General features: G+C 43.5%; 1 protein-coding gene across 1 annotated transcript; it reads right to left on the minus strand.

Moving 5' to 3' along the window:
- Positions 1–2,737: 2,737 nt before the first annotated feature.
- LOC147614060 (O-fucosyltransferase family protein) lies at positions 2,738–56,165 on the minus strand. Its single transcript, XM_086780601.1, has 2 exons — positions 55,638–56,165; positions 2,738–4,550 (listed from the first exon to the last, which is right to left on the minus strand). The coding sequence occupies exons 1-2, from the start codon at positions 56,087–56,089 to the stop codon at positions 3,431–3,433; spliced, it is 1,572 nt and encodes a 523-aa protein (XP_086636727.1). The 5' UTR covers positions 56,090–56,165; the 3' UTR covers positions 2,738–3,430.
- Between the last annotated feature and the right edge of the window lie 15,924 nt (positions 56,166–72,089).

Here is a 72,089-nt window from a genome sequence, read left to right on the forward strand (position 1 = left end):
CACCTACGATTAATACATAATATGCCACTCAATCATTGCCTACATCTAAAATAATATTAATCAATGCATGTAGTTGATCAAACACGTTAATCCTGTCTAGATCATACCATCACATCTAATTAAATACATTAATCCTGATATATAATATAAATAGCGCATCCAAAATAAAATATCTTGAAATAAAATAATGGGCGTCTCCATAGAGGTTATGAAAAAGCATTGAATTATCGAGGGGTTTTGTGCAATCTCCTTTTGCATTCTTCATCATGGACTAAAGAAATAGCTTCACATTAAGTGTAGAAGGCTTAAACATATTTACCTTGGCTTGAATAGTCTCTTCGAGTCCTAATTCATAACGACATTGAATTGTATTTTCAAGGACTTCTTCAAGCATTCAGAGAGAGTTGAAGTAGAGTTTGCCAAAATTTCTTGTATTGTGATATCGTCTCACGATTGGACATAATCAAAGTATCCCATGCATGACCTGCTTTGAGAGTAAACTAGGGTGGCAAAAAGCTAGACTTCATTGTACGTTGGAATTCCACCCAAGTAGTTGGTTTATCACTTCTTTTACAAAGAACATTCCACCATAATGATGCACGGTCAACCATATTGTTGGCAACACATTTGATCTTATCTCTTTCTGAAAAAATTTCCTCAAAAAAAAAATCATCCAATTGACTCAACCATGAAAGTACGAGACGAGCATCCTTATTACCATCAAATTTGATAAAAGAGAAATTACGACGACTAATCTTACCATCTTTTTTTGTTTTTTGAGCGTCGAATGTAGCCTTGATGATTTTGGCAATGGGAGCATCTTCAGTTTTGTGGAGTAGTAGCTTTTTTATTTTTTGAGCATTGAATGTAGCCTTGATGATTTTGGCAATGCACGCATCTTCAGTTTGTGAAGTAGCAGCTTCATTACCGTCACATCATTGTTCGAGGATGAGGCACTTTTATTTCTCATCTTAAAGTAGTTGCTCAAGAAGATAAATGCAATCTTCAACAATTGGTAAATGTATGATTTTCTTTGGCCATGATTTTTCACTTCTTTATCCACTAGCTTTTCATGACTTCAATCAATTGCAATCACTCTTGGCTCTGATACCACTGTTATGGGAGGTTGCTATGAACCCATAAATAATGTTTGTAATAAATAAAATATTAAAAATAAATAGAACATACAAGATACTCAAATATATACCCTAAACCCAAAAACTGAAAAAGAGGGGGCACCTTGCGGGGCGGGTATGAAATTGGACGGGCGAGTGTGAAAGGGTTAGGGCAACTATAAAATAGCATGATGCAAGCACCTTGGCAAAGTTAAAAGCAACGCTTAAAGTTGAATGGGGTTGAGCGCGGGGAGGGGGAAAGTATGAAAAACAAAATGTGAAGGTGAGCATAAAAAAGGTAGGTATGATGGGAGAGTATGGAAGAAGGCCATTTAGGAAAAGGCGTGTATGATGGAGGCGGGTACGAATAGAGGCTTGCATCTAGGCGAAGGTATCGAAGGTGTAGAGTAAGAAGGGCCCACAGTGACAGTGGACAAACGTCCACCCGAATGCGCCTATTTACCACTATTTTTATTTTAATTGAAAAAGATTTAAGGAGATGATATAGGACATACACCTTAATCCTTGAACCATTCACCAAGGGAAGTAGAAGAGCTTCTAATGTGCAGAGTTTCACAGCATCTTGAGGAAGAATTTAGTGGACTAGAAATGGCCCTTCCCAAGTCGAAACTAGCTTTGCCCAATGCTAGAGTTAACCTTCTTGGAACCAAGGCTTCTACAGATGTCAGTCATGACTACATTGCTTGGGAAACCAATGCCCGGGTTTTATTTGGATAGTCATCCAGAACAAAATGGCATGGTGGGAAGCGTCATCATAGTGATTGGACCTACCCTATGGGACCCATTGTTAAATTCAACGAGCAAGGCTGCTTCAAGCGATGAACCAATTGAAATGGGATAACGTTCTTGAATGGTGACTTGTAAGAAGAACTTTATATGAGTCAACTAGCCAAATTTGCCCAACCTAGTCAAAGAATAGAAGGTATGCAAGCTTAATAAAGCTTTCTATTGTTTGAAACAAGCTCCCAGAGCTTGGTACCAGAAGATTCATGCCTATTTGACTAGACAAGGATTTCAAAACAATCCACAAGCAAAAAGCACTTTATAACTCATTACCAATTGCATAATCCTACATGGGTACGGATGAGGAATTAATGACAAACATACCATCTCTAAGGTCTGCACTAAAAAGAGAAATGGGAGCCTTGAGAGCAAATCCTCTCAGCTCCTATCACCATCATTATAACCATGGATGAATTCTTGGCATGCAAGCCTGAAGCTTGGGAGGCAATTGATCAATGGATAAAGAAGAAGCTTAAACCAATTTGAGAAATTTTGGAGACAGACCAAGCTAAAATAAGTAACCCATGATGATAGACATTCAAAAGATGTACCAGTTAGTGTAGTTGGAATTACTATGAGAGAGATGATATGAATGCCACCATGCTAGTCAAATTGGGAGAAGTGACCACTAGTGTGATCCTTTACAAGGGAGCAAGAGTGAGTAGTATGACCTAAGACATGTGGCAAAGATGGGGAGGAAAGTCAGTTAAGAGAGCCAAGATAGTCCTTAAGCTAGCAAAAGGAAATTTAGGAACCCTTATAGGAATCTTGAAGGATGTTGAGATAACATCATGTGGCCTCTAATCTACAAGCATACATTTGTTATTGACTTTAGAATACCACTAATTATGACGTGATTCTTGGAAAACCATTCATGTGCCAATTGTCAATGATTCATGATTGGTGTTATAACATTATTTATCTCTGTGGAGGAAATACCATTAAGGTAAACCTTAAGGACCAGAAGTACAAAGAAGTCCCCAAAATTCCTATTGAGATGACTTGGGGTCAGATATGACGACTTGCTTGGACTTATTACACATGCACCACTTCAGTGGAAAAAGTGGCAAAAGATGCGATTTGACAGATGAAGCTTCCAACGAGACCATGAAGAGGAGGAAAAATGGATGCACTTGCTAGCTACAATGGACGTATGTTCGATGCCCATGGGAGCACAGTTTTGTGATGAGAATGGAAGAGACATAATCCAGCGTCAATACGATTCTGCTCCGTGACTGGAATTCATTCCAATACTTACGCCAGAGATCATCGACCAATTAATCAGTTTTCATTATGAGTTCTCCAAGGGAAAATTTTGGTTCTCCAAGAGAAAACGGCCCCCATTGAGGGTTCCACTTCCACCATGCACAGTAGCCATTTCTCTTCCCACCTCTCCATTAAGGCAAGCAAGGAGGGCCTTTGGTTCACCTTTCACTTCGTTGAATTGTGAGAAACCTTGTAACTTACAGCAAACGCACATCTTAGAAATTCTACAATGGGTATCTAGATGCTTATTGAGCATGAACACTACATGTGTTTGCATTTCGAAGTTGTAAAATGCTTTCACTAAGGGTGGAGCCTGATGTACCCACAAAACCAAGGGTGGCACAGCTACATATCACCTCCTCAACATAAAGAAGGATATCTGGAGCAGCACCAATGGCTAAGGGGTCCTGCCTGCTGTTTTCTGTGGTTTTATAATGGGGCGGAAGAAACCCTGACTGAAGGCCATAGTCCTCGTTGACAAGTTTTATTGCAGCCTCCTGAATGAGAGCATCCCTGTCCTCAACAATATGCACTTTGTACGATGACTTGTTCATATTCATTTCCCCAAGGTAAGTACCAGTCCAATCAGAACGTGGTAAATCTGTCATAACAAACACATGTAATACTTGAGACAAACCTTGCTGTTTCTGAGCAAGCTTGAGCCGAGCTTCTAGGCTTGCAAATGTTTTTTCCCAGTGATTCTTGAACTGGCCATCAAGCAATCTCAACTGAGCACAGAGAAAAGGATGCCCAATTCTCTCCCTCGAGTACAACTTGCCTGCATCCACAATAGGGGGAGTGAAAGGAAGAAACGTGATTGTGTCAACCAGAGACCTGATTTTCCTGTCCATACTCGATCTAATGTCAACATGAAGCTGAGTTCCTTTGTACTCTGAAGAGAACAAACTTCCGAAGGAGAGCACTTGATATTTAGCTCTTTCTGAACCACTCCCAAGAGCATTCACAATATTCTTGAAGCTCCTCTTGTAATACCTTTTCCTTTTATCATAGCTTAAGCCTTGATTCAGAATCTCTAAAGCTGCTGATTCAGTCGGTTGAAATGACCCATTTGATTGAGATTTGTTTGAGCTTTCCATACCATGTACCCATATTGTTGTTCTGCAATCATCATTGACCCCATAGACACAACTTCCATGCACTTCTTCAGGCCTTGACAGCAGAGATCCACAATTTTCCAACGTTCCCCAGGTTGAACCATATGCGACCAGCCTTCTGCACAAGGATCCTGAGCAAGCTGATGAAACATCTACTCCACACCATAAAGAAGAGAAGATGCGAAGATCTACAGTCTTGACCAGGGGTACCACCACTGAGACATCAATGACATCAGCAATGGCAAGATATCTACACATGCAGAGCCAACACACATTCCTTCAAATGACAAGTACAGAACTGTAGATAAAAAAACATTTTAACAGTCGAGCATTCACAAAATGCTACATAACACATCAATAAGCAGAGTAAAAAAATGTTCCCTTCTTCTTGTTTCCAAAAACGAAAGTGTTAAATGAAAAGACTACACACAAACATGAGATTGTTTGATGTCACAGGTACATATCAGATATAGATGGCTTTTGCCAACACACGCACGCACAAACACATACATACAAAAATGCATGCATGTATGTATATTATGTGTCTATGTGTACACACACACTTATATACATATATATATATATATATATATATATATATATATATATATGCACACACACTTATATAGATATGTGTATATATATATATATGCACACACACTCATATAGATATGTGTATATATATACACATATCTATATGAGTGTGTGTGCATATATATATATATATATATATATATATATATATATATATATATATATATGCACACACACTTATATAGATATGTGTATATATATATATATGCACACACACTCATATAGATATGTGTATATATATACACATATCTATATGAGTGTGTGTGCATATATATATATATATATATATATATATATATATATATATATATATATATATGCACACACACTCATATAGATATGTGTATATATATACACATATCTATATGAGTGTGTGTGCATATATATATATATACACATATCTATATAAGTGTGTGTGCATATATATATATATATATATATATATATATATATATATATATGCACACACACTCATATAGATATGTGTATATATATACACATATATATGCACACACACTCATATAGATATGTGTATATATATACACATATCTATATAAGTGTGTGTGCATATATATATATATACACATATCTATATAAGTGTGTGTGCATATCTATATATATATATATACACATATCTATATATATATATATATATATATATATGCACACACACTTATATAGATATGTGTATATATATATATATATATATATATATATATATATATATATATATATATATACACATATCTATATAAGTGTGTGTATATATATACACATATCTATATAAGTGTGTGTGCATATATATATATATATATATATATATATATAGATATGTGTATATATATATATATAGATATGTGTATATATATATATATATATATATATATATATATATGCACACACACTTATATAGATATGTGTATATATATATATATGCACACACACTTATATAGATATGTGTATATATATACACATATCTATATAAGTGTGTGTGCATATATATATATATATACACACACACTTAGATATGTGTGTGTGTGTGTGTGTGTATATATATATATATATATATGCACACACACTTATATAGATATGTGTATATATATACAAACACAACCACACTTATATACATATGTGTATATATATGTGTGCAGTGTGTTGTGTGTGTGTGTGTGTGTGTGCATATATAGTGTGGTTTGGAGACGCTGCGACCTGCTCGCCTGGCTCGCCTGCTCCCTCGACCTACTCGCCTACTGTTCTGCTCGACCTCCTCGCCCCTTGTGTGTGAGCACGTCTGGTAAGGCGCGCCTGCTTCCTGGTCTGTGCCGGGCCTGCAGCCCTCTTTGCGACCTTCTGAGGGTCCCTTCTTAGCGCACAGAAACACTGTATTCTCATCGTCAATCTGCCCTATCTTCCTCTCTTCCGCGACCTGTCTGCGTGTGTAGGAGTGTGTGTGTGTGTGCGGGTGTGTGTGTGTGTGTGTGCGCGCGCCTCGCTACATGTCTCTGTTTTCCCTTCTGTGTAAGATAGTATTCCAATAGCGCTGTCCCCCTTTTTTTCTGATCTGTGTCTTCCTGCTGAATCGAATAGTCTCGATGGCAGAAACAAGCAAGTATTATGTCAAGAGAGCTCTTTCTCCTGAACCTAAAAGACAATCAAGGGAATCTCTGCCCCCCATAGCTCCTTCATCTGAAGATGCTTCCTATGTGTTTGACATGTTGAATGAGGATTTTCAACAAAGTAGAAGAGAATGGATACTACCTGCTCCGGAACTCACTTACAAGATGAAGTTGCCTTCTCTTGTGCATCCTCTGAAGAAGCTCTCTCAAACTGCAGTCATCATCTTTTTTCCAAGTAAAATACCCTCGGCTAATGATGTGGGACAATGGGTGAATTCTCTCCTAGGTGGATGCTATGTAGAAGGAGTCTATTTTGCCTCCAGAGGATTTTATGAAGTTCATCTCTTGGATGCATTGACAAAACAAAAGATGCTGGAAATGTCCCCTTTATTTTTTGGTCGTCAAATGGTCCACATCATGCCTTGGTCTCCTAATAAGGATTATCAGAATCTCATTAAACATCACTGCCCTGTATGGGTTGAAGTCGTTGCTTTTCCAGATTACATGAGAACAGAGCTTCCAGGTTTAGCAATGACATTGGGACAAGTGATCTGTCCCCCTCGTCCCACAGGTAATAAAAATCGTTTTTGCATCTTATGGGAATCGGGATACTGATAGACCAACCCCCTCTTCTATTGCAGTTGAGATTGAGGGTGTTAATTTGGGAAAGAAATATTTTACTTTGAAATGGGGCATTTTTGCTGGAGCTTGTTTCTCTTGTCACAAGTTCGGGCATCTAGCTTCTGAGTGTCCAACGATCCTTCATCTGCCTCCTCCAGCTGCCATTCCTCAGCCATCTACTAAAGGAGGTCAAAAGACTTATGTGGAAAAGACCGAAGCTAAAGGAGCAAAGCCTTCAGTTCATACAGGGAACCAAACCAATTCAGCTCAAAACAAGGATAAAGGACAAAGCAAGCTAGTGGAAAATAATTCATCTTCTCACGAGGGTTGGCAGAATGTAAAGAAGACGGTGCCTCTCAAACAAAGACCTCTCCAATCTCGTAATTGGGATGCTTCTGCTCCATCTCCTGGTCAACCTTCTACCTCTTCGGACAGCCCCATCTCAAAGGCATGGGTCAATGCAGTTAAGAAGGGTATTCCACTTTGTGAAGAAGATGATCTAGTCAGGGAATTGGATTCTGAGGGTCAGCAAGACCCTATGGCAATGGCAGAGGCCTGATTCCTCCCTTTCTCTTTGAGGACTGCTCATCTCTTGTACATATTTTCATGTGTTCTTCTCTTAAATGTTTTTCTTATAACATACAGGGCCTCTGCAATCAGCATAAATGGAGGCTCCTATGGCATTATATAAATAATACTCATCCAGATGTTGTGTGTCTGCAAGAGCATAATCAGCATTCTTTTGCTGGCCAGCATGGGTTCTTTTCAGGATATGATATATTTTATGTAGGATCTGGACAATTCTCTGGGTTGTGTATTTTAGCCAGACATGATCTGCAGCCCTGTGTAGCATATAATGATCTTTGTGGCTGATGGATGATTATCCAATGTATGATCAATGGAGAGATTTTTGAAATAGGCTCCTTGTATGCCTCTCGAATTTCAGCTTCCAGAGCTCAAATGTGGGACTCCATAAACCAATATCCTTGGTCCTCAAATGCTCTACTTTGTGGTGACTTTATGTCACGTGCACACCAGTCAGGTGTACAGTGACATGGCATCACTCTATGGCTTCATTAGCATCATCAGTAGTCATCAGGCATTTTATCAGCATTTTACAGGCATTTTTCAGGTATTTATGACCAGCCGACTGGCATTTATGGTATTTATGCTCAGTCGTGGACATACAGCATCTGGCCGACTGCATTAATGCTGGCCGACCAGCATCCCTCATGCATATAAATAGAAGAGCATCTCCATTCAGCCATTCAGGTTGAGCATAGCAGCATTCAGTCCCTTGTGCTCCAACGCATCTCCTCCAGGAAGCCTTGGGAGCAGCATAATCAGCAAACGCATCATCCTCAGCAGCACAATCAGCAAACGCATCAGCATCAGCATCATTTCCAGCAAACGCATCATCATCAGCCCATCAGTGTTGCGTTTCATCATCAGGTCAGCATTCAGCTTCTGTTCCCTAAGCCTCCCTTCAGCGTTTCCTTCCAGGAGACGAGGGAAAGAGTGGACAGCAGTTCATCCCGCATTTACAGCACATAGGCAGCATATTCAGCAGTACAGATCCATTTGGGATCTCATTGTAACATCATTCATTCATCTAATATAGCTGCATTGCATTGACACATATCTGTTTGTCTCTTAAACATCATTAAGTGCAGTTAAGTCAGACTAAGGTTGTGATTACTACGGTCTTAACCCCTCACATGTCACATTGGTATCAGAGCTTCACAGGGTAACCAGCCTTAGAGCATGTTCATTCCATCAGTCATTCAGTCAGTCATCATTTTTATCGCTTCTGCACAGTTAAACCCAGTTCTCAAAATTTTGCAAGCCACCCTTAGGGATTTTCCCTTAGGTCTGCATCAGGAACCCATCCATCTGCATTCTTGCACAGCATATAGGGTTGCACATGGCTTGCATAGCAGTCATCTTAGCAGTCATCTTAGCAGTCAGTCTTGCATACATGTTACCCATGAACTCTCAGGGAAGAAGGACATCCATCATCAAAGGAGCACATAAGTTTTGGCTTCAACTGGCAGCAGCAGGGGGTTTCTCTTCCACAGAAGAAGACGGAAGTTTGCTCCAACATCGCCTCAGGAGGTTCAGAGCTTCAGGTAGGACGGAGATGGTAGGTGAAAGGTTCCCACATGCAGGTCAGGGGTGACTCAGGTATTTGCCATTCAGTTCCCGCAGTATATAGAGTCTTGGCTCAAAGGATTTCACTCCTGCAGACGGCCTCAGTCCCAGCAGAAGACAGAAGGGGGCAGCGGTTCGGAGGAGAAGGATCGCAGAAGAGTCGAAGGTTGCCAGGTTTATCACCCAGCAACAGTTTAGCAGCGGGGAATGTCACGTGCACACCAGTCAGGTGTACAGTGACATGGCATCACTCTATGGCTTCATTAGCATCATCAGTAGTCATCAGGCATTTTATCAGCATTTTACAAGCATTTTTCAGGTATTTATGACCAGCTGACTGGCATTTATGGTATTTATGCTCAGTCGTGGACATACAGCATCTGGCCGACTGCATTAATGCTGGCCGACCAGCATCCCTCATGCATATAAATAGAAGAGCATCTCCATTCAGCCATTCAGGTTGAGCATAGCAGCATTCAGTCCCTTGTGCTCCAACGCATCTCCTCCAGGAAGCCTTGGGAGCAGCATAATCAGCAAACGCATCATCCTCAGCAGCACAATCAGCAAACGCATCAGCATCAGCATCATTTCCAGCAAACGCATCATCATCAGCCCATCAGTGTTGCGTTTCATCATCAGGTCAGCATTCAGCTTCTGTTCCCTAAGCCTCCCTTCAGCGTTTCCTTCCAGGAGACAAGGGAAAGAGTGGACAGCAGTTCATCCCGCATTTACAGCACATAGGCAGCATATTCAGCAGTACAGATCCATTTGGGATCTCATTGTAACATCATTCATTCATCTAATATAGCTGCATTGCATTGACACATATCTGTTTGTCTCTTAAACATCATTAAGTGCAGTTAAGTCAGACTAAGGTTGTGATTACTACGGTCTTAACCCCTCACATGTCACACTTTAATAATTCTCCTCGCTGGAAGGACAATACCACACATAAATCCCATATGCTTCCCTCTGAAATCCAACAATGGGAACATATGACTTCATCACTTCATACTGCAGATTTATGGACAGCAACTCACCCTTCGGTTTTGGGATTCACATATCATCATAATGCTTTTACAGAATATTGGGCCAGGCTTGATAGATGGTATCTTATTCATGCTCAGCAATATGATGATTATACATGTCAAATGTGGACTGATTATTCTCAACAACTATCTGATCACACTCCACTTTGGCTCAACCTTTCATTTGGTATGCCTCTGGATGATATTCAGCTCTCTTTAGTCAGACATTTGCAGGTTAATCAATTATATCTTTCTCATGAAAAATTCCAGCAAATGATCAGATTGGCTTGTAAGCCATTGTTATCCCATGCTCAGGAGGATCTAGATTTTGCTTGGAACTCTTTTGTACATCGTATTCAAAATGTCATTAAGGAATATGGAAGATGGTACATGGCAGAAACCAGAAAGCATATCCAGTGGGAAAAATTATACAAGCAGTCTTTGGTACAGATTAGCCATCAAAGGTCTCTTTCTGCTTCTGAACAGAATTCATTGTCTTGTGCTTCTTCCATAATTGATGCTAATGATAAACGCAAGCTTTCCAAATGGCAGACAAGGGCTAGAGTTAAACCTATGCTAGATAAGGGTTGCTCCTCGAAATCTTTCTTTCGAAATTTACACACGTACAGACAAAGTCAATCTATCATGAGAGTCAGGAAACCCGATGGTCTTTGGACCCAGACTTTATCGCAGCTAGAAAAACAATGTCTGGATCATTTTCAGCTTCTTTTTTCTCTACCATCTTCTTCTACACCTCAGGCTGCATTGGCTCGGAGCAGATTTATTGAGCTTGTTTCTCCTATTGTTTCTTTGCAAAAAGCTTCAATGCTGGAAATGTCCTTTTCAGATACTGAATTGGATGAAGCCCTCAAGCATTTGGGTAAACATAAATCCCCAGGCTGGGATGGTTTGACGGTTGAATTTTTTGTAGCCTTCTGGGATGAATTGAAGGGTCCGATCTTGAAGCTCATTAATGTAGCCTGACAGCATCAATATCTTCCCTCAGCTTGGAAGCATGGTCTGGTTAAGCTTCTGCCCAAAAAACCTCTGTGTGAGACAATGGATGACTGGAGGCCTATCACTTTGATGCCTGTTATATATAAACTTATTGCTAAAATGTTGGTACATCGGATAAAGGATATCCTTCATGATGGACTTCATCCCAGGCAATATGGTTTTGTTCCAAGAAGGCATATACATGATAATATCTCCAATACTCTCATTGCAATGGAATATGCAAAATACTCTGCTCAAGATGTCTTGGTCATGCAGGTGGATGTGGCAAAGGCATTTGATACGGTACAGTGGGATTATGTTTCTCAAATCATGTCTAAACTTGGTTTTGGGCCAAAGCTAGTTAATGTCATATATTGGCTTTACTCAGTTTCATGGATCATCTGGTTGATACTAGACAGTTAGAGGGGCTTCAAATTTCTGGTTCACGGCCTTTCATTGCACAGGCTTATGCAGATGATTCATTCTTCATGCAAAAGAACAGTCCTCTGGACCTTCGCCTATTGATGGATACTCTTTCAGATTTCGGGTTGGCAGCTGGTCTAAAAATTAATTTTCAAAAATCAAAACTCTTACCTCTCAAGCATTGTGACTGGCATGCTATCCTGTGGCCCGGCCAGATTATTTATCCGGAAAGCATAGTAAGACATTTGGGTTATCCCATTGGCTGGAAAATCAGAAATAAGCAACAAATATCTTGGGTGCTAAACAAAATTCAAGACAAATTAGAATATTGGAAGATCTCCACTTGGCCATTGCACGTACGGCTTCGAATTGTTCAGTCAATTGTTCTGGCTTATGTCCAGTTCTACCTTCCTCTCTTACATTGGTCATCTCGAGATTCTTTCTTCTTTTATGTCTCAAGCCATGGAGATTTTTTGGAAAACTAAGCTTCATAAAAAAGCTTTAAGGTTGCTCCAAATGGACCTGCTTTGCTCACCAAGAATGCATGGTGGTTTGAATATTATAAACATCAAATTTCATGTGCTGGCAAGAAAGATCACTATGCTCAAAACCTTTTTTCAACAAGAGCAGCCTTGGTCTATCATGTTGGCAATTTTGTGTGGTCAGATGCGCACAAATGCTTATGGTCGTTGGTTAGTTGATCCATCGGAAGTAGTACTTGGCAAATTTCAAGGTAAAATCCCTGGTTGTCCATTTTCTACTTCCTTGATTCAGGATTGGAAGAAAGTGCTCTCTCGCATCAAATGGTCTCCCCATCCTGCTTCTATAGCTTCCTCGCTTCGAATGGAAAGCATACATTGGAGTGCTGTTTTTTACTCTCCCCTTGCTGTACAACAACCAATCAGAGCTTACAATCTTATGAAGTTGGGCATCCGGTTCATTGACGACGTGGTAGATACTCGAGGGCAAATTTTTTCTTTTCCGGCAGCATGCCAACAATACAAACTTGGGATGCATCATAGATCTATATGGAAAGCTATTGCAGATCTCTTACACCCTTTCATTCCGATTCCAACATTGGATGTAAGAGAGGCTTCAAGATTGGCATCTTCAGTCTTCAAGTTCAAGATTATCCTCTCAGCCTTTGCATCTATTGACTTCTATACAGGCTTATCGATTGATATTACCTCCTCCATGGATTGCTCATCATGCTAATTCTCTTTGGCATCTGGATAAGTCTTTAGCTTGGTGGAAAGGAAAACTGACATTGATATGGAAGTTGAAAATGCCATTGAAGCAGAGACTCTTTCTTTGGAGATGTATTGTCGGTATTTTTCCAGTGGGAGTGAAATTGGCTAAAAGAAGGATTGCCTCTCCTCTTTGTCCAAGATGTCATCATACTACTGAGAGTATTCCGCATTTATTGCGGTCTTGTTCATATTCCAGAGACCTTCTGGATAAAATCTCCTATTTTTTATCTCTCAGATTTCCTGCACACAGGTTCTACAGGTTTTTCTGGATGTTTGGCATTCCGAGCCTCTTTGCGGCAGTCCTTATATGATGCCGTACATGAGGAAGATTTGGATGTTTCTTGTGTTCAGCTTTTCTTTTACTGTTTCTGATGGATAGGGCATAGGCTCTTTTCTTGAGCACTGCCCTGTTCTTGCATAGAACTTTTTTACTGTTGTTTTTAAGTTCTAGGGTTTAGACATCCTCTTGATGTCAAACCCTTTTGTACATTTATGATATAATGCAATTTCAACTGGTTTTACAAAAAAAGTGTGTGTGCATATACATATATATACATACATACATATATATATATATACATATGTATACACATACATACATATATACATATATATATATATATGTATACATATGTATACACATACATACATATATACATATATATATGTATACATATATGTATACATATATATATACATATATATATATATAGATATATATATATTTGTGTATACATATAGATATATATATGTAAACATACACATATAATGTATACATATAGATATATGTACGTATATACATACATATATGTACGTATATATACGTATATATACGTATGTATATGTATATATATGTATATGTATATGTATATGTATATATATGTACATATATATATATATGTGTGTGTGTGTGTGTGTGTGTGTGTGTGTGTGTGTGTGTATGTATATTTGTGTATACATATAGATATATATGTATATATATATATATACATACATACATACATACATACATACATACATACATGCATGCATGCATGCATGCATGCATATATATATATATATATATATATATATATATATATATATATATATATACACACACATATATATACACATATATATGTATACATATAGATATATATATCTTTGAGGAGGCAGAGGCAGAGGCGGAGGCGGAGGCGGCACCGGCGGAGACGATGGGGGAGGATGTATCACAAGGCAGGGAGATGACCTCATCATCCGCCCTTGAGCTTCTACCACTATCATGGTGAGCACCTAATCCACCCTTAATATTGTTGAAGATCTCATCGGATCTAGCTAGGGGGACTTCCTTGCATGGCACAACTTGTCCCCCCCACCTTTACGAGCTGTTGGAGAAGCCTAGTGACTCCGCTTGTGTATTGTCTGCCACAATACTTACAAGTCCACCTATATGACTTGGACTTTCCATCAACTTTCTCTACATGGATAGCATGCACATTGAAGGCTTCATTCTTCTCCCTCGTCATTGTAATAGAGAGAGGAGAACTTAGAAGAGATGGATAGTCGAGAGAGAGAGAGAGAGAGAGAGAGAGAGAGAGAGAGAGAGAGAGAGGCTTGAGAAAATGAGAGTGAGAGAGGCTTGAGAGAGAAATGAAATGAAATGAAATGTTATATTAACGTCTTCAAAAGGCCATAATGACCTATGAGACCAAAAGTTACATCATGGTGGATCTGATACAATGTCTGGATAAAAAACCCCAGAAAATGAAAAATAAAGATGATACTACTGGCACCTAGAAAATGAAACTGGAACTGGAAGGTACACTATGGAGGTACCTCCATCTCATAATATGTGCCGCATCGGACACTGGCGGATCTCCTCAATATCCTCTGTGGTCAGCACCCTGACTGGGTGTCTCGCATGCCTCGCAAGAATAATCCGAATCTGCCGCTGCAACCTCCGTCTATGCTGGGATGCCCTCCTCCGTAGTCGTGGGCGTCTGGACCACCCAAGCTCAATCGCACGATCAATCAGTGTACCCCTGGTGTGGGCGGTATCCATGTCCTGCTGCTGCTGTGGTCCATCTGGCGCAGTGATGGCGGGACTAAAGAAGTCTGTAATGTGCCTCTGAGTCTGGCTCTCTGTGCGCCTAAGCAGGCTATCTCTATGTCTCCGCAACTCAAGCAAGAACAATCCCAAACACCTCTGGTCCTGGTACCCCATGACTCTGGAAAGTGGTCCAAAACCCTCTCTGAATAAACAGTGGAAACGACCACGTATCTCATAGTATGCAGTACAATGGCATATATAATGCAGCTCTGTCTCTGGCTCCCCATGGCATACTCGGCATATCCTGGCCTCAGCTGGTATACCTCTATATCGGCCAATCTCAATCTCAAGCTGGTGTGAGGATGTACGAATCTGACCAATAGCACATCGTACTGCATGAGACAAGTGTACATCCATGTAACTGGGTCTGATCACAAAACCATCTGCTGTGAGCTGAAGAAAATGCTCTCTGTAGAAAGCCATCTTCGTGCCCAGCTCCTCAGTCGGCTGTATCCATGTCCTCCTAATGTCCAGCTGAACTAAATCCTGACGGATGAGTCTGGTAATCTCTGTCCGTGTAAGAGTGAGAGAGGGTGCCTCCAGAGAATACTGGAAGGGAGGCAATCTGTCCATGCTAAAACCATGTGCCTGGAACCAAGATGTCATCTGTCCATACCAACAAGCCGTGTCTCCCTGTAAAGCCAACTGTCGGGAGGACTCCAGGGCGAGGCGTGCATATCTGTCTCGGGGGAGATCCCACAAGCCATGTATGTAGGAGACTGATCTCGTAAGAGCCTCAATCACCAAAGGGGCAGCCGCCAGCTCTGCTCGAATAATCTCATGAGGTACCACAGCCTTGGCTCTAATAAGCCTAGCAATCATAGATACCAAAGGCCTCTCCATACCTCTCCACCCGCCTGCGCTGTGATGGCCCACTGAAGGTCCCCATATCTGCACTCCATAAAGCATAGCTGATGTCACTAGAGTGTCAAAAAGCCAGAGTTTCGTTCGAGGTTCCTGAAACTGAACCTGCGAACACATCCTCTCCAAACCACCCAGGGCTGCATGTGCTCTAGTCAATCTAGTCTCTGCTGCTCTCCTCATCGAAAACACTGGCCCACTGAATACTACCCCAAGATATGTATATGCACCTGTATACTCCACAATCTCCTGCCCATATGTAAATGTGGAAGCTGATCGCCTAACCCACTGTGGCGTGGTGTTAAACACCATAACCTTGGTTTTGCCAAGGTTGACAGACAATCCACTATCCTGTGCAAACTCATGTAAAGCATCCAGATGACGCTGCATACCCTCAGGAGAGTCAGAGATCAACACAATATCATCAGCATATAACAATAGTGGGATCCATGTACCTGCTAGTTGGGCTCCTCTGTCCCCCAATCTCTCAATGTAGTCAGAAGCCTCATCCACATACATACCAAACAGTGAAGGAGATAACGGGCAACCTTGCTTCACTCCTATAGTGGAGTGAACCAAAGTAGAGACCCCCTCTAGGGTGCGTACCTGTCCTACAACTGATCTGTATAAAGCCATAATCCCCCATATGAGCTCTGTGGGTACCCCCATCTCCTGTAATCGCCTCATCAATCTGGCTCTGGGCACTGTATCAAATGCTTTGCGGAAGTCCACAAAGCTACAATAAATCCGTCGCCCATGCGACCTGCCCTCCTCAATAATGGCCCGCAGAGTCAAGATGTGGTCAAGAGTAGAGAAACCTCTCCTGAACCCTGCCTGTCCCTCTGCTCGAATGCCAACTCTCTCTGCCCATCTACTCAACTGCTGCTCAAGAATGGATGCATACAATCGTGCTAGTGTGTGACCAATCATAATAGTGCGATAATTACCTGGCTCCATAGGGTCCCCTGACTTGAAGATAGGCACGATGGTGGACCTACTCCAAGTCTCGGGTAAGCCTTCGCACATAGCACGATTGAACATCACTGCTAGAAGCTCTGCCAGCATGTCTCTCGCATGAATAAAGTGCTCAGCAACCAATCCATCGTGATCATATGCTCTCCCAGTCTTCATCCTATCAATGGCCTTCCTTACCATCTCTGCGGTAAAGAAAGTACATGTTTGTGGGCATGGTGCTGGCGGGTCAGGAAAAGGTGTCTGTCCAGGAACTGTATATAGAGATGCTGCATAACTACCCCAGACCTCTGTAGAAGTGATGGCCAAAGCAGGGGAGGACTCATGAAACAGACGCCAAGCCTCCCTCGAATCCTGGCTCAAGAACAGCTGGTATAATTCCTGCTCTAGCTGAGCAAGGAAGGCCCGCTTCTTCCTTCGCACAAGGCGTCGGAAGGCAATACGTGACTGTCGGTGAGTAGTGACTCCCAAAGCAACCTCCCGCTGCAGTCGGGCTCTGGTCTCTCTGCACTCCTCATCATACCAACTGTTCTGGGGCATACATCTAGAACGCTGTCTCTGTCCAGGCTGAGTATGTGGATATGCCTCTCTCGCTGCATCATGTAAAGTCTCTGTCAGTATATGGGTCAACTCCTCCAAAGGTCTCCCTGGCTCCTCTGTGTACAGACGTCTATAAATCCCATCTGTGTAGACAACATCAGTCTCTGAGGTAAAAGTATATCGAGTGTGATCTGCCCCTCGTGTCCTCTGAGCTGTGGTAAAGTGAAAAGAGATGGTCAATGTCAACAATGCATGATCCACTACTACCCCAATGGGCCGAGATCCAACTGTGAAGTCCTCAATGCATGAAACAAAGCTGGGCATAGCCATAACATAATCCACTGTGCTAGCACCATGTCTATGTGGAAAGCAAGTAAATCCAGCTGCTGACGGAAACCTCTGCAAGCCATTAAGTATGGCCAACCCATGTGCAGTCCCCATATCTACCAAATATCTCCCATACTCTGTGCACTCCACATCCTGTGAGCGTCTGTCTAATCCCATATCCAGAGTGTCCAGCTCTCTCAGCATCTCCTCCGAGGTATCATAAAAGGCTGTCTGGCGGTTGCCCGTCCGGGCATTAAAGTCCCCTAACAGGATGATGTCTCCATCCCTAGAGAACTCCCATATGTCATCATCTAGCACAGAGAAAGGAGACTGCCCTCTAGGTGCTGCATATGTCGATGTACTAGGAGCAAAATAGCATATGGCAATATACAGGAATCTGCCTGTGTCGGCCCTCAGTCTCACCCACATATATCTGGCCTGATCATCTCTCCGAACTATGTGTAGAAGCGGTTGCAGCTCCTCCCTGAAAAGAACTGCCACCCCTCCTGATCCTCTACTACTGTGTACCGATCTCGTCCCTACTCTGCAAGCTGTCTCCCATTTGTATCCTGTCACCTGTGGCATCATCTGACCAGGGGCCTGGTGAGTCTCCGAGTAGAAGACTATATCTCTATCTCTAAAGCTGTCCTCAAAGGCACCTACATCAAGTCTGAGAGATCCATTGCAGTTCCAGGCTGCCAGCTTTAATTTGGTCCCATAGGTCTCGCACCGTCATGTAGAGCGTCGCTCCACGATGACCACCCTCCCTTCTCTATAAAATGCTATCTTACCCTTTTCTCTTGCTGCTCTAATCTCTGGCATGACTTCCTTCATATGTGCAAGCTGTGAAAGAGTAAGATCATCACCAAGAAAAATGCCTGTATTCTTTAAAGTGGGTCGTCTCTTCAAGAACTCCTTCTTCGCCTCAATAGAAGGGAAGCGAAGTATGAGAGCTCTTTCCTTTGATGTTTCCCCGTTGCCTCCGCTTTTTTTGCCCACTCTCCAGGCTTTTGCGTGTGTCGGACTGTCAATCCCCATCAACACCATAAGCTCTTTCACCTCCTCTTCAACTTTATCCCCGTCTTTAAGGCCGGTAATCCTCACATGCAAAGCACGTGTACGTCTTCGTTGTTCCTCTTCCAAAGTCATGTTAATGATTGTAGGTGTAGGGGTTGTTATCTCCTTACCTTTACCCTTCTTGGCGACCTCTATCCACTTCTCCGCTTCATCCATCTTCTTTTGCGTCTTGGTGATGACTTCCACCCATGAGGAAGTCTTTGCTTCCTGTTGCTTCTCTTCTTCCTTAATTGCCCGTACTTGTTCCTTGATAACCTTGAGCTCTTCTATCATGGATGGCTGAATTTCACCTTCTTCAAGTCCACCATTTGCCTTGGCCTCTGCAAGCTCGCTCTGAAGAGCTGAAATTACGCCTTTGAGCGTGTTGACTTCCCCGTGAAGGTCTTTGACTTCCGCTATGAGGTCCTCCTTCTCCTCTTTCCACCGCTTACCCTCATTGAATACCATTTGGAGAAAGTTTGCTTTCTCCTTCCACCATCCCTCCATCTCTGCCTTCCATTCCTTCATTTCCTTTTCCACATTTGTTATCCTCTTGTTTGTGACCATAAAGGTCGCCTTCGTCGGGTTGCGCAAGGGGGAAGCCATGGAAGAAGTGAGAGAGAGAGAGTTATGCTGCTGCCTTGGGGGCCTGAGCAAGGGTGGGTGGGAAAAGGGGGGCGCACAGCCTCAGCCTAACGGATAGACAGACTGGCCATTGCCAGCAGACCTGTGCGGCGTACAGCGAACAGGGCAGCGGGCGGGGGCGGCGAGCAGGGCAGGAGGCGGAAGCGAGCTGGGTGGCGGCGAGAGAGAGAGAGAGAGAGAGAGAGAGAGAGAGAGGGGAGGCGCAGGCAGGCAGCGGGAGGGGAGAGCGTAGAGCGAAGGGGGCAGCGGGAGGGGTGGGCGCAGGGCGGAGAGAGAGAGAGAGAGAGAGAGAGAGAGAGAGAGGCGAACAGGGGCGGGCGAAGAGAGAGAGGCGCACAGGAGAGAGAGAGAGAGAGAGAGCGTAGAGCGCACAGGAGAGAGAGCGTAGAGAGAGAGAGTCTAGAGGCTTGAGAGAGGGGGGAGAGAGTAGCTTGAGAGTTAAGAGAGAGGAAGAAAGAAAGATATATTAAGCGTCTACTAAAGACCCAATGGAGCTATGAGACCAAAGTAATACAATAATGTTCATGGCATATCTCATCATGGAATGGAAAATAAAACAGAAAGAAAACATAAACATAGCTATCTCATTGGCGTGATACAAAACTATCCATAGAAACTCATCATGGAATACTAAGAAACATGAGAGCAGCATCAGCTCCAAGTAGATGGTATACCACTCTCCAAAATATTAAGCATGGGGCTAATGAGTATGGCCGAGAGGTCTCCCTCAGCTATGTCACGTGGAAACATAGCTCGATGGTGGTGGACCATGTCCTGGATCTAGAGCTGATGAGGTGATCTAGCCGACGGCCGAGGTGCCGGGAGCATTGAGCACGTTGGAGTGTGGAGGCTCAATCCGAGCTAGCTCCTCTCAGGCGAGGTAGGTCCGGAGCAGTTCGTGGAGGGTCCACAAGATCCACTATATCGGTGTCCTCCACCTCCTGGATCCGAAAGAAACTGGATAGTTGAGACTAGAGAGAGCGCGCGAGAGAGAGAGAGAGAGGCTTGATATTTGAGACTTGAGAGAGAGAGGCTAGAGCTTCAATAATCAAAGCTCAAGGCTCAAGCTATGTAGTATGGAGATTGGAGCTTCAAGGCTTGACGTTGAATGTGAGGGAAGCTTGGGGGATAGGGGGCCATAGCAAAAGACTTGGCCCAAGACAAGGCAAAGAAGACGGTCACAAAACAGGTAGCAAAAGGGCGGAAAAAACGGGCAACAAAACAACGAAAAAACGGGCAGAAAACTGCAAAAAAACGGTAACTGCGCTAGCGCCAACGTATTATCTTACCATACAATATCATACGGTACCGTACTATACGAACCGTATGGTACGAACCGGTTCATACCAGTACGAGAAACAACTATGGTGTGTATGTGGATTGTGTTGTTTATTCGCACATGCGTTTCAATCGTTCCCCTTAACGTTGAGAGGGTTGTTGCATCAGAATTTTCACGGTGCGACGTGGAAGAAGCCCAAACCTACACTGAAGTGCAGTATCCCGAAGAATGTAATTCTCCCCAAAGTAAAAAAGTTCTCTGAACAACCTGTAATTTGTGAGGGCAAAAGGACGAAAGGAGCAGATGTATGAGAAATCATAGCAAAACAACACAGCATTAAATAGGTGAGTGAGTCTATATATAATGGTGAATGAATATATGTACAAGAGCCCTCTGATGTGAGGTGACTCTGAGGAGAAAGACCAATGCAAAACCAAAGATGATGTCAGAGCTGAAGCACGGTCGATGACGAAGGCTCGTGTCGATGTGAGGCAAAGCACTCTGAGAGGTGGTCGGTGTGGAAGGCTCGCGTCAGTGGATGCAGAGGCACTCCGAGGTGGTAGTGGCAACGGAAGATGAGGTGATGCAGGCTCTACTGACAAGGGTGCTATGGTACCTGAGGTGGTAGATGAAGAGCAGAGAGGGCTGCCGTCCTGAGTGGTGTAGTGGTGCAAGCTCTGGTGACAAGGGTGCTACAAGACCTAAAGGGTGCAAGCTCTGGTGACAAGGGTGCTGTAACATGCAGCGGAAGTCTTCGTATTGGAGGATCCTGTCACACAAATGCTCACACCGTCTTCTGTATCCTGAGTTTCGCGAGTTTAGCAATCCACTTTAATACTTCAAACTTTAGAGAGATATGAGAGAGAGAGATGAGTACTGTACACCGTATGGGGTCCCGAATTACCCACTGAAGGGCCCCCTATCCCGTTACCGAGATAGTATTTGCTTTATTATCTTAAAGAGACTGACGGTGTCACTAATGATAAGCCAAACACAAGACCTCTAAAGACCAAGTGTTGGGCTGAACTTTACACTGCTGTAGAAGCACCAAAGATGTCCAATCTCGAGCCTATGCACTCTTCCCAATGGTATGAGGGAGGGATGCAAAGCTAGGGCTGAGAGAGGGGCTGTTTGGGACTGTTCTAGACTGCATATGAATGCTGTAAATGAATGAGAATGCTACGTTTTACCTTCACCAAGTGGCTGGAGTAAAACAATGAATGAATGAATGTCGAAACTGCATGGATGCAAAAAAACGGAAGGTTTACTGATGGGGCTGAATGCTGTGAACTGATGGCTGAATGCATGTTACTAGTCGGTTGGCACTAGATGCTGGCCGACTTCTATATAAACATTAAATGCTTAATGATGATGCATAAATGCTGAAAATGATGAAAAAAATACCAAAAAAATCCTAGATAAATCTTGGATAATTCCTAGATGCTATCTGAGGTTCCTGCAATGGTCTAGATGCTATACATGAACGATGTGCAGTATGCAGGATGCTTTCTGATGCAAACCCTAAGGTTTCTACTGACTGTATATGCCTGAATGCGTCTCTTTAAGTGGGTTAAGGGACTTAGACTCACTGACTGACTGACTATGGCTGAGAATGACCTATGTAGCTCGTGCCTGACTTATCCTGGACTGAGGATATACAATGGGGTCACAGCGTACGACAAATATCATCCTGAATGGAACTAATACTGTACAAATGTTGCACTGCTGATGATGAGCCAGCTTGTCACCATGCACTACAGTGCAGAGTGCATGTGACACGTGCTGCGTACGTGAAGCGTGCAAGCTCTGGTGACATGGGTGCTATGTACCTGACGGGTGGTGAAGAGCAGAGAGGACTGTCGTCCCGATGGTGTGATGTAGCAGAGAGTGGGCTATTGCCCCAAAGAGTACTGATGATAAAAGTTGATGTCCTGTACTGTAGCAGAGAGTGGGTTGCTGTCCCAATGGTGTGAGCTGGGGAAAAATGCCGAAGTGCTCTATGTAGCAAAGAGGGCTGTTGTCCCATGCGCTGAAGATAAAATGCCGATATGCTCTACTGTAGCAAAGAGAGCTGTTGTCCTATAAACAGATATGTAATGCTGATGTGATCTATGTGGCAGAGAGGGCTGCCATTTCAAAGTGTAGCCAGATGTAAAACGTTGAAGTACTCTGTTGTAACAAAGCAGGCTGTCCCAAGGTGTGGCCTGTAGCAAAGAGTGGGCTGCTGTCCCAAGGTGTAGCCAATAGTAAACGCTGATGTGCTAGGGCTGACAAGCGATGATGATAAAGTAGTTATATTGTATGCACCGGTAGCTGTAACTTGGTTGAACACAATGCTAATCAATACACTTAAATACACTAAGATTTGATGGACACATGCTCAATACAAGAAGTAATTTGCTGAATTGACAAGAGACACACAATGAGCCGGAACAACCGGCCCCTCCCTCAAATAAAATAGATTGATCTTGGGAGATCAAGTACATAGTGTCATGGGCATTTCTGACTAGATTTTCATACCAATGCATATGAATACAGTATTGCAAACAAGTGGTTGTCGGTGTAGACTTGCAACTCACACTACTCTCTCAAGTGCCCATGTTCCCTACCATCTGCTCTCTATTTTTCCACCAACACATGGTAGCAACAATCTGCAAGAGAGCACCTAGGACAAGAGAACACTACACAGGGTATGTGATCTTGTAATCTGGTTCCTCCCTCCTCCTACTTGCTTCCATATTTAAGCATAAAAGCTTACCAATTGCAAGAAGAGGCGATGACAGCAGAAGTCTTCGCGATGGAAGTGCTTGGAGTGTTGAAATCTTCGTTTTGTCGTAATTCTTCGCGACAGAAGTCTTCAAGAGGATGAAGGAAACCCTGGGAAAGCTTCCCCTATGATTCAACTTGAGAAAGGAAGGCTGAAATCAAGGTTTTTAACAAAAAGACTAAAACATTACAACAAGAAAGAGAGCTATTTTGCTGAATTTCAATCATTAGGAGTGTGTAGGAGAGTGATTAGTACCCAGAAACACTCTTGGAAGCTTGGGAAACACCTTAGCAACCTTGGATATGGAGCTGGGAAGAAGAAAGTGCAGAAAATACAGCCCAAAAGTCCTCATGAAGGAGGCGCCTTCTCCTAGAGAGAGAGAAGAGTGAGATGGTGAGTTGTCCACTCTAGGTGGTAGGCAGGTGCTTTGTAGAGCAAGCTAGAAAGGACACATGGTTGGTTACTCCCTTTGTACAAAGGGGATAAAGTCTGGGCGGCGGACATTGGGTTTTGTCCACCTCGGGACATCAGTGTGTGTGAACACCGGGCTCGTCATAATTTATAAGTGAGTTTTGGTCGCTATAATTTATATTACACGATAAGCTGGCCTATTAAGTGGTGAGCTACCCAGCACAAGATCAATGCGATGATCTTCCGGTCGTACAGGTGGTAACTCATTTGGTAACTCATCAGCAAAACAATGATTGTGCTCTTGCAAAAATTTCAGCCTATCATTACAAAGAGTGTTTACATGTACATCATTTTCCTCAACAGGATCTTGTACAAAAATCAAGTACGTAAAAATACTCTTTTTCATTACTTTCTTAATTTGTACATGAGATACAAGGAGAATGGTATCACCCTCTTCACCAGCATCAATTACATGTTCTCGTCCTTTATGCATGAAGGTGATCCTGTTAGTCTTGTAAGCCTTGCACGGATCAATACGTGTATGCCAAGGCTTTCCAAGCAATACATCACAGCCATTCAAAGGCGCCACAAGAAAATCCTCATGATCCACATAGCCTTGAATGTGTATGCGCAACTTGCCAAAAATAGGCATGACCTGCACTTCTCTACCAACAAAGGCAGGCCCTGCTTCAATTTGAGGACCCATGTCCTCCACTTCAATACCCAAAGCAGCTGCCTTCTGAGTGGATATGAAATTCTCCGTTGCACAATCATCAAACATAAACAAAGCGGACTGATTCTTGAGTTGTCCCCAAGCTTTGCATACAACCCTATCTTTGCTATCATGCATTGTATCCCCTTGCACATCGGGAACCATATGTACCTTGGGCTTCGGTACATTAGCATTTTCAGCTTTGTTCTTCTTATTTGGGCATGCTCTTGCCATGTGCTTAGTGCGGCCACAAGTAAAGCATTTGCCTTCACGCATATATTGCTCCTTCTTCTCAGCACTAAGACCAAAGTTTGCCGGTTTATAAAAACTTATTTTCAGCTTTTGGACCTGATTTGGCTTGGTTTTGGTCCCTTTTAGGTGGCTGTCCATCATTTTGCAAGTTTTGGACAACCCTCTCTTTGCCTTGAAATGAGGGTTTAGCCTTATTGGATCAACTCAATTTGAGTTCCAATTGCTCGGTGGCGGTGGCGGTGGCGGTGGCGGCTACGATTAATTGGTGTAAGGTATTACCAGGACACATTTGTAATCCCGCTTTGTACACGGGTTGCAATCCCGATTGAAACCTTCTCTTCCTTTCCGCCTCGGTGACATGCATAAATGGAGACACCTCCAAGAGCACTTTCCAAAACTTTTGTACATATGCATTTACCGATTCCCCCTCATTTTGCTTTACCTAATCCCACTTCATTGTTATCTCATTCAATGCATTGGGAGGCAAGAATTGAGCATAGAACCTCTCCTTGAACTCTTCCCATGATCTAACAGGATTCGGTGAGAGCTTCTCCGTGAGCCACCAATGGGCAACAGTGCCTTTCATGAACATGCTTACATGCCGGATCATGGATTTCTGAGTGAAATCCTCATCACTGAAAGCAATATCAAACTGGGCAATAAAAGCAAGTGCCTTTGATACATCATATTCCCCATGATATGTGTCAAACTTCACAGATTTGTCTCCGGCTTTGAAGTCACGAGACTTTGATGCATGTGTGTGCATCTCAACATGTTTGTCCATTGGGACAGCCCCTGTAACTGGCATCATTTTTGGACCAAAAGGTGATGCATAAGGCATAGATACATGTGCCCTGTAAGCATGAGGCATGGCTGGCCCCTCAACATGCATTGATACATTTTCAGCCATAGCTTCTCCCTCACGAGCACACTCGAAGGCATGAGTGGCATGAGAGATACGCGGAATACCTGCACTAACAGAAAATTGCAGCCCATGTTGCATGTGTTGTGCATGTACATTTTCAACCGACAATGGCATTTGACATACATTTTGACCACTGCCATAAGCATTGTATCCTTCACGGGCTACATAAGGTATTCCTGCATGGCGTGAAGTCACTGATTGTTCCTCTCCCATAGCATGGAGATTTATTCTCTTAGACATAAGTTCTTGTTCGGGCACCAATGGGGATTCCAAGACATGTGGGATGGTTGCCTTTTCTACATAGGCATCCTCGGTACGAGCCAAGTATGCACGTGCTGCATCCCTCGGTTGCATGTGCAACTCTTAAGCAATCATTGCCATTGCATGATCCATATAAGATTGAGCTTTCTTGGCCTTCAAACGATCATGTACCAATGGATCCTCGCGGCGATAGAGATTCAATTCTTCTTGTTGCGCATGGAGAAGAGCCTGTATACGAGTAAGTTCAGTCCTCAAGACTATGGACTCTTCTTCTTGCATCTTCTCTTTGCCACGGGACGGCTGTCCCACATATTCATGTTCCCTATTGTGCACCACATGAGTTTGCTCATCCTGTAAAGCATTGGAGGCATGCATTTCATTGTCCCTGCCTCTTGTATTAGCATCTCCAACATTCATTGTATGGCTGTCCATAATGTTCTAAGGGTAGAGATAGCTAGTGTTCACGGTGATCGTCTCTCACGATAGAAGTGAAAGAGAATCGTATGCTCTGATACCAATGTGACTTGGTTGAACACAATGCTAATCGATACACTTAAATACACTAAGATTTGAAGGACACTTGCTCATATACAAGAAGTAAATTGCTGAATTGACAAGAGACACACAATGAGCCGGAACGGCCGACCCCTCCCTTGAGTAAATTGTATTAGTATTGGAGAAATTCAATGCATAGCTTCACGGGCATCCATTGCCAAATCCTCCATGCCAATGCATATGAAATTCAACATTTAGAAAACAATGGTATGTCGATGTAGATCACCAAGGAGCTGCCTTGATGCGCGGCCCGACTTCGGTGCCCATATTCTCTACCATTGGCTCTATGTTCTACCAAGCAAGGTAGCAACATCTTCAAGAGCACAAGAGAAATACTACACAGGGCGGCTAAGTAATGACAACACATTGTCCAATTAGCTTACCAGTCTTCATAGAAGTTGTTGCAAGCGGAAGCCTTCGCATGAACAACAGCCAGACGTGGTTGACAAAGCAGAAGTCATTGAGCCTGAGCAGATCCTTCTTCATCGTTGGAAGCATGGTTTCGGTTGAAGACTCCATCAGTTCTACACGAAGTTCCGAGATTGAGGTATCCACGAAGCAGACGAAGAATTCTTTCAAGAGTACTCCCAATTAATGGCGAACTAGTTGGAAACCATGAATCTGCCGCCAAGCTAAGCAGGAGGGAATGTCACATGCACTTTGCACTGTAGTGCATGGTGACAAGATGGCTCATCACATCAGTGCATCATTGTACAGTAGTAGGACTCTTTAGGATATGATATTGTCGTATGCTGTGGCCCCATTGTAATCCCCAATCCGAGATTTGTCACGCACGAGCTACGTAGATCATTCCTCAGCCTTAAGAGTGTTAGTCAGTTATTCAAGTCCCTTCACCCACTTGAAGAGAATCATTCATGCATGTAGAGTCAGTAGAAGCCTTAGGGTTTGCATTAGTTCATGGTCTGCATTTGCATAGCATTCATTTCATGTGCATGTGAACCATTGCAGAAGCCTTAGAATATTATTACACCTTTTATTCATGTTTAACATTTGGTTGTTAGCATTAATTGCTGAGTTGGCCAGCTTATTAGCATTATTATCACCATTAAAATCAACATTATTATCATTATCATCATGAATAAGTCATGTAGCAACAGTCGGCCAGCTTTGTAGCCAGCCGACCAACCACCTAAACTCCATATAAATAGCAAGCGTTTATTTCCATCCATCATCCATCATCAATTCAGTATTCAGCAGTTGGATCATCATGGCTTGAAGCCTACACACATTCAGGCAGCATAAAACACAACATCATCAGCCCAAGGAAGAAGCGCTTCAGTCTACTTGCGTTTCTCAGCCCTACAGTAGATTTCAGCATTCATACACTTAATGGTTTGCTCCATCCTCCCAAGGGAAGGTAAATGCACCATATTCATTCATTCCCGTTGCATATTCACAGCCTAGAATAGTCCATCTCTTAGCCTTAGTTTGTAGCCTTACTATGGCCCCTTGGAAGAGTGCATTGGCATTGAGATTGGACATCATTGGTGCTTCTACAGCAGTGTATAGTCAGCCCGACTCTTGGTCTTCCAAAGGTCTTGCGCTTGTTTTATCTACAGTCCAAAGTCAGTCATTCTCTTCAAAGTAATAAAGCAAATACTCCTAGCAATAGGAGGGGGCCCTTCAGTGGGTAATTCGGGACCCAATAAGGTGTAAAAAGCTTTCTCTCTCTCTCTCTCTCTCTCTCTCTCTCTCTCTCTCTCTCTCTCTCTCTCTCCGCAAAGCATTTGATACAGTGCCCAGAGCCAGATTGATGAGGCGATTACAGGAGATGGGGGTACCCACAGAGCTCATATGGGGGATTATGGCTTTATATAGATCAGTTGCAGGACAGGTACGCACCCCAGAGGGGGTCTCTACTTTGGTTCACTCCACTATAGGAGTGAAGCAAGGTTGCCCGTTATCTCCTTCATTGTTTGGTATGTATGTGGATGAGGCTTCTGACTACATTGAGAGATTGGGGGACAGAGGAGCCCAGCTAGCAGGTACATGGATCCCACTATTGTTATATGCTGATGATATTGTGTTGATCTCTGATTCCCCTGAGGGTATGCAGCGTCATCTGGATGCTTTACATGAGTTTGCACATGATAGTGGATTGTCTGTCAACCTTGGCAAAACCAAGGTTATGGTGTTTAACACCACGCCACAGTGGGTTAGGCGATCAGCTTCCACATTTACATATGGGCAAGAGATTGTGGAGTATACAGATGCATATACATATCTTGGGGTAGTATTCAGTGGGCCAGTGTTTTCGATGAGGAGAGCAGCAGAGACTAGATTGACTAGAGCACATGCAGCCCTGGGTGGTTTGGAGAGGATGTGTTCGCAGGTTCAGTTTCAGGAACCTCGAACGAAACTTTGGCGATAAAGAAGGCGGTGTGAGACTTTGTGTGATAGGATTCTACATCTACGCATAATGTCGCTGCATGTTACACCTGCAAGGTTGGAAAACCGGTCCATATGCAAGCTTATACGTTTGGCACAGGCCCACGAAGGATCGTATCTCTTGGGCCATCTTCAGAATGTTCCAATCGAGGATTGCCTTTATTTTCTCAGGGTCAAGGCGAATGCTGTCGGAATCGATTGCATAGCCTAGGCACTAGACTTCTTGAACTCCAAATATGCTCTTCTTTGCATTGATGTAGAGTTCGTTGTCTCACAAAATCCGCAAGACCTTCTGCACATCCTTCTCGTGCTATTCTGTAGTGGCAGAAAAAATAAGAATGTCATCCAAAAAAATGAATAGACATATACCGATAAGTACGGCGAAGACTCGAGACATCATCTTGTTGAATGTCGCCGGTGCATTGGTCAAACCAAAAGGCATGACCAGGAACTCGTAATGACCTCGTTTTGTTCAAAAGGCCATCTTTGGGATATCGGCTTTGAAAATTCTGACTTGATGGCATCTTTCAAGGATATACTCTATCCTTGGCATGGGGAACTTATTCTTGATTGTCAACTTGTTCAAGGCTTGGTAATCCACACAAAGACGTGCGGTCTTATCTTTCTTCTGCACAAAAAGAATCGGTGTAGCAAATGGAGAGGATGAATGCCTGATGAAACCATATCTAAGCAACTGCGCTAGTTACGTCTCCAACTCAGCTTTCAACGCCTTGGAAAGACAATATGGAAACTTACTTGGTGGCTCCGTTCCAGGTGCCAAATCGATATGATGGTCTTCAAGACGAGAGGGTGGGGGTCTGGGTGGAAGATCATCCCTCAACATGTTGTCCTAAAATTGCTGGAGGAGGCCTGTCATCTGTGGCTCTAATGGAGTCGCGGTGGATGTCGCTATCTATCATGGGCGGACAAAGATCATCGCACACTAACTCCTTTTCTGATAGCTCTACTAGCTTGGAGGTGGGAAATGAGCGGAATACCCTGAATGCTCCGATCCCTGGCTAGGGACTTAGTGGTGTGTAGAATGGGGACCCAGGGAGATGTGGACAATTGAGTATGATGGCTAAGAATGGGCGTCCAACACTGCAAGGGTATATAAGGAGGGGAAATTGAAAAATTCTATTGTTATTTTATTATTTTCTTGCTTATTAGCTTTATCGCTCTCTCACCTCATTAGTTTCCTTAATTACTCATTTATCTTGCTTAGAGTTATCTTCTTTGCATGTCTCGGGCTTTCCGTGTGCGTGTGCATGTGCATGTGCACATGCACACACACACACACACACACACACACATGCACGCGCGCAAACACACATGCATATGCGCATACATATATACATACATATGAACAAATATGGTTTTCTACATGTGGATATCTGTATCAGCCTTTATGGTTCTTAGCATCTCGATTTGTATGTGTATAGAATTTTCTAGTATTTTGAATTTTGTCGCTTATGTGTGAGCATAATTAATTCATGACATATGGATTTATTCCATGGTATGTGGATCATTAACACATGAGAGAACACTGTAGAAGAGGCTCTCTGCAGTGTGAACACTCACGTGTGAAGCTGATATCTCAGAGAATGGTGTAGCATGTGCTGTTTGCAATGTGGACTATCACATGGCTGTAACATTGCTCTTAACATTGAATTACGAGGCAATGACATGGATCTCTGCATTTAATGCCATGAGGCAGTGACTTGATTCTTTATAGTATGATGTCAGGAGGAGGTAGTGAAATGACTCTTCATGTAGGATGTCATGAGGCAGTGACATGAGCCTTGCATCTTTGAGGTGAGTGCGAGAGAGAGGCTTGCATCTCTAAGTGAGTGCATTTTAAAGGCTTGTGCTTGGATGGGTACGAGAGAGGCTTGTCTCTCATAGAGCGAGGACAAGATTGAAGCTTGCAAGATACATGTTTGTGGCCATTTTTAATTGTAAGATAGGCTTGCACATCTTTGATGTGAGAAAGGAAAAAGAAAACATGCTTGCAATCTCTTATGAGATCATATTGGAGGATGCCTCTATTTTGTTACATTTCATTGATGACCTTTCCAGATTCAGCTGGCTCTATACTATAAAGCAAAAGTAAGAGGTATTTATGTGTTTCAAGCACTTTCAAGCACTTTCAACACATGGTTGAAAACATGTCAGGGTGCAAAGTGTAGACTCAAAACAGTCAATAGGATGCTCAACATGTCCACGATTGTGAAAAAGATAGTCAACCAACAAATACATGGTCGGCCAGCAGAGGACATCGTTGGCCAGTCTCGAGAGAGTCAGCTAGCATAGGACAACCTCCCACGACCTAGAAAAAATAGGGGAAAACATGGAAAAATGAGAAAAGCTCTGGGCGGACACCCACAAAAAAGGCCCTTATTGTAAGGACAAGAGATGACTGCTAACACCCCCTCTCAGCTCCTGGATGTGGAGCCAACCCCAGTGAGCTGGAGTGCTACCGAAGCATAGCTTGAGGTAGAGACTTCATGAAGAGGTCCGCTGTATTGTTCTCCGTCGAACAAAACTCTAGCAAGATGTCATTAGCAAAAAACTTCTCACGAACAAAGTGACTTTGGATGACCGTGGGTTCCGCCAGTGGAAACCCAATCTTGCCAAGTAACCTCTGCAACCTCACCACCTCGCAAAAGCAGCAGCAGAAGCAGCCCAATACTCTGCCTTTGTAGATGACAAGGCAAAAGTTGGCTGCCTCTTGCTGCTCCATGAAATAGCTCTTGAGCCAAGGGTAAATCCATAGCTTGATGTAGATCTCCTCGTGTCTGGATCCAATAAGTCTTCAAAGGCGTCTGAATGAATGAGCGCAACAACCCCACCGGGAAGCTCAAGTCCAATCTGGTGTTCAGCAGCCAAATCCATGAACCAAATTGCTTTCGATACAAGGAGGCATCAACCTGCTTACAAGGATCATCAACTGTAACTTTGGTATGCCAAGTCCTGGGAACTTGCTGAAGACCATACAAGGCCTTCCGGAACCTGTAAACCACCCCCTTTGAACCTGGAACCTCAAAGCCTGGAGGCTGCTCAACAAACACCTCCTCTTGCAAGTCACTATCTGCCACTTGCATGGCTTTCTTACAAGTCCCCTGGGAAAGAGCTTCCTCAACTGCGGTAGGCTCTTTGTCCTAAATAATACGAGACATCAAAGCATAATTCACCTGTAAAGGTTCCTCTGACTAACGAGCGCAAGAACTAGAATGTCCTTGCCTACTGTTGCCAACATCTGGCAAGCCATCCACCATGTGGACCCGAAAAGCTTGAGTCGCAACGTATCCACATTCAGGTGGTCATGACGATACTGCCACAAATCACCTAACTGAGAACCTGTAAGAGAGAGTGCTGAGAGTTTGTAGATCCCATTCTCCACTCTTACTTTGTCCCGTAGAGCAACAAGATGCTCATCAAACTCCACCCGTACGCCAGTCTTGCAAACCTCATGCACTGAGAAACAGATGAAAACCAAGGGATGGGACATAAAGAACTTGGGAGGAATGCTTCCCCCCTCTGCCCTCACTCTGAATAGGGATAGTGGACTTGTCACCAATCAGGATGTGACCTGCGTGCCTTCTAATATCCTGTAATAACTCTCGGGAAGAAGTCATGTGCCTAGAAGCACCACTATCTAGAATCCAGTCCCGAGTGTCCCTAGCGGTGAGTCCAAATCGCCTCCCTGGTCGAAGAAGATGAAGTATCTGTGTCCATAATCTCCAAGTGCACAAAAGCTGGAGTCTTCACGGTTACTGCTGAGGAATCTGCACCCTTCTCGGTGCTCTGCTTAGGACATTTCCTCCAATAGTGGCCTTTCTCGCCACAATTGTTACAGGTCCTCTCTGCCTTCAAGGCGTCACGATCCAAGTCGGGCTCTTAAGAGCTCAGAAGACTTCTCTTGTGAAGACTTCCCTTTGCCCTTATTGCGGCCTTTTTGACCGCTTGCCAGTAAAGGCCTCAGAACCTCCGTCCTGTGCAGGGTTCGTAAAATGCTCTTCCTGGTCCAAGACCATAGGCACAAGATCCTCCCATGTGATGGTGCTGAGCTTGCCACTGGTGATCAAAGATTAGTAAAAAGCTGAATACTGAGAGGTCAGATGAGACAACAAAGTGATGGCCATGTCCTCTGAAGATTTCTCCTTCCTAGCGTGAAGAACCTCTTACTGAAGAGCCTGCAACTTGTTGATGTGCTCCCACATCGTCGAAGACTTTGCAGGATTCATCACCCGCATCTGCACTTCCAAGGAAATCCGCTTCATGGGTGATACCCTGTTATACAGAGAAGCCAAATGTTGCCAAATCCCTCTGGCCAGTGTCATATGTTTGATATGATTAATCACATGTGGTGTGCAATTAAGGAAGATGAAAGAACGCACATGGGCATTGACACGATCCCATAACTGTGCCCGAGCCTCTTGTTCTTTCCGAGTAGAGGGTAAAAGCTCCCCATCCTCCAACTCCAACCGTGGAACACCAACCATAATGAAATCAGCCAAGTCATAAGACTCCAAGACGGACCACAAATCAGCAAACCCTCAAGCTCCCACTATCTCCAAGCTTCAAGTCACCTGGGGCTCTGATACCATGTCGGAATGCACAACGAAAAAATGAGACAAGGGCTGTGGAGAACAAAACACAGAAGTGCAAAGCTCTAGAGAGAGGCTGTATAAACTCTGCTATATACACAAGATCCAGTACAAAACTAGGTGTGGGGGCAAGAGTGGTATTTATACCACCCCCAAGGGCTGGTCAGCCAGGTCAAAACAGCCGACAGGATGCTCAACATGTCCACGACTGTGAAAAAGACAGTGGGCCAGCATATACATGGTTGGCCAGCAGAGGACATCAGTCGGCTAGTCCTGAGAGAGTCGGCCAGTAATAGAGAGAGTTGGCCAGCACAGGACAGCCTCCCACGACCCAGAAAAAATAGGGAAAAAGATGGAAAAATGGGGAAAAATGAGAAAAGCTAGCCTCTTGTTCTTTCCGAGTAGAGGGTAAAAGCTCCCCATCCTCCAACTCCAGCCGTGGAACACCAACCATAATGAAATCAGCCAAGTCATAAGACTCCAAGACGGACCACAAATCAGCAAACCCTCAAGCTCCCACTATCTCCAAGCTTCAAGTCACCTGGGGCCGTACAGCAGGAGCAGCAGGTGATTCTGGCCGTACAACAGCTGACTGTGCAGGTTCTCTCTGGCCGTGCAGCAGGGCAACTGATTTCTCTCTCTCTCTCTCTCTCTCTTAGCTTTTCTTACACAGACATTGTATCAGATCCACCAATTGTTGTAACCTTTTTGGTCTCATAGGTCATTTTGGCCTTTTGAAGACGTTAATATATCATTTCATTTCTCTCTCCCCCCTCCTAGCGCTGGCTGTATAACGCTGACTGCAAGTCTCTGTGCGCTGGCCGTACAGCTGTCTGGTGGTGCTCTTTCCCTTGCGCTGGCCGTACAGCAGCCATCTGCTGGTCGTACAATCCTGGTTGTGCAGCGCAGCTCTTTCTCTCTCTACTCCCAGTTTCTAGCCGCTTGCTGTCTGCACAACAACCGTACCATCAGCCACACGTGTGGGTTCTAAGCTGCTGTTTTACTCACAGACCTGGTTGTACAACAGGCGGTGTTTGGGCTGGTTTTGTGACTGTTTGGGACAGCCTTAAGCCTTTGGAAAGCTTTTGGTGCTGTTTGTATCTTGGTACTAGATAGTGATCATAGGAAAAGCCTTGCTAACGCTTTGTGGAAAATCCGGTGCTTTTCGCACCCGCACCTTGGTTTCTTGTAAAAGCTTCTATATGAAATAAAGTAGTTTGTACAGGGGGCCAGCCGTTCTGGCTCAGTGCGTATATTATTTGTAGTTCTTCCACTGTGTTTTCATGCTATGTTTTCATACTTGAAGTGTGTCGATTGTTCCGGGTCTTGATTTTGGTTACAGTGGTATCAGAGCATAGGCTTTAGGAGAGGCTTTCTTTCATGAATGAGAAAGAGAAAAAATTAGAAGTGGGGACCACACTGACCAACAACTTTGCTATTGAGCTTAAGGAAGCAGTCAAGTGTCAAGAGCATCAGCAGTAGACAGCTTGGTCGAAGGATTTATAGATTCACAGATTTTTATGCTTGAAGTATGGGAGTTGGTTTTAAGTGCCTGTGTTCAGCACTCTTTCCAAATGAGATTATAAATCAAGCTATATGGAGCTATATCTCAAGATGTCTTATGCATATGCTCAGGAGATATTTCTTTTGTCTTCATGATGAACCTGGCAAAGAAAAGCTAAGTATACTTTTGAGTTTTGCAAAGTTGGTGCTTTTTGGCAATTTATTGTAAGTGTTTTTGGACACTTAACCCTTGTATACCCGTACAAGGAGAATTGTGTGTTCTTTGCCTTGAAGTGTTTCAGGTAAATATAATGGTTGAAAAGCGGGGTTTATATGGTTTTTCATACAGATATGTTCAATGACTTTGGACTAAATTTTTCGCATATCTTTGCTCAATGATTCTTGTGCTTTATGTACAGCTCTTTGGCTCCCTTTACTCGGATGGACTATGTTTTTGGCTTCCTTTATTTGGGATGCAGAGGATTTATGGATATCTTATGGATTGAGGATTTCTATCATCGGCCGAAATGCTTGTGAAACTATCTATCGCAGACATGTTTATGGAGAACCAGGATCTCTATGCCTGTGATTCATTCTTATCTTATGTTATACTGCACTCATGGAAGAGTTGGTGACTCTAGTGAGTGAGAATTTGAATGTTGGTGACTCTGTCGAGTGAGAGGAGTTGGTGACTCTATTTAGTGGGAGGAGTTGATGACTCTGATTACTCACTACCTGAACTCATGGATTCATGGAAGCGTTGGTGACTCTGTCGTGTGGGTATTTCACGAATTCATGGAAGGGTTGGTGACCCTGGGAACTCCTGTAAGAGTTGGTGACTCTAGTGAGTTAGTATTTGGACTCATGGAAGGGTTGGTGACCCTAATGAGTAAAGTCTCGAGGAAAGGGGAAAAACCCTGGCGAGCATGGATGGTTTCATGGAAGGGTCGTTGCCATATGGGCATGTGAAGCATGTTTGGCTTGGGCATGTGTATGGATCATAGGAGTGGTGCTCCTATGTAGTCCAATGGCATAGCAAGATCTCTTGTGGCTATGTATTCTTCTTATTTTATTCTTGCCGGTACTCGAAGCTACTTAATACATTTATGAATATTTTGGACACTGTTGACTCTTGTGCCTGTGTTTGGTTATTATCAGAGTTGTTGACTCGGGATATGGCTAAAGTTTGTTTCTTGATACGGTTGGCTCTTGTGCTCATATTTGACTTCGGATCGTGGATGTGGACTTATGGCTTTAATGCCTGGATTATGAAATACCACACATGGGCAGTGGCTATGCTATACTTGAAGAGTATTCCAATGTTATTAGCCTTATATAGTTGTCAACTACTTTATAAGACGGAAGAGATGTCACCATTTCGTCCCTTCACCAATTTTTGTCAGCATTTTGGGGCAAGCCCATACACAGAGCAGAACCAAGGTGAGAATGGGGATTTTCCACAGAAGAAAGCTGAAGCATTCACTAGCAAATTTTGGCTTGAAAGATGGCTACAAAGCATGAGCAACATGGGATTTTATTTATTAATGTGGCTTAAAAGGTTGCTTATAAGTTCTAAAAGTCAACAGGTTCACACATCATTAAAGTGTGGCTGGACTTATTATTATTTTGGGTATGGATCCTTGGACAAAAGGAGGCGCCTAGCATAAACTTGGGCAATAAGCTGGGAAAAGCATAAAATGGATATTTTGGGCATACTCAACCTCTTTTGGCAAAAAACGAAAAGCATTATAATAAATATAGGGCTGGTCGACTTTATAAAAGCAGGGAGGGGCTTGTGTTATCATCATCTGGCACTCACTCCTTGTGGTCGCCAGCGGCCTTTCTTCTCTTTCCCTTACGCTGGCCGTGCTGCAGGAGCAGCAGGTGATTTTAGCCGTACAGCAGCCGACTGCAGGTTCTCTTTGTCCATACAACAGGGCAGCCGACTGCTCTCTCTCTCTCTATTCCAGTAGGCCCATTGGCATAGCAGCCGATCATGCATACCTGAGTTTCACACTAGTAGGTAGATCCGCGAGAGATGGGCCTGCCACTCATCTACCTAGGTACCCGAGATATCAGTTTACACGTGAGACAGTTGGGGTTTATCGGGATGCAGTATCTGATGGCTTGTTCGCTTTAGACCCGCATAGCTCTCTGGATGAGATCACGAGAGGATTGGCAGGTGTTCTACATGCATCCGCCTCATATGCGTTTCCCTGCACTGTGATCCCTTCCACCCACCCCCGCAGCACTGCCCCACAGAACAGTTGGTATGATGATGAGTGTCGTGAGACACGAGCACAGCTACATCGTGAGATTGCCATTGGGTCTCACACACATAGACACGCCAGGATGATCTTTCGGCGCCTTGTGCAAAGGAAGAAACGAGCCTATCTGGCTAAGCTAGAGGAGGAGATCTACCAACTCTTCCTGGGGAAGGACAGCAAGAGGGCATGGAAGATGTTTCAGGAGAGACAGCCTGGTACTCTGATTACTGCACCTGAGGCATGGCATACTTATGCTAGAGAGCTATATGATGCACCAGGACAGCCCCCCACTGTTACGACCCTGTGTTTTTCTCTGGACAAGATGCAGATGTGCACGGGGACATGGTGGACAGTGTGAATGGCATCAAGTGGGAGTGAAGATGGAAGCCCATGTGTGGACAACCCCATGTGTGAAAGGGGGCAAAGAAATTTTAGCTTAAAGGGTTTAAAAACCTTTAAAATCATTTATAAAGTCTTTCATTAAAAAAACGTGGCCCTTATGCTATTTTGGGGCCACGTGTGCTTTTTGGGGGAAGGAGGAAGGCTGGCGGGCAGCGCATGAGAGAGGAGAGCTTTTCTGGAAACAGGGCACATACAGGTTGCTGGATTCTGAAGGAGCCTTTCTCTGTCGCGACTGATGGCCTGAACCTCCACGTGGATGGACTGCACGTGGGCTGGACAGAGGGACAGAGTTGAGCTGCAGGCAGGCGGACTGTTTACAGGTGGCATACGGGGGCTGAACAGCATGTGGAGGTTCTCCCTCTCTAGCTACAAGTCGGGCCAGCAGACGGGGGTGCTTCTTCTTTGACGGCTGGTCACCAAGGAGCGCAGGTGGGCAGATTGCAGGGCAGCTCACAGCTCAGCAAGCTCACCCACTCTTTATCTCCCTTTTTGGAAAGCTGGCAGACTGCAGCGCTTTCTCTCTCTCTCTCTCTCTTTCTCTCTCTAGCTCTTGGAGGATGTGTTTTCTTTCTCTCTCCAGGCGGCTGGCTGGTCTGCAGAAAAGTACAGCCTTGGATTCCATGTGGTCAGGACTGTTGGCCGACCGGATTGTTCAAGCCCTTGTGGAGGGTGGCAAGTTGCAGGAGAAACAGTAGAGGGAGGGCTGAAGCTGTGGCCCATGCTCTTTTCTCTCTCTCTCCCGCTTGGTGCACAGGAGGGCTAGACTGCAGGCGCTCAGGGTTGCGTGCTCTTCTCCTGAGTGAAAAGGGGCTGGATTTCCATGAACCTATATAGACATCATGTCGATGGCGTTCATCTGATGGAACTTTCAGCTTTTCTATGCTTTGATTCGGGACTGTTTTGGGACAGTTTATGGGCTGTTTTTGCTTGGCTGCAAATTCAGCTTTGTACTTGGGTTTATGGCTTCAAGTACAGGTCAATTGGTTATGTTTCTTGGCATGGGAGTGATGCAAGCTCGCATGGCTGTGTGCTCATGGAGCAGATTGTTTTCTTCCTGCTAGAAAGGAACAGTGGGACCTACAGTATGGGAATCTCTATGTTGCCAGATGTTTCATGAGGGAACAGGTAACTAGATGTATGGAAACAGAACAGAAGTTTCAAAGGGAAACAGGCCTAAGGGTTTCATGTGGAAACAGGTCGTAGGTTTTCTCGAGGAAACATGTTTTTGGGTTTCTCCAGGAGATAGGTCACATGCAGGCAAAGGGTACAAGAATGGACATATGTTTGGTACAGCCTTGCTACTGACAAGACAGGGGACAGGGAATCCATGACAGAGATGGATAGTACCCTTGGATGGTAGAGAGGGTTTGTACAGGTGTGTCAACTGTATGGTATGCTGTGCTGTGATGCGAGTTCTCTTTTGAGAGACAGTTTGGGAGTCTGTGTTGAGATGCAGAAGCACTGGATGTGTCAGGGTATGATGGTGTTCATAGTGTGAGAGGCTATGGATGGTTGTGGCAGCCTTGATCATGGGAGAAAGCTTCTGTATGCAAACTCAATGTGAGAAGAGTCTTTCGATATGAACAATGGCTGGATTTGTTTGTGGATGCCGTGTGGACAAGAAGCCAGATGCAGGTTCTTTGCAGGCTTCAGGAGTCTACTGGGACGGCTGAATTACCAGCCTTATATTGTAAACAAAGCTCTTAAAATCAATTAAAGAAATACCGCAAGGGGCGCCACTGCGATTTGGGGCCAATCGGTGTCCGTGTACTATTTGCAGGAGCACTCTAGCTCCCCCTGTTTGTTTTCCTTTTCTAGGTCCTCAATGGTGTTGAAGTGTTTTATGTGCGAGTGTTTGTTTCACCGCCCTTTGCTTTCTGAAGGCCGGTTTACACCCACCCTCCCTCCACTGGGAGCTAGACCGCCTAGCAGCACCTTTTTTACTATGCGGATGGTGCTAGATGCGATAGACAAGTTACAGAATGGAAAGGCACACGATCATGATGGGGTTTCACAGGACCGCGTTTCTCCCTGAAGGAGGCAGCAGCAGCTAGATTAGCTCGAGGACATGCAGCCTTGGGGGCACTTGAGAGGCAGTGTGCACACATACAGTTTCAGGAGCCACGCACCAAATTGTGGCTATTTAATACGCTTGTCACACCGACCCTCCTGTACGGAGCTCCAATTTGGGGGCCCAGTATACATCACAAATCTCAAAGAGGGACAGATGAGGGATGGAGGCAAATGGAGAGACCACTGATTATGATGATTGCCCGCATGATTCCGAGCAAATCATCAGTACCACATGAGATTGTTCGGGCTGAGCTGGGTGCCCCACCAGTAGTAACCGAGGCCCTATTCCAGGCAGTTACCTTTTTACAGTGGCTATGGGAGCTCCCTCAGCAGAGGTACTCTCGTTTGGCATTGACCTCATCCATACAGTTGGCAGAGGATGGAGATACTCATTGTTGGTACGCTCAGATGAGATCATGGTTTGACCTACATGGTTTGCGGATAGAGGCACTACCACCCTTTCAGTACAATCTGGATTGCCCATTTTTGGATCTCATCCGCTCAAAGCAAAACCGCGTGATCAGGATGGATATCATCAGAGTGGACACAGAGAGGACATGGACTAGCCCCCTTGAGCCCTTGGGCACGAAAATGACTCATTACAAGAGCCATTTTCTACACCTCTCACCGGATGATTTTATCACCCACCTGGCGTACATGGATGTACACCTATCACATGGGATACGTTGTGCCATTGGACAGATCCGGACCTCATCACACCAGCTGCAGATTGAGACAGGGCGATATGTGCATCAGATCGTGGATGACCGCATTTGTCAGCTATGCTACCAGCAGGTAGAGACAGAGGAACACTACATTTGCCGATGTACAGTCTATTATGAGATCCGAGGGAGATATCACTGCCTCTTCCGAGAGGGTTTTGGGCCGTTACGCAGGGTCATGGAGTTTGAGGATCAGAGATGCCTCGGATTGTTTCTACTTGAGCTCAGGAGACATAGAGAGACCCTCTTGGCAGACAGGAGGCCGAGCCATGATGTACCTAGACAGAGGACCCTGACAAATTTCTTCGGCACCAGCACCAGCAACCCAGCCCACACACCTCCTGATACCTCCTCCATTGGGCCATCAAAGCACCGACCACGCTCCCAGGGAGTCACCACTGATAGAGCAGTTATCTTATGCCGTACTCATCGGCCACGCCCACCAGGATCCCGACCACGGCATCCTCACCATCGCCAGATCAGAGCCATTATTGCTCGGCATCGAAGGCGCCTACCTCGCTTCTACGAACTCTCCATTCTAGACAGCCCCATGGCGGAGATACTTGATCTAAGGAGAGGGCAACACTTCAATTGATCAGCATACATGGATCTACCTGATACACATTTTCCAGTATTTTCTACTCAGTATCATCTCGGAGTCTTGCAGTTCTGTTCTTATAACTGTAGGACAATCAGTTTATTGTACTTTTTAGTCTTGTTCTCTTTGATGAGACACCAACTTCAGATGTACTCTCAGTTTTGGTCTCATAGGCCATTATGGCCTCTTAGAGACGTTAATATATCATTTCATTTCTCTCTCTCTCTCTCTCTCTCTCTCTCTCTCTCTCTCTCTCTCTCTCTCTCTCTCCGCCTTGCAGACTATCACTCCTTAAGAAGTTTGGCATGATAGAAAGCCATCAATGGCTCATATGCGTGTCTTTGGTAGCTTGGCTTATGCTCTTGTGCATGAGTAGCACCTCATGATGCTTGATGACCTGGTTGTGAAATGTATCTTTGTGGCCTATAGTTCGGAGAGTAAAGGGTACCATCACTACCATCCTGCTTCTCAACGGATTATGGTTAGCCGTGACGACGTTTTTGTGGAGAATACATCTTAGCCCTTACTTGAATGCAGAAAACAACGAACTATTGGCTCACATGATCTCTTTGATACTCTCCTCCCCTTGTCTGGGACACACTTACAAGGCGTTGGGCATTTGGACACTCAGCGTATGGCTGGAAATCAACTACAGTTGCTGGAAATCTGTAACATACACTAGAATTATGCGTAATTAAGGATCCTGTCACACAAGTCTCACACCGCCTTCTTTATCCTGAGTTTCGTGAGTCTTTAGCAATCCACTTTTAGTACTTCAAACTTTTAAGAGATTAGAGAGAGAGATATGAAGGAGATAGCACATGCGGAAGCATAAACAATAAACATATGAGAGAGTTCAAAGAAGATTGCGAGAGTTGGACAAGATCACCTTTTATAACAGCGATAAAGCTTTACAATGGCAATGGCCAGCAACTGGATATTGAACTATGTGCAAGGGAATTGGATAAATGAGTGAATAATGGGAAACTCCTTATATAGTGGAGTAGAGACATGGCCGACTGCCTCTAGGGCTGGGCCGACTGGCCCTGGACAAAATAAATATGAGAAAATTAGTAAAATACCCAATAATAGGTATAGCCTCAAAACCCCAAGATGCATAAATTCTAACACCTCCTCTGCAGCTCATAGTGTGCATGAGTCGGAAGAAGAAAAGCCGATGAAGATGCAACCATGGACCCTGCAGCACCGCGAATACTGGAATCACCTCGGAGAGAGCATCCGCTAACCTGTTTCCTCGAAGCAAGATGCCACTACGAACAACAAGGAACTTTGCTTGGCAATGAATTCCTACACAAGTGTGCAATGAACTCCAAAAATAGATGATAAGCTGCTAGATACTCCGCGCCCATAATCCCCAACAGTGGACGGGCTGCTATACCAAAGATAACCATGTCCTTCCAGATGTCTAATGCTCGGAACTCCGAATCACGGTCCCCATGCACTAGTAGGTGGAGCTGTAATCAGTCTCCTCTCCCACCCACAAGCCTCTTTTGGCTGGAAGCACATGGGGGGGAACTGCATGTGTACTAGAGAAGCACACCATCTGGGGTCTCTTGAGCCGGAAGCACCTTGGGAGCCCTAGAAGTGGTACTAGAATTTGTATCACTATCCTGAGTTGTGTCTTTGCCTTTTCTCTTAGATGAAGCCTTGCCCTTGGTCTTGTCCTTCTTCTTGGACAAACAATCCTTGAACAGATGTCCTCTTTTCCCCACAAGAGAAGCAGCGACTCCGACCTTTCTTTTGAACTAAGGAAAGTGCCTGGTCAGAACTGTTGACTGACACCTTCAACTTACCCTGTGAGATGAGAATGGGCTCCTCCTCCAAAAGTAGGGAGCTAAGATCATCAAAATCCAATTGAGTGGAAGTGACCTGGCACCTCAAAGATCGAGAAATAACATCATAGTCCGGAGGAAGCTTGGTGAGGATAAGAGCAGCCACCTGAGAAGAGGACAAAGTAGCACCCATAGCTAGTAACTGTCATGGATAACCTTGGTCTTCATGAGAAAAGACTGCATGGAATTGCCTTCAGGAAATAACAAACTGTAGAGCTGCCCCTGCAAGGTAACTGCCCTCATCGATGAAACTCCAACTTTGAACATACTTGATGAGCACTAGAAAGAGTTTGCACTGCTGGTGAGACCTCCTTGGTGATGGTCCGCACAAGCATAGAATGCACCTTCGAGTCCCGATTCTCCCAATCTTGTAATTCCACAGCAAATTCATCCTCTTGATCCTGAGTCCACCTCCTAGAGTTTTGAGGACGCTCGGGCTTCCTTTCAGTGCCTTGAACAATGTCCCACAAACCCTTGTGGATGAACTAGACCCACATTTGAAGCTTCCAATGAGCGTAGTTGGGTCCTTTCAACTTGTCATCTTTGTTCGTACAGGGGGGAGCCATATCCACAGCAGCAAAGAACAAATCTCGGCTCTCAAACACTTCTCTAAAGGGCTTTCCAACGAAGCGAGGCCCCCTCTCAAACCGTAGAGAGAAAGAGGCGGACTATACGAATGACCAAATGTCGAATCCCTGAGGCATCCACACTCCCTGGATCAAAGAAAAAATGAGCCAACTCGCGGGCCGGAGGTATCACTACATGCACTCTGATGGGTGCTGGCTCATGGGGGCCCTCTACTCCAAAAAGCCGTGTGAAGGAGTAATCAAAAGCCTCTGAGCGCTGTCTAGTGTCGAGACGACTCAGCCGACTGCGTATAGAGGATAGCCGTGAAGCCCGAATCGGCATGGTGAGTCTCCTCTGCGGTGCTCGAGCAAGGTCGGTGCTCAATGTCCTCCGGACTGCAGGTGAACGCCAGGGGACTGCCAGGGCCTCCCGGGGAACTGAGGCGAGCAGGGGGGGAGGAGGGGGGACAGAAGGGGGTGGAGAGGAGCCGCTGCCGAAACCGGAGCGGGGATAGGAGGGGGCGAAGGTGGAAGCGAGGCGGGAGGGTGGGACGGGGGAGGGGGGGGAGGGGGCGAAGGAGGGGGTGCTGGCATCTCCTGGTCCTCAGTCGGCGTTGGGGTCTCCTCCTGGAGGGGAGCAAAGCTGTTCCTCACGGGAACCCAGTGATGCTGAGACTAAGGCTGCTGCTGCATCGGTCTCTGGGCGTGCTGCTGTGGCTGTCTCCCTCGACGGCGCCCCTGTCCAGGCTGCCACTCCGAGGTCTCTGTGGGCTGGGCAGGTGTCCCGGAGGCTGCCTACCGAGCCGCATCTGTGGGCGGGCCACCAGGGGCTTGCTGCTGCGGTGAGGGTCTGGGTCTCTTACGTGGGCAGGCCTTGGCCAGGGGCCGACCTGCCTGCAAATAAAGCACTGGTTCGGGAGCCCCGAGAACTCCACTCTCTGATCAATCCATCCCCCCCCTATCCTAGGTAGCTGAATGACCTTCGGAAGGGAGGAGATGTCAGGAACCAAAACTCTGACTGAAGGTAGCCCAGCTGCTCTAGCCACCACTGAAGCGGCTGTGGGGCCAGTCTCAAGCACCGAGCCCACCAATGCTCCAAGCCTCAAAAGGAGCAGAAGGTACTCGCGGCGGAGTCCAGGGAAGCAAACTGTAACATGGAAAAGGTGCTCTCCCTGCTCGGCCGCTGCTAGGTCAATGCCTTGCTGCCAAGGTCTGAAGAATGCCCGAGCACCCCTGATGTCAAGGGGACTCGTGGCAAGGACCTGGGCCACGCTCTGGGCAGTCTCGAACTCGATCTGGTAGTGTCCACGGCCCAGTAGCTGAACGTCCAGGATCTTGCCCACATCTACAAGAAGGCCGGCCTGGAGAAGATCCCGGATCTCCCCTCTGCTGGGGTGAGTGCCGACTATACGACAGATGGTGGAATGTGCCTGGAGGCGTTTCACCTCTGCGGCGGCGAGGCTCGCTTCCTCTTCCGGCGAAAGAGAGAGCTTGATGGGGGTATCCTCAGGGGGCGGACGAGGGGACTGCAGAAGAGTCCCTCTGAGGTGGGGCGAGAGGAGCCTCCATCAGAGTCTGAAGCTATGGCAAAGGCGGAGCGAATGTGGAAAGGCCTGCAAGAACCGAGCTGCACACAAAGACGGTAAAAAAAAAAAAAGAAGGGAAGAAACCCCCAGGGGTCGAAAAAAACCAGAAACAAGAGGAGGGGGGGGGGTAAGTCGGCGAAGAAAGAACCCTGGGGGGGGGAGGGGGCGGAAGCAGCGCGACAGGGGGGGGTGGAGGGAAAGAGAGGGCTGGCGGAGAGGGGGGGGGTCGGGGCGCTGAAGAGGGGAGGGAGGCGCGAAGGCGAGGAGATGGGGCGGCGGGCGCTTCAGCGTAGGAACACCAGGCGGAGGGGGGACGAACAAGCGAGGGCAGGCGGGGGGGGGGAGGGAGGACGCGTGGGCGTGCAGCCGCAGCGCGAGCAGGGGGGAAAGGGCAGGAGCTTCAGCGAGCCGTGAGTTGCCGAGGCCCTCTCTCTCTCTATGTGACATCAAGAGATGTTGACCTCTCCAAGATTTCTCAATCTTGTGTTGGTTTAGGTGTAGATATATATGATAAACGTTTACAACCCTAGTGTTCTAACTTAAATATCATAAGAATGCCTCACTTCACTTCTAACATTTCTAAAATAACTAAATATGGTGTTGTCTCTTCCCAGTTATTTAGATTCTCTCGTATTTGTTCAAACAAGTTTGCTTTTAATACTCTAGTTTGCCAACTCATCAATTTGCTTGTGCAAAAGGATTATTGCTTTAAAAGGTTTGAAGCAAAGTTCGTTGTTTTTTGAATTGAAGTAGATATATCTTTGAGATTTTTGCTTTTGGAATGTTTAAGATTATAAGTAATAAGTTTCACAAAAATGGGGAGCTTAAAAGACCATTTTCTGTTTAGATCATTTTAGCTCTTAGTTGTTATTTATCATTGCTTTAATAGGGAAGTGATTTGTTTTTGCTAGTCTTGTTGTAAGTGCTAGCCTTCATCATGGCTGAGTCTGCCCTTTACCTCCGGAGAATTGATAGAAACTCAGCTCATTGGTCTCTATATAAAAATTGTGTCCTCTGGGTTAGGACAATTTTTTATATATATGTAAACCTCCACCTACTCTAGGGCGCTGATGACATGAGTAGGAATGTCATAGCACCTAGTCCATGCTATGCATGATGAAGTTGATGATCTTATACTTCATGATTGGACAATCATTGAGGTAAAGTTCGCACTTTTTGTATTCTTGTCTTTGCTTGTTTTATTTTAGTGAATTAGTCATTTAAAGTTTGTTATACTAAATAGTCATAAAAAATTTGTTTAACTTGTTTGTTAGAAATTCTTTTGTTGTGGTTCAATAACGAATTTGTGTGTGTGTATGTATGTGGGCATGTGTGATTTAGTTATGTATTTGTCTATTTTTGCAAGTTATTATTACTATTTTTTTTTTCTTGGGTGTCTCTATTAAGCCTTATAAAAAAATTGTTTGTTTTGGTGATTCTCTTCTTTTTTTTTTCAATTATTCGTAAGTTCAAATTCATCTGGCCTTATGACGGTATATCTCTTTATAGACCTAGATTCATATTTATCTTATGGAGTTGGATCGGTACTAGGTTTTAGTATCAGAGGTGTTACCTAAGGGAGACATGATGTAGAGAAATGTGATATACACAACATTGATGGTATGACCTATACTTGATTTCCAGATACCTTTGGCTCACATATGTACTCTAGCCCAAGAGCACAACAAATGTTGGATGGCATTTGTTTTGGAGTTCTTGCATGCTGTAATGGTAGCGGGTTTTCCTTAGGTAGCATTTTGGATACACCTTTGTTTCATCTCAAATTTTGAGATGAGAGAGGGTATGACTTATTGCATGTAAGATGGGGGTTCTTGGATAGAACTTGATTTTCCGGCGATTTTATCATATGGATGGGGCTTGAGTTTCTTTTAGTGCGCATGCACAAAGGTGGAGGTGGGTATGATGGTTGGTTCCTTGGGAGAGTTTAGGAAGTTTCTATGGGATTCATGGTTTCTTTCGAGAAACGGTACTATTCTGGGTAAAGGTAGCATTTCCTGAGACTATCCTCCCGAGTTTTGAACTTAGGTTCATAGGGTTTACATGTGGTAGGCATACTTAGGATTTGGCCAGCCTTGTGTAGGTCAAGGTTGCTGCCCGTACGTACGTATGGATCCGTACAGTACGGTACAGCCGTACGGTACCGTACCGTACTGTACGGATCCGTACGCAATCATTTAAAAAAATAAAAATAAGTGGCGTGTGTGGCGAGGCGCGTGTTCAGGCGATTGTAGATAAGCGACCACGTTGCATTTAATTTTGGGCATTTTGTGTGTACTTGCAAAATCGAGTGTCCTGTGTGTACCTGCAAAACTTTGCACAGCAAATTTCCTCGCTCTCTCTCCCGCCCAGACTTCATCATGCCGCGCAAGACTAACCCGAACTAGGCAATCCACACCAATGTCCTGAGGGTTGTTAACACCCCTTCTCAGCAAGGGAAGGGTCAAGTACTCGGCTATGGGCATCCAAGTATTGCGGGGAGCAGTACACTAGCACCATAACTCGCGTCATCAAGCACATGACAGGTATCGGGTGCACCAAGCAATGTGGTCCATGTGATAAAATACCACAAGCTTTGAGGGACCAATTGATTGCAGAGAATTGTCCTGCAATGGGTGGTGCAAGCAGTGTTAGAGGTGGTGAAAGTGCGCAAGATGCTCTCCATGATGCTTTTATTGGAGATGTTACAGGTTTAGGTACACTAGATGAGGGTGAAAGTCTTTTGGCTTCAGCCCAATCCACCACAGGCAGGAAGAGGGCACGTATTGCCGATGATGAGGACCTCCTGCCACAAGATGCGAGAGGTATAGGGGAGGCATGAAAGCAATCCACTCTGCGTTCTTGTATCTCATCACAAGCTTGGGTTAAGGAGCGGCAAAGGGTGGCAGAAATGGAGATTTGTCGTACTCTTATTGAGTGTAATATATCCTTCAATGTGTTAAGGACAGACCAATGGAAAAGAATGGTGAAAGCAATTGCGCAGGTAGGGCCTACTGAGAGCTTTACATAGAGAGCTTGAGAGTGTGGATCGTTGTGTGACCCGCTCACGTGCATGATCTCTCAGCATTCCTCTACGCCAGGCAGCTCCAGATCCAGGCTTTGCGAGACGAGAGCATTCGCAGGGGAAAGTTTCCAGTTCGTCGCACCCAGCAGAGGCGTGCAAATGAGGCTGTCCAACTCATTCACACTCAGATTCCCGAGGCACATGACGAGGATGCACTGGAGCTTGTTGTTGCTGAGCCAGAGTTCGATGAAGAGGGCAATGGTATCAATGATGGAGGCATGCTCTCTTCAGAAGACTCGTCATCTTCATCTGATGATGAGATTTGAGACTCTTGCGTCTAGAGTCTAGACAACTGTAGTGTTTCATTGTTTTGCTTTTTGCACTTGTGGACCAGGACGTGTGCTGTAGACATGATATTTGTACTCTCTTTTATCATCTATGACTTTCATGGTTCTTGCTTATATCACTATGACTGTTGACATGAGGTATTGTGTAATGGGCTTGGTAACTGATTTAAACTTTAAGTAATGAGGTTCAGTCTTTATTTTAAGTATTTTGGTTGCTATGTCTACAAAATATTCAGGTTTCTAGGACTGTTTACAAATGGTACGTACTGTTTACGTACCTTAAAATTTGTTCTGTACAGAAGTACGTTCCGTACGTACTAATAGTGTGCCGTACACTACGTACCTTTCCACCTTGGTGTAGGTATGATTGCCTTATGCGCCAATGAGTTGCTACAGACACAATTTTACTTGAGGCAAGATTGTCCCGGATGAGTGTTCTACACTTACGACAGCCTCATGATTGCTATTTGGGGCAAGATTATCATAGGTGAGTGTTCTATATTTATGGAATCCCCAAAATTATGGGAGGACGTAAGAGGGTATATCATATAGGGCAGATTGATGTGGTGGGCTAATGTGAAAGTTAGTGTAATTTAGATGGGAGTTTGGTTGTGTCAAGGTAGGATTGGGAAGGAATTAATCACTCTTGACTTAATCTTATGTCTAAAGGGGGTCTTGTATGGAGTGTATCTTGGTGGTATAGGACACTAGGATCCACTACATGCAGGGTTTCTGGATACATCTATATTCCTATTTGATGGATTTCTAGACTAAGGGGAAGCGGTAGTTAATTTGAGAAATCAATTATAGGAAGGAAGGAAGAACAAGATTGAGAATTGTAGATGATTGGAGAGTGTTATGTAGTTGCGTAGTAGTTGCAACTATGATTGGGTCTATGTTTTGGGTAAAGTGGTTATGCTTTGTTAGGTGTGAAGCTTCTTTGCTTTGCAGATGTGTTTGGGTAAAGCGGTTATGCTTTGCCAGATGCTAGGTAAAACTTCTTTACCGAGATAGTTATGAGGATCTTGGCACTTGCGCATACATTTTGTAGAGATCCAAGTTCAGATGAGATTTCGTTGATATTGAGATCAATAGGGTTCTCGGATAGATTTATTCTCTCGAGAAGATTCAGTTTGTATGCCGAAAGAGATTGCTAGTAACCTCCCCTTCAGGGATTAGCTCTAGGATGAACATGTCCATGTGCATGCAAATGATAGATCGAGTCAAAAGATAATGAGTGTCATTGCTCTAATGAGTGTGACCAAGTCAAAAGATAAGGTTGTAAACCTACAACGGCATCTACTTGGCGTAACATTTGAAAATCAATCAAATCATCAAGCTACAAAGAAAAAATGCACCAAGCTCTGATACCAAATATTGGCGTTAGAACTGCACGCAAGAGAAGAAGCTATGGTGGATCAAAGATGTCCATGGTGTGATCGTGTGCAGAGAGAGAGATGGGAGTTGGAGAGAGAAAGACAATGCTCAGTGCCTGTCATAACATATATGGTCCTCTTCCTGAGGAGACAAGGAACGGAAATAGCTGATTTCTTCAAGGGTTGAGCTGTTGAATTCCCTCTCCTCTCACCCATGAAGGGAGTTGGAGAGAGAAAGACAATGCTCAATGCCTGTCATAACATATATGGTCCTCTTCCTGAGGAGACAAGGAACGAAAATAACTGATTTCTTCAAGGGTTTGCAGCTGAGCTGTTGAATTCCCTCTCCTCTCACCCATAAACCATTACCATAATTTGCAATCACCCCTTGCATACAGGATGCAAAATGGTATCAAGCAATATCCATATCTTCATAAATTTCAGCTATCAAAGCAAGGACTACATCCACAACCATGTCTCTGAAATACTGATGAGTCAAATAACTGTTGTTAATCAACAATAATCTTTGAGCTGATATAGTTGTAACTCATCTAGTGGCATGTCAAAGTACAAACTCAGCTGTATGGGAGCATGATCAAAGAACTGCAAAGTGTAATCCACGCACATTCTACATGTAAGAGGATCAATCCTAGCAGCATTCAACAAATACCATGTGTCAAGCCTTGCCTTGTAAGTTGTATAAGCATTATGAAGAAAGGTATACCCCTTCTTATCAGGCCACGTGGTCAGTCAAATAACAAGTGCATCCATGTAATTTTTTGCATTGCGCCAAGCAACTCTTTCAGCCACAATCATGTGTGGATTGCGACGAGTATTTTCATCTATTGCCGGAGAGTTATTAAAATCCCCACAGATGAGAGCATTCGTCAACCAAGGGTAATGTTGCAATTGCAACCACATTCTAGCTCTTTGAGTAGACATTGTGGAAGCATAAACCGATGCAAACTCATAAGCCTCTTCATTGAGCATGCACTGCACAATGAGTAACCTGCCATTTGGATCATTGTAAGCAACTACCGGTTGCAATTCTTGTCTGACAAGAAAATACACATCAGAGAAAGTAGAACAACCAGTATACTATATATAGTATCCATCAAGCAATCCAGTCTGGCAGCCAAAGCATGTAAGCAACTTATGTTCTTGAAGACATACTATGTCTAGCTTCATTCTACACACATAGTCCCAAACCAACCTCCATTTATTCAAGTTGCTTAAACCCTGTACATTATATGACATGCATTTAAGAGGTGCCTTTATGATCATTTTATTGAGGGGTGCAAGCCACATCAACATCTACTTGCATATTTTGTTGCATATTCTATAAAGTTTGCGTTCCACCTTGAGCTATTGCAGCCCAAAGCTTTCCTATATCAACTTCTCCTGACAAGCAAGCTTTACTCTGAGAGGAAGATGATTCTGTCCACATTCTGGACTACAATGGTTGGGGTCTGACAGAAATGACCTTTATGGGGTTTGGGGTCTGCCAACCCTCCGAATCTATCACATTCTTATCCTTGTTTGCAACATTTTTCACAATCTGTTCAGTTCTAGCAAGCATATGAACTGGCTGCCTCACTCTTGTTCTTATTTGCACTCCTGCATTAGCAACATGCACTTTATTTTTTGTTTTGGTTGGAGTAGCTTTGTCTTCCCTATAGACGTTTCCACAATTGGAGTCGGAGGAATAGAATCAGTTGGAGGCCTCAACACTCACTTTTTTGTTGTTGTTGTAAAAAGCTATGTTTTATTTCTTCACTGTACAAAGAAAGAAGTCCTAAAAAAAGAGGCCAACTTCTTAAAGAGCAGTCAGAGAAGTTAAAAGCACTGAAAAACGAAGCCAACTAGCCATCATCTATTTGATCCAGATGGATGGTGTCAAACAAAGATTGATGCAAGGATTGACGAAAGTAGGGATAGTGTGCAATCCCTACGGAATGGAAAATCCATTGATTTCTTTCATGCCATAGTGTGTCCAGATTAGAAAGGGTTGTGCATGATCCAATGTAGATGGCCACCTACCAAAGAGCCAAAAAATCTACAAAAGGAATACCCTACAAATTTGAGTTGTGATGAGATGTGGATAAGATGTGATGTGATGTAAATGGATGTAGATGTGGATGTGATGAGATGTGATGTGATGTAAATGGATGTGGATGTGGATGTGGATGTGATTAGATGTAAATGGATAGGGATGTGGATATGATGAGATGTGGATGAGATGTGATGTGATGTAAATGGATGTGGATGTGGATGTGGATGTGGATGTGGATGTGATGAGATGTGGATAAGATGTGATGTGATGTAAATGGATGTAGATGTGGATGTGATGAGATGTGATGTAAATGGATGTGAATGCGATGTGATAATATGTGAATTAGATCCAAAGCAAGCTTCCAGGCGGGCTTCGAAACCTTTGGAGTTGGTACACAGACTTGTGTGTACCTATGCCGGAACACGTAATGTAAAAGGTTGCAATTGTTCCTGTAACATGTGCCATAAAGGTATATAGTGCATACCCAACTGCCAACGGCTTTGAGCTTGAGGAAATGACAAAACATTTCCTTTGGCATCAACAACATCTTGGCAAACCCAAATGCCTTTTGTAGAAAGAAAGTAAGCTCGCTAAGGGGAACAAAGAGCCAAAGGAGCAGAAATGCACGATTCCAAAAGATATTTTCTTGTCTCAAAGTATTGCCAATCTCAGGAGGTCTACCCGACCAATATATTGCAAAACAAGCTTCCAGACTGCAAGGAGGCGAGAAACATTAAGGGCATCGAGCAATCTTACCCTCTACATAGCCTAATAAAAGTTCCCGGTGAGTTAGCTACCATTTGCCAAATGCATATGTATTCACATTAAAGCAAAGAGCTGCAATCATAAGCATCAAGGGTTGTTGCTACGCAATAAAAGTCGGAAGCGGAGTGGCTTTGCGTGCCAAAACATGATAATGGATATTCATATTGTTAAGCCCTCCATGCATTTTCGGCGAGCATATGAACTCATACTTAAGGAGACGCAAGGCCTTCATATAATGAGAATTTTGCCAAAAGATCTCAATGCTTTTTGTTATAAAACAAGAGATTTGGTTTCTAGACCATGCTAGAAGAGGGAGAAAAAACTGAATATATGCCATCAAAATAGATTAAACTATTCTCAATTTAACATGAAGTGGCCAAGTAGAGAGTTTCCAATATTCCAATTTAATTGTAAGTTTTTGTAGCACCCAATCCAATCTGTAGTATCACGAAGTGAGAGATTCCATCCTGTCTGACATGTTGTGTAGGCGATATGATTTGCCTAGGCCATAGAATGTTGTACCATTGAGCTTGATTAAGAGGCAACAGTTTTGATTTTTTAGAATTGATAAAAAGACCTGTTGACACAAAGCATTCATGAGACATTGTAGATCCGATTGCATATTCCGAGGAAAGAAGAAAGAGTCATTAGCATATGCTTGAGCAACTAAATGCCGACCATCAGGGAGACGAAGCCCATGTAATTTGTAAGCCTCAGTGAGCTTATCCATATATGTTAAGAAGGGATGAGTAGCAATAGCATAGAGCAAGGCACTAAGAGGGCAGCCTTGTCGAACAAATCTACCCAAAACCCATCGATAAGCCTTTTCCCAAAATGCATCTAGCAGTGCTATCTTGATACAGCCAGTAAATTATGTTCTGCATTTTTGGACCAAAGCTCAACTTTGCCATAGCTTTTGCAATGTAATCCCATTGGATTGTATTGAAAGCCTAGGAATATCAACCTGCAATGTAATCCCATTGGATTGTATTGAAAGCCTAGGAATATCAACCTGCAATAAGAGCACATCCTGCTTCATATATGTTGCATACTCTATGCTAAGATAGACATTAGTAATGTTATCTGTTATTTGTCTATGAGGCACAAAACCATATTGCATTGGATGGATACCCCTATTCAAAATCTTTTTGAGTTGATTAGTGATCATCTTAGTGACCAATTTATAAATCACTGCCATCAAGGTAATAGGACGCATCCTTGTCCGCTATGGTTGTCCCTTGGAAGTCACCACTGACAGAGGTTCCCACTTATTAGAAAGTTTTTTGACACAAATCCTTTTTTGGCACCAATCTTATCAGTTCCTCTTGCCAAGGCTTGATGCCCAAATTCCAAGCTTCATTGGTCATAAGCAAAAGTGATTCTTCAAGCATAGGCCAAAATTGCAAAAAGAACTTTAGAGTCGATCCACCCCATCCTGGAGTCTTTCATTTACCAAGCACCTTAAGTGCCTTGTTTAGTTCCATAGCTGAAAACATGGACTCCAAATCAACCGCTTCATCCATATTCAGCCAAACTAGTCAGAGGAGCCACATAACACTGATGTGCACATCTAGTCCCCAGACCTATCTTGCCCTTGCACAGCCCTACGAATATCACGAGTCACTTGGGGTGGTGTTGCAAAGACATGCTGAAAATGCATAACACATTCATGCTCTAGCTGGTGTATGTCCTGTGTCCAATTGCCAAATAAGATCCTTACCAGTCAGTCGACTATCATTGAGACACAATCATGGTGTTCCCTTGCTTTACAAACTTCTATATGATATATATATATATATATATATATATACCTAGATGAATCCAAGAACATGTCCAAATTCACCTTATAAGAATGTGCAATTTATAACCTCATGGTAGTCATCCACAAGACAATAAACCATCAACTCCATCATGCACATTGCATAGTATGGACTGGATATACGACATCCCCACTGACATCATCAGTGCCCAATAGTGGGTGTAGAACTTGGTATCAATATATGCTCCCACACACACACACCCCACGCACACACACACACACACACATAAGAGCATACATTCATACAAAGGTCTGTGTCCTGAGTTTCTGTCAGAGCTCCGGAGATACAGGGCAGACTCAGCCCATAATGAAGCCCAGTACTAAGGATCATAACAAATAGAAAGAACTACTACAACAAAAATGTAGTTGATAGGGCATATGCACCACTAAAGATAGAAAGAATTGACAAAATATTAACTAGCTTCAACTTGGATGAAATCTTCACAATGTGAAATTTGCATGTCCACTAATAATGAACAGGTACATCCCTAAGGATCCAACCTGCATCTGGTGCACTAAAAATGCTCATTCACACTATTGCCTAATGCACTCCCACTCATCCATATTTAGCCAACCCCCTTGGTTAACCTCCCTCTCCAATAATTGATTTCGAGCACCAGGTCATCCTAGCCTGCCTATGAGACGATCACTGTATTCCGATAGCCTGTTTATGCTGCAGAGAACTTGGGTAGTGGCTCATTTTCGTTAAAGCAACCATCATGTCCCTTGTTTCAGTCTCAACTAAATGGTTTGTATTCCTCAGAAGCCAAAAAGTCCGTGCAATGCTGCATAACTGGTAGGAAATGGACTTAATGGCAGTCCACTCACATTGACGTGTGCAAGCATAGCTTAGCCTACTTCATACATAGTAGCGCTTGGTCTCGTAGAAACTACACCTGCACACGTTCTGGCACCATACCAGAGACTCTTGAAGCAGCAATCGTCGTGTTTAAAGATACAGTACGAAAACAAGGGCTCCTCTTATGAAGAAGCACGCTGTTGATATCAAAAAGAAGGGAGGTTGACATGCACCTGCCATCGCGAATGAGTTGGGAGATGTGGGCCCATGCCAGTGCGCGCATCTCGTGAGGTTCGTGCACTCTGAATTTGGGGCAGCTACCGAGCGCTACGGCATGGTGGTCGAACACCGGGGGTAACACAAGGGTCCTGTTGAGCAGAGCCGCGACAAGCAGGGCGTTCTTCAGCTCCTCGACTTGGTTGCTGAAGCCACTGTGCGGAGAATACAGCATGTACTTCTCCCCCGGCGGAAGCGACGGACGCTCGGAGGAGGCCAAGTCACATTGGGGGACATAGTGGACAGCCGCCGCCGCCACTGCTGCTTCTACTTCTTTGGCGGCGGGGAAAGATAGAGTGTAGTAACATGCATTAGAGATGGCGTACAAAACAACCGCGATGCAGACAAAGGAGAGGGAGAGATGTGGCCAGCACCGTCGCGGGTGCGGGTAACCGGATCCAGCGCGCATTGTAAAAACGAGCTCTCCGCGCTGAGACTGTATCCTTCTTCAGGAAACTTTAGAAAGGTTAATGGGGACAATCAGGGACTAGAGGCCCCTGAATGTTTAAATGTCTACATTTTTGTTGGTTTTTTGTTGGTGGTCTCTTGTGCTATAAATAATAATAAATATGTCCTTGGCATTACAATCTAGGATTAGGTGATATGGATCAGGGAAGATGAAGGGTTATCCTAATGTGTTTGAATATTGACAGGTGTATACATGGGATGATGCTAATTAGAGCTAAGTCTCCTAAATTGGACCAAGAGCTAGAAATGGTATCTCCAAGAAAAGCATCCAAAAGAAACCTTCATGGCCTTGGTGGGAAACACCCCTTGGGAAAAAGGCCAACGGTGAAAATATGGATTAAAGGAGAAGACTTTGAAGGGCAATTACCCAAGGGCTACACCTCTAATGTGCTGCTAACTACCTGTATGTAGCTAGGTTTTCACTTTTCATGGGGAAACTCTTCCTTTGTATGGGAAGATGAAATGTGGGACCCAGTATGTGATTTGCTGAATAGGAAATGGGACTAAGTTTTTGTAAAGTCTTTGATGTGTAAAAAAATAAAAGAGAAGGGATGTAGAAGGGATTTTTGTAAAGGGCTGATAATATTAATATATATAATTATTGTTCCCAAAAAAATATGTATCATTGGGTTATGAGGAGGGAAAGACACTCTCCATCAAAGCTACTATTATATTACCCATTCAGCCCTTCGTGGGGCTTTTACATATTTCGGAGAGTTTTTTTTCCCTAAGAAATATATATATATATATATATATATATATATATATATATATATATATATTATTTCAAAAGGACATGTTTACACTCACATAGATCAAGTTTGTGTTGTTCACAGGGTTAGCGCAGAAGGTTGCATAGGGCTAGGAGCTCTCCATCTTTAGGCTTGAAGAAGAGGAGTGTGGAGATACTAAAACGGGCTTGCATAGTGCGGCCATCCAATTTGTCCACTTGTGCACAGGAGATCCTTCCACCAGGCCATTATGGGTTTCCCAAATAATAGAGATCACTAAAGCTCTAATCCAATACCATCCTACAACCAATACGGGATTAATTCTCCTTGTGTCCCCGAGTCATCCAAGAAGGGCATTCTTCCATGAAAAGGCAGCGTTGAGTGCCAACTTGTTGGAGCCAGCGATCCCACTCCCACCATAAGATGGCCTCATAGATTTTCCTTCCTTACACAAATCCAAGCTGGTAGGGGTTAACTACACTAAGGAGGATGTAGTTGATCCTAAGGGCCAATGCCTTTGCGTAAATCTTGTACAAGGTGTTCAGCATAGTAAGGGATCTCCAATCTTCGGCGAGCTTAATAGCTCCCTGGTTCACATCAGCAGAGATGCCCCCATTAGGGAGGGAAACATTAATCATGTCACATCAGCCGCCGAGAGGCCCCCATTAGGGAGGGAAACATTAATCATATCTGTTGTGCTTGATAAGCTCCCAAAAATGCCAATAGAATTCAATTGGCAACGCATTCGGTCCAGGGGATTTCTCCTTTCCCATTTTGTCGGTTGCATACTTAAGTTCATCTACTGAGAAGTCTCACCCGAGCAATTTATATATTTTTTTGGGGCACTTGTCTCATGATTCTCAAGAAAAACCCTTTGAGCGGTGTCTGGTATCCCTCCTCCACAACTGGGGGGAGGGGGGGACTATTGATGGTAGAGAAGTGATGGACAGAGCATGTTGCTATATTAATAGGAGTCTCCAAGGTGCAGCCTTCATCATTGCTGACCACCCTAGTGATAGTCTCTCTAGCCTGTTTCTCTTTGACGGCCTGAAAGAAGAACTTGGAGGGGCAATTCTCTTCCTTGGGCCATCTCACCTTAGATCTAATTCGAGCTCCCTCTACTTCGTGGCATTCCTCTTCTATCAAGTGCTCTTCTAGGGAAGATATCAGCACTGATATCATAGCATCCCCAAGGACTAAGCTAGCAGTTGTGTACAGATTTTGCCTCATATGTTGTAATTTTCCTTTGCGTTCTCTTCTTCTCTTAGCCTCTGCTTGGCTATACTTTTTACAAAAATTAATAGTATATCTAATGCACGAGTCCCACCTTGCCTAGGGGTTTCCTCCCCTTGACCTTTGCATACTTCCAACAAGCATGTTGGTCTCCTACATAAAAATCATGGGATCCCAGCATCTTAACATTCAGCATATATAGGTCTTACAGGTATATATTTTATCATATTTTTTATGAATTAATAATTGTAAAAAAATATGCTTGATTTACTGTGTGCAGAAATCAGCTTAATGGAATGTGTGAATATGCACAAGGTTATTATATATGTGCAAGTGTGCACAAAGTTATTCTATGTGTAAAGGCCCAATAGCATTTATATTTGGACAAAGGTTTTTATATGTACAAACCTTAGGAACTATCATATGGTTAATAATATGTAAAGCAATACCCCAAAAGTGGGAAAAGCAATCCCAATTTGTACGCTCAACTATTAATAGCTCCTTGGGCTATTTTTATGAATACAATTCTCTAAATACTCATGTCGTGGAAGTGGACGTACACGCATGGGGGGGGAGATTGCATCCAATCTTGTCTTAATGGTGATGTTATTCTATTTCTCTTGTCTTATGTTATGTTATACTCTTTGATATTAAAATTGATTCAAGTCTTTGTTTTAAATTTTTATGTATTTTATGAGTTTTTAATTATTTCTTCAAAAAGTACAAAAGGGTCCAGTGGTGACAGTGAGTGGTATGAGAGCATGGGTGTATATTCTTGAAGAAAGGTGAAGTTCACAAGAAACCAAAGGGTAAAGGGGAGAAAGCTTGGAAGACATTTGGGCCAAAGATTTAAATGGTTGTGGGACTTGTATGGACCCTTGGATGGAGATTAGAATCAAAGGCTATAAATTAATGTCACCCCCACTTCTCCAAAACCACTACTGTGAAAGAGAAACCATGTTTAGTTTTACAAAAGTAGTTTTGAGAAATTGAATATGGTTTAGAGATCCTTCTTTACGGATGTGAAGAGCAAGGCATGAGAAACACACTCCTATTCTCAGATTTCCAGATAGTGAATAGTGGACGATTTGTATAATGGAGGGTTCATGATTTTTTCAAAAGACATATTGTGATTTCTTTTATTAAGAAGGTAATTTTTACTATTCAAAAACTACTAATTGCTATTAATCAGCAAGGCCATGAATTAGCATAGGCGCTGGCTGATTTCTCCTTCTCCACTTTCATACAGTTCATAACAGCACCGCGCAGAATTCTTACAGGGTAGCTAGGCGACTTTTTTTTCAGCGGCCAGAAATTATAAGTTTATATAAGCTTGCAGCTTCTCTCTCTCTCTCTCTCTCTCTCTCTCTCTCTCTTCTTCACCCCTAGCAGGTGACTGCAACCGGCAAGCGCATCGTTATCATTATTATTTCTTGTTTCTCTTCACTAAAATCCGTGTTGCGCTCTTTACGGGTGTACTGTACATGATGGGTTTTCAAATGCTTGATGGATCCAAGCCATCGACGCACGAATAGTGTGGTGTGAAACTTTTTAATAAGCTTTGATAACAGCTTGGTTGATATATATATATTTCTTTTCTTTTCTCTTTTAAAACGCTTATTACTCTAAGCTTTAAAAGATTATGTTTCCTATAAGCTAAAGCTTAAATTTAATTAAAGCTTAGTTATAAAGCTTTAAAACTTAAAGCTTTTGCTTCATAAAAGCTTAAAGCAAAGATTTTATATTTCAACAAAAATCTCAGTTGTGCAGTTTGTGTACAACAAATTCAGAAAAATTTTATGTTTTCTGGGAAAAGAAATTCAGCAAGTGATCAAACGCATTTTCTTCTTTAACAAATTTTTTTTCAACACTTTTTACGACCTACTCAACAAGTTATAACTTGGATTTATTTCGGCGTTAAAGAGTTATCTTCTACATCAAATGCATTTCTTGAGCAATATTCTTGAGCTTTTGAAGATTTTTGGATCCATGATTATTAGATGATTTTTCGACATCAACAAATATCTTTGACACACAAACTTTTGGCTTCTTACAAATTCGGGGTGAAAGCTAAGTAACTACATTTTCTAAATTTTCTAAATTGATATTATATTATGAATTGAAACTAACCTACATATTAGTATATACAAAATCTATGATGATTTACCAGTTAAGTATTCACCTTGTGTAATTTGATTACTTGCATAAAATGAAAATTGTTAGTTGTCGATTTGTTTTCTTCTGATTGATATTTTACAGTCCAACCAAAGTAAGTTTCTCCATTTTCCATAAATTTAATCATCGACCAATAAAAACGTTACATATTCTTGTGATATTGTGTCCTTTTAATGATGTATTTTGTAGCTAAGTTATTCGACACTTGTAAGTATGTTGCTATAGTAAATAATTCCTCCAATATTTCTATGTATGCTTTATCTTTTAGATAGTCATTAGAACACTTTCCAAGTAAGCTTCTCATTTCTATCCTTACAAAAGTGATCATGCTTAAATATTTACGCATAGAATTTCAAACCCTATTACTATAAGTTTTATTTCTTATAAGTTCATAATGTAATATAACCCTAGTTAGGTTTGGAAGAATAGTTATATTTCAATCCATTCCCATTGCTTTCTCATTTTTCTCAATGTAGAACATCATGGCAATCAAATATATGTAAGGTACGACCTTCTTACGCTCGACTCAACCTTATGATTGCTAAGTTTCATATTTATTATTCAAGTTTATTTCAACTTGGAATGTAAATTAATATTTAGATCATCTAGACCTGTTTATTTAATCTAGATTGTTAGAATTGTTACTAGTCATTCATATTTATATTTGTGCTTAAACTTTTGATGTATTAAAAAATCAATTTTATCTATTCTTCATTTATAATCTCACACCCTCTCAAACAGCTTTTCAACTTAAGGTTAGTATTTTCGATCCATATATCCATAATCAATTTATCTTTTATAATGTTAAGTTTCTCATAAATTATTTTTAACAACTTACATTGACTGTTAGTTGTGTGAGTATGATGGATGGCTAAAGGATTATGGACAACTAGGAAGAGCTAAGATAAGGAGAAATTAATGGTGGCTACCTAGCAAGGAGATTTGAGGGGACAATAAAGATTAGTGAAAGTGGACGTCCCCGCCAAGAAGTGGACATTCGTGCATGCCTAAGTGGAAATCCACCAAGAGTGGATGCCCGCGAGTTGGAGTGGACGGCTTAAGGGGGTGAAAGGCCACCTGGGTGAGGGGAGGTGATAAAGATGGATGCCCGCAAGTTGGAGTGGATTGCTTAAGGGAGCAAACGGCCACCACCTAGGCGAGGGGAGGCAATAAGGATAGATGGCCAAAAGTATGATGGTGGACGAGTTGGAGGAGATGGGGAAGGCAAGTATGAAGGATGGCCCAAGAGTTGAGGGGAGTGGACGGCCACCTTAGTGAGAGTATGGCGAGTGGCAGTAGACGTGAGTATGTGGAGGCGAGTATTGGGGACCGTGGATGTCCACTTGGGCAAGTATGAGGACCGATGAGGAGTGGATGGCCATGGGCAAGTATGAGGAACGATGAGGAGTGGACGGCCATGGACGAGTATGATGGATGACCAAAAATAGTGTGGGGGTTGAGAATGATGAGTTGCGAAGCGAGACGAGCAGGAGGGTGATGGGCGAGATGGGCCGTGGTGGCTGTATAATGGAGATGGCCTATATGCATATATATACATATACATGTGTATGTATATACATATACATATATATGTGTATGTATATACATATATATGTATATATACACATATATATGTATATTATACATACATACATATATATATATAAGACTAGGGCTAGGGTGAGGTTCCAGGGTGGTACACCCTAACCTGGGAGCCATTAACCAAGGGAAGGGGATGGCCCTCTAATGTGTGGAGTTGAACAACAACATGCGGAAGGATCTGATGAACCAAAAATGGTATGTCCCAAGTTGCGACTAGTTTCTTGGCCCATTTCAAGTAGCAGGCTTGGTATAGTAGGACCAATTGTCCCTCACACGGAATTGGGGCTTCCATAGATAGCGGTCTATTCGACCTCCAAATCCTAGTTTAAAGGTCATGCCTTGCTTCCTTCTATTTTATTCGACCTCTAAATCTTGGTTTGCCAATGCTCAGGTTCTATCCAAGAAGGTCAAACAGAGAACAGAGGCACTATGAACAATATCATCATGGGTGGATCTTACCCATGTACGAACCATGATTAAATTTGAATGGCAAGATGGCCTCCAAACCATGAATCAATTGAAAGGGGTTGTCCCGTGTCATGTCTTTGAAGGCGGTTCTATAAGTCCACAAAGTGCCTAGGAGGGTGACCAATGACTTAGGTGTTGATGGCACATCTTGTTGTGTGCAGTAAATAGCAGAGCACATTGTTGATGTTTTTAGCCTACCCATTGGCCCTAGGGTAATAAGCACACGACTTTTGACGATGGAAGATCTTATACCTACTAAGTAAAGTGGTGATGACTTTATTGAGACGAAGTGAGAGTCTCGATCACAAGTGAGTTCTAAGGGATAACCAAAGCGGACTAAGATGAACTCATATAAGAGCCAAGCCATTGTGGTGTTAGCCATGCAATCCTTGGTGGCTTGGGCTTCTGCCCACTTGGTTCCATAATCTGTGGGCAAACAAGAATGTATTTGCACCAGCTTGGGTGTGCCACATGATCAATGGGCCCCATGAAATCAATGCCCCACCGCTCGAAGGTGACCATGCTAGAGAGATCTAGAGAGGCTAGCGAATTGACGGGTAAGTTTGGGCCTACACCTTTGGTAAGTGTCACAAAATTTGGCGAACTGAATGGAATCTTTTAAGATTATTGGCCCACACAGGCCAAGCTAGAACAAGAGGGCACCTGAGATGTGTCATGGTGGATACCTCAAGACCAAAGTGGGGATCTGGATATGATGTCAGGACCGGAGTGGGGATCTTGTACCAAATGAGGAAGTCCGTACCTTTGTAAAACACCATCATGACCAGCTTTATAGAGTTGGTCAGTTATGATTTGGAAGGGTCGGCTCTTCACCAAAAGCCATCGCTTGTCTTAGGACTGGTACTAATTGAAATTATCCATCAATACCTAGAGGCTCCCTAGTGTTGATGCAACCTCTAAACATGACTTGCCACCTAAGGTTTTTTGAGAAGATATTTGAGGGCATGGAGATATGAGATGACAATGAAGTGGGAACTCGAGGTAGTGTCAGAACTTTTGGCACGCGTAGACTATGGTCAAACCCTCCCACCGCCCGCCCGCTGAGTGGTGCTGTAGTTTTGATTGGCGAGTGTGGGGAGGTGGGGCTGGCATGGTAGATTGGTCTGTCCATCTTAAAATACTCATTAGGTTGAGCGAGTACCGGCGGTGCCAACAACAGTGAGACTTACATTGGAAGATGATCATCCTAGTCGGGTGGGATGAGAATGGGAGCTTCAATGTAAGGTAGCTGAAGGTGGTAGAAGCAAGGTCGGACCATTGGAATATGGTGGATGTTGTGATTAGACGAGTCAGTGGAAGGGCCACATCGGCATACATATCAATGAAGTGACAAAAAGTGGTAGCCTATGTGCCCTACAAAGATTTGGGTTCCTTTGGGACTAATATGGGAGGAAATCAAAGGATGGCCACAATCTTGGTGGTGTTAGGTACCAAGCCTTTAGCAGAGATGCTGTGACCTAAGAGTGTGTCATGGACCACCAAGGAATGACACCTAAAGTGATTGAGGCGTAGCTAGGAGGAGGAGCAATACTAGGTGAAAACTAGAGTTAACTGAGCAAGGCAATTTGAGAAAACTTCTATGTGAGAGACAAGGTGAGTGCTTGTGAAGTTAGAGAATTTATCTATGAAATTGCAACGAAAGCTGAGGAGGTATTCCCTGAAGATATTAGTGATGATCCATTGGAAGTGAGGAGGTACTCTCTAAAGATATTGTTGATGATCTATTTTGGAAGGCAGTTGGAGCATTGCATAACACAAAGGACATCTTGTTGTAGCTGTAGGTACCCCATTGGGTGATGAAGGATATCTTGGAGCAGTCATCCAAGTGGATGGCAACCTAGTTGTACGCACTAGATCCATCTATGAAGCTATTCATGGCATGCTTGGCAACATCTTCTCAAACCCGATCCATGAATGGGAGTGGAAATCCATCCTTGATGGTTGCTTTTTTGAGGGACCATAAATCCACACAGACACAGACCTTGTTATTAGTCTTCTTCGTAGGGGAGATGTCCATAGGCGAAATCCATTTTGATTGTTCTTCAATCACAGGAGAGATGTGGGCTTCCTCCATTTTCTCTAGCTCCACTTTGATTGCCTATGCATACTAGAGAGGCATAGTGTGAATGCCTATGTCACTTGAAACACCATCCAAATCTTTGTATGTCCAAGCAAACACATCTTTGTAAGATTGGATGAAGGTAGCTGCTTGAGCAAGCAAGGCTGGGTGGTCCCATAATCAGAATGCTAAAAAGATGGGTTGGGATCATCTAGGGTGTTGAGGTTGAATTCCTATATTGGGTCTCACAAGAGGGTAGGGACATAAGTTCCTCTGTCTCAGCCACATTGGAGAGGAGAGAGAGAGATCATGGGCCTTCTAGTTGTACATCAAAAAGGTGCCATATTGGTCCTCTCTCTAAGATTGGGGAAGCTCACTTAAGTGAATGGGAGGTTTCTCCAAGGGCACTGGCATAGACTCTTGGTGTTGAGGCTTTGGAATTGTGGTCATCCCAATGGTTGGATGCTTTGTTGCTTTACTTGTGAGAGATTTTGCTTGCTTTCGGCCTTGGTGTGGTGGCCCATGACTGGTTCTCCTAGTTCGATGGTCTCATAGTACTCGGATTAAGAATCACTTAGTACCTATGTGATGTCCACTATGTACGATATCAGGACTACCTGGAGCTAATCTAACTCATCACACCACGGGGTACTAGGCCCTCTTTAGATGTGGGCCAAGGTATGGTTATCTGAGGGGTTGCAGGAAGAGGTGGGAACTACTGCGGCACCATGGATCCCTTGGTACAATTTTAGCTCTTGTGGTTTGTGCTCCTAAGGAATCCATAAACAGTGAGAGCCCTAGTCATGTAGAAGCCATGTTCGTCCAATGAGTAAGCTCCTCTGACTTGGAGCAGTCAGATCGCTCCTATAACGTCGAGTAGTCGGATCACCATAAAGTCAAGCAATAATTGGATCCCGTGGATCGTGACGATGACTCCTTCCACTAGACCTATGGGGGTTACTTTCTATTGGTCATAGAAGTTGGTTTGTCTTGTCACTTGGAGGCTTACTGCATGGAGTGAATTTTGGCATTAGGTTGACCCTAGAGCTACCATCCAACAATTGCTCCAGCAACAAAGAGGGGTGCCATTAAATACCACAAATTGGTGCTGCTAAGGCCCATGCAGCATGATTTGTGCTCTTGCAAGGAGTGGGGATTCACCCCTAATTTAGTGGCTTACTACTATGAAGCTTCTCCAGGAGTGTACCAAGGTGTGCTGGGACTTAAGTGTAGATGATCAAAGAGGTTCATTGGGGCTTAGCTATAGAGGCTTAACTATACAAGATCAAAGTGATTCATTGCTATCTTGCTCTCCCTTAGCACATCTTCTAAAGAGAAGGTTGGAGCTGAGGTTTGGATTGTGATGAGGAGGGAGAGATATGTGGGTGGTTTGATGTAGCGAAGAGGTGATGGAGATCCTTGGAGGCTTGCAAGAAGGATTGATCTATGATTGTGTGGGGAAGTGGGAGGTTAACATCCTTTTTCTCATCCCTTGGATTGGATGGTTCCTTTTGCATGGCCTTCTTCTGGGCATAGGTAACCACTATGGCTAGAGGTGAATCCAACTTAATGGCTAGTATGGGTGTGGGGACACACTTGTTAAGGTGAATCCACCTTAATGGCTAGTATGTGGTTGTGGGGGACACACCAAGGGTTGAAAAAGAAGGATTGGGTGTACTAGCACAAGTGGATGGTGGGGTTCCTACTGAGACCAAGTGGGTGGCTTGAGCAGTTTGGAAAGGAAAGTCAATTGAGGTGGATGTCCTTTGTTTAGGGAAATCCCGAGTGTAACGATCCTTGGATTTTGGGTAGTGTCTATAGGGTGGTGAACCTTCAAGTAGGGGGCAACAACTTTGGTAATGGTTGTACTCTCTCCACATCTGTAAACATAGGACAGGGTGATGGTGGGGGAGGATGAACCAAAGGGCTATTTCCATAGTGGTTGGTGCAAGGGGGTTGGGGTTGAGGGGTGGAAGGTAGGTCATATGAGAAGTAGGTTGGTACAGGGGGGTTGTGACAGCATGGTAGGTTAGCAAAACAGTAAGAGAAGCAGTGGCATAGTGGGTAGGGTTAGGGGAGGAGGTAAGGTTTGGGGCTTGTTGGTAGTGCAATTGATGGAATGCCTTTAGATAATAGCAATCCTTGTCTTCACATCTCCCCTTCTCACAAAATAAATAATACCTCCTCTTTAGGTTTCGTGGATGGTGTGTCCAGGAGACTGGCATATGGCACACCATAACCCCTTCTTGGAGTCTTGTTGGGTCTTCTCAATAGTCCTTCAATCTCTTCTTAACTTCTTGTTGGGTCTTTAGCTCTTCAATCTTTTTCTTTAGTTGGAGTAGTGAGATGACCTCATTTTAGGGCTTCTAGCTCACTTTGAAGGCCTCCATCTCTTGCTTTAGCTTGGCCACTAGATCATCTAGTGGTGTTCTAGTAGGAGGTGCATAGCTCACAACATGCTCAAACATGAGACATGAATTTTATAGTTTTGGGAGGCTAGCTCTTGGAACTCCAACAAGATGGTTGGAGTTGGCTGACTCAACCAAATCTTCTATTGTGTGGTCTTGGGCAGCAAGGCCTATGTCACCCATTGACACACCATGAAATCACCAAGGTAAGTCGATATGCGGGCCCCACCAACACTATGGTCCACATCATGAGTTCTAACACACTCTCCTCAAGAAGGAGTTGCAATTTTCCTAGCTTCTAGAGAAGGCGGTCCTCATAATTACCAGGTCACAAGGTATAATTGGAAATTGACTAAACCATTTTCCAGCTCTTCCAATGTGGACAAAAAGAGCACCACATAGGCATCTTCCTGTTTAAGATCTTGGCTCTTGCACGTAGAGATAAACCATTGAATGTGGTCATCCACGTCTTCAAAAGAGCAGAGCCCTTGAAGGTGGGAAGCTTGACATTGACCCAGCCCTGCATAATGGAGACAGGCTTGGGGGGTGGGAGAGAGAGAGAGAGAGAGAGAGAGAGAGAGAGAGAGAGAGAGAGAGAGAGAGAGAGAGGGGGGGGGGTCTGGCACCTCCAGGATTGTTTCCAAAAGCAAGATTGGTAGTAGCCATGGGAAGATGTGGGGGAGGAATTCTACGATGCAAAAAATTGACAGGCCACTTAACGGCTGTATAACAATGCAATGCATAGAAAGACGACGTTTGAGTGAACCGATTGAGCTGGTACATGGTAACGTGTGTTCACATGTAGAGGGTGGAGTACCATACAACACAGATAACATAGTAGATGGATTCCCATTGGGCTTGCCGAATTTTAGTGTACCTATAGTAGCAGGTCTGGTTCTTGGCACACTAAAAGTGGTGGTTCTTTCATGATAGTATGCCTGACACACTAGGAGTGGTGGTTCTTCTCAAGAGCGTATGTCCAAGAGTTCGTGGTACACACACCACAAGCACAACAAGACTCCCAATTTTTTAAGAGCCCCACCATTTAGTGTGCTAAATTTTAGTGTACTTGTCCAAGTCTAGTTGCCCAGCACACTAAGATTGGTGGTTCTTCTTAAGACACTATGCTCGGAAGGCCGTGGTACACACATAGAATGTAACACTTGACATATTAAAGCATGAATGAAACATAAGCTTGAAATGGCATAGAATAATGCTGTATCACTTGTTTTACTTCCACCAAGAGTGTTGTTACATGCCTCTCACTACATCGTGCACACCTAGTAGTGGTCACAATGAGATGGGTAGTGTACATAGGATGGACTAGCACAATGATTACAAGACTCAACATGATGACAATGACGGAGAGAGCTTAGTGAGGAGGATGTCTTGTAGGAAGATTGATCCTTCCAACAGTTCCATTGATGTATCTTTAAAGCTTTGAAGAGTCGCATCATCTGGGGATGTTGTTAGTGGGACTTCCGATTATTGGAAGATGTCAGTCAATGTGACAGTGCAGTGCCTTCAATGTTGGTGTGGTCACATATGCATGAAATGGCACACAAGAATGTTGTATCACTTGTATTACTTCCAAGAGTGTTGTTACATGGCTTTTACTCCATCGTGCACTCCTAATAGTGGTCACAATGAGATAGGCAGTACATAGAATGGACTAGCATAGTGATTACAAGACGCAATGTGATGACATTGATAGAGATCGATGAGGATGGCATGTAGGAAGATTGATCCTTCCAACAATTTTGTTGATGTATCTTTAAAGCTCTGAATAGTTGCACCATCCAAAGATGTTGGTGGTGGGACCTTCTTATCGTCGCTGGAAGAAGTCAAGCGTGTGATAGTGTGGTGCCTTCATCAATGTTGGTGTGGTCTAATCATTTCCAATCCTCGGTGCCACTGCTTGTAGAGATTCTTTGGAGATCCGTTTGTAGGTAGGCCACTAGATGGTCCTAGTGGATGTCTGTTGAACACTATGGGAGCCCTTGGTGGGTATATGGCTATGCCATAACCCTTGGCATGAGCGGTGTTAATGAAGCTAGTAGTTCCACCCTTGCCGAGATGGAGCTGCATATTGTTTTGCTAGTTTTTAGTTCCTGCTACAATATTCCATTTTCTTGGGCTATGAGTAGAGAGGCCTCTCACATTGTAGAAGAGGAGTTTGCATGTTTTATGGGACATGCAACTACTAGATGGTTTGCAGAGGATTGACCGTCCCTGACTAAGGTTTTGGTTGAATTGAGATTCTCAAGAACCGCATATTGATTTGAGACTTGGGCTTGGGATCTTGTCTCCTTCTTGAGGGAGCTTTTGACCAAGCCCAAGCCTCATAGGAGGGAGTTTTCTTTGATAGTAGAAGGGGTTTTGAGGGTAGGGGGCTTACCTTCAGAGCTCGAGCGAGATTCATCTCTCTAGTAGGTGAGTGCTACTACTTGTGGGAGGATTATGCTTCCATGTCCGTTATCGGGAGGGACTTTAGGGCCTTTGGGAGTCCTTACATTGGATAGGAGAGGAGGCAACTCCGATGTCTTGTTCCCAGGGACACTGAGGGGGAAGAGCTATCCAAATTTTGGAGGCACTCTTTAGCAAAATGTCCAATTTCTTTGCACTTATAGCACAAATTTGAGAAGGGGTTGAACTTGATAGCCACCACAAACTTGATGCCATCATGAGTGATGAGCTCCACTTCACCAGGGGTGTCATTCCATTTATCCCACCATAGGATGCATGCTCATCGCATGCCTCAGTCCTCATGTTACTTAACAAGAGGGGTGCATAGGACTTTCCCTAGTACTTAACAAGAGGGGTGCATAGGACTTTCCCTAGTACTCCAGTAAAACAAATCTCTTGTGAGGTAGAGGTGTTAGGGAACCACCTCTAAATCTTATGTAAATAATAATAATGGGATTTAAAAAAATTGATTAATAATGGCTTTAGCAAATGATCCAAATGGGGCTAAGAGGGATTCACATAAGGTTTTAGGCCTAGAGAGGAGATTCCTAGACTTGTAATGCTAGCAGCTAACCCCAATGTCTACCTCTATCTTAGTCTACTACCTCCCACTAATAAGAAACTTCTTGGATACACAATTGTTGCCTCCATAATATAAGCTTATGAGCTCTTCTTTATGATCATCTAGCCTTGGTTCCCTTAATCACCATACCCTCAAAGTTTTGAACCCCTCACCCATGCATAGTCACTAGCCTTGGCTACCCTACATGCTCCACTCTCCTCATATAGGCAACCAACTCTTGAAGTACATAAAAGGAAAGCGGCCACATGGGAAGTAAGGAAGAGGAGAGAGAAAAGAAGGGAGGAGGAGGAGATAGAAAGAGAGAAAGAGAGAAAAGATAAGGGAAGGAGGAGAGAGCAAGAGAGAGAAGGGAAGAGGACGAGAAGAGAGAAAGAGATAGGATAAGAAGAAGAAGAAGAAAGAAAGAGCAGAAGAAGAGAAAGTAATTAGAATCAGATAACACAAAGAAGAAGAGAAAGGAATTAGAATTAGACTCACAAGCTTTATAGTCTAATTCTAATTATTAGACTAACACGAAGAAGAAGAGAAGAAGAAGAAAGAAAGAAAGAAAGAAAGAGAAGAAGAGAAAGTAATTAGAATTAGACTAACAAGCTTTATAAAATAATCAAAGAAATAAAGAGAACTAAAGAGAGAACATTAAAAAAATAAATTTAAAGAATAAAATAAAGAAAATTTGAGAAATTTCACAAGAAAATTAAAAGGAACCTTAGGAAAGTAATCAAGATTAATTAAAATAAATCAAGAAAAATAGATAGAAACAATAATCACACACACAAAAGTAAAAACATTTGAAATCTCCTAACATTTAAAATCTCCTAAACATTTGAATCTCCTAAACTAAATGATAAAATCAAAAGATAATTAGGGGATAGGTCATAGAATATGAAAAATAAAATATAAAAATATAGGGAACCAACAAAAAATTAAAAAATACTAGAAATAAAAAAGGTTTAAAAATCCAAAACTCCGTGATAAAAGGGTTTGACCTAAATTTTTTCATAATCCTTGACCCCTACAGTAGGTTTAATGCCCTTGCATAAATTTTAGCCCATTCTTATAACCTAAAGAGTTTGTTGACACCCATAGAGCCTTGTTCTAAACTCTTGAGCTCAATCTTACACTATATTTTAATGAGCCTTGTTCTAATCTCTAGAACTTAATCCGACACTATATTTTAATGAGCCTAAAATCATCACATAAGTCACACTTAAGGATTGTACACATGTGTTATGGAGACCAGCTTAATTTGGTGAAATGCCACACCTCAAACGACGAGCAACACCTCTGCACAAGAGAGGGAGGCCAAGAAAGCCATGGAAGCTTGAAAACCTATAATTATGATTATTAATGATGATTAGTAAACTTACAAAGTTATCCTTTATAGTAAGCCCCATGTTCATACTCAATTAAGCCTTTGCCCCCCACACTTGGCCTTGGCCCAAGCCTATTAATAACCCATTTTCGTGTCCTCTTTATTTGGCCCATAGCCTATGATTATTATATTTATATGTGTCCAGGCTCCCACATCATTACAAACAATCCCCACCCAAGTATGTTTCTTCCTCAAAATATGCATCATGTCAAAGAACTTTATATGAGTAAGGTATCAAAGGAAGCCACCAACACTTATCCGTATACAAAACTATCCAAGAGAGCATGCTTGAGCATTTTGGCTTCAAATATTCATGTAATGCTCTTCGGCAACCTCTAAAGAATAGTACTTAATAGTATATGTATTTCATGAAGTGCACCCACTATTTACATCCATTTTGAGCTTCATTTAGGCCTCATAACTGTGAATTCCAAAAAATTACAGTAAGTTGTTTTTTTATTATTTTGGCTCACAAAACCTCTTTGAATGCATTCAAAAGGTGCTCAAAACCCTCCAACATAGAGGTGGGCTGCCATGTTGCTTCATCTTGAGGTAATCCCTTACACTTGATAGGGTATTCATACAAAGACTGGTTGTTGCAAAGTACCTTCTCTCTCTCTCTCTCTCTCTCTCTCTCTCTCTCTCTCTCTCTCTCTCTCTCTCTCTCTCTCTCTCTCTCCCAACACTTTTTTAGGGATATTCTCCACCATGCCATCTTCACACTCATAGGTGGAATGTTATCCAAAACTTGCACTTCGGCCAAACATATGCCTTCAAGCGTGATACATGGAAGACATTATGTATCTTGGTGGTGGATGGAAGC

This window comes from Cibotium barometz, chromosome 42 (assembly GCF_041138505.1).
Source record: "Cibotium barometz isolate CiBa-2024 chromosome 42, ASM4113850v1, whole genome shotgun sequence".
In the NCBI taxonomy this organism is placed as follows: domain Eukaryota; kingdom Viridiplantae; phylum Streptophyta; class Polypodiopsida; order Cyatheales; family Cibotiaceae; genus Cibotium; species Cibotium barometz.

Coding starts and splice junctions, on each gene's coding strand:
- LOC147614060 (XM_086780601.1), bottom strand. CDS start 56,089: ATGCGCGCTGGATCCGGTTACCCGCACCCGCGACGGTGCTGGCCACAT. Junction 4,551..55,637: donor CAACTCATTCGCGATGGCAG/GTGCATGTCAAC, acceptor CTGCATGTGTAG/ATATCTTGCCATTGCTGATG.